Source organism: Lutjanus erythropterus, chromosome 19 (genome assembly GCF_056507025.1).
Source record: "Lutjanus erythropterus isolate fLutEry1 chromosome 19, fLutEry1.hap2, whole genome shotgun sequence".
NCBI lineage: Eukaryota > Metazoa > Chordata > Actinopteri > Lutjaniformes > Lutjanidae > Lutjanus > Lutjanus erythropterus.
Window position 1 is genome coordinate 18,781,979 of NC_139335.1, and position 72,089 is coordinate 18,854,067.

General features: G+C 38.3%; 2 protein-coding genes across 4 annotated transcripts in view; both read left to right on the forward strand.

Moving 5' to 3' along the window:
• The first annotated feature begins 2,356 nt into the window (after nt 1–2,356).
• Nucleotides 2,357–50,135, forward strand: cpt1a2b (carnitine palmitoyltransferase 1A2b). The gene is made up of 19 exons (XM_084744748.1): nt 2,357–2,460; nt 10,442–10,584; nt 12,180–12,319; nt 14,934–15,111; nt 15,376–15,477; nt 15,635–15,772; nt 17,730–17,807; nt 18,021–18,128; nt 20,403–20,490; nt 20,668–20,863; nt 26,884–27,072; nt 28,203–28,308; nt 28,999–29,115; nt 42,052–42,216; nt 44,332–44,460; nt 44,688–44,843; nt 46,769–46,882; nt 47,048–47,140; nt 49,945–50,135. Exons 2-19 carry the CDS (start codon nt 10,444–10,446, stop codon nt 50,071–50,073), a joined length of 2,367 nt encoding a protein of 788 aa, XP_084600874.1. The 5' UTR covers nt 2,357–2,460; nt 10,442–10,443; the 3' UTR covers nt 50,074–50,135.
• A 6,910-nt stretch (nt 50,136–57,045) lies between these two features.
• Nucleotides 57,046–72,089, forward strand: part of LOC146309655 (uncharacterized) — an 18,487-nt gene continuing 3,443 nt past the window's right edge. For all 3 annotated transcript variants that reach the window (XM_084744441.1, XM_084744443.1, XM_084744444.1), the window contains exons 1-11: nt 57,046–57,194; nt 62,523–62,585; nt 63,397–63,462; nt 65,589–65,639; nt 65,728–65,811; nt 65,937–66,066; nt 66,228–66,239; nt 66,489–66,524; nt 69,458–69,478; nt 69,980–70,003; nt 71,552–71,655. In XM_084744441.1, coding sequence (XP_084600567.1) covers nt 62,547–62,585; nt 63,397–63,462; nt 65,589–65,639; nt 65,728–65,811; nt 65,937–66,066; nt 66,228–66,239; nt 66,489–66,524; nt 69,458–69,478; nt 69,980–70,003; nt 71,552–71,655 — 567 coding nt within the window. In that variant the 5' untranslated portion in view covers nt 57,046–57,194; nt 62,523–62,546. The remainder of the gene's footprint in view (nt 57,195–62,522; nt 62,586–63,396; nt 63,463–65,588; nt 65,640–65,727; nt 65,812–65,936; nt 66,067–66,227; nt 66,240–66,488; nt 66,525–69,457; nt 69,479–69,979; nt 70,004–71,551; nt 71,656–72,089) is intronic.

A 72,089-nucleotide genomic window follows, 5' to 3' on the forward strand; every position in this document is an offset into this window, starting at 1 on the left:
CCTCATTCCTCCTTCAACCCCCCCCTTCACCCATTCACTTGACATTTTCTACACCCTCCATTCCTCCTCTTTGTATCTCATGAATCCACGCCTGTCCTTGTCCCATCTGCACATATGTCACCCCCTCATATAATCGTCCCCGTCTCTCCTGTATACATTTTATACACTGCATACTTCAACGCAGATGCTGTATACATTTGTATACACTGTATGCCTGTCTCTGTCTTCAATGTATGCCATCCATATCTATGTAGCGTTCACTATCTTTTATCGACACTGTAGTCACCGTACATCTCTTCCTCTCATCATTATTGCTCATTCTTCTCCTGCAGTTAGAATTGTATGACTATAATCTCTTGTCTCCCGCCCTTACTCCCCTCCACCCCTGCCCCACAATGTCACACCAACCCCACCCATGACCACCACCACCCCCCCATCTTGTGAACCTCCACTCCACACAGAAGAAAAAGTTGTTTTTTTTCACTCTGGAGGAATTCAGAAAAACTTGAGAGAGGAGGAGGAGGAGGAGGAGGAGGTGTGTGGGGGAGGGTGGGTCGAGAAAACTGCTAAAACGATTAATGATGATGATGACGACAACGACGACGAAGAGAAATGTCTGTAGTATAATTACAAAAAAGGAAAAGTGCACTATTATGACAATGATTATTATTGCCTGTGAGAAATACTGACCAATAAACAACAATGGAAATATTTGTGCTTTTTGTGGTCTCTTTCAGAAATTGGACGTTGTTGTTTTAAAGGCAGATTCTAGCATTACTTGGACTCAGTATCTCCAAATAGTTAAACTTTTTCTACTCTACTCAAAACCCTTTTAGGGGTGAGCAGATTGTGTTGAAAGAATTTGGATCTAAAATCCTGCAGTCACGTTCAAGGTCTCTGCATTCATCAGCTGAGACTTTGGATATTTGGATTGAGACTGATTTTTTGCTGTAATGTATGTATATTGTATAATACAACATAAGAGTTGTAACCAGTTTATCTAAGTGGATAAAGGGTGGAAAGCTTGTGGAAAGGGGGTAGTGTAGCATGACATCATACTGACAATACCAAAGCAAAAAAATAAAATTAAATTAAGATGAGTTTTTAATTCTTTGTGTAAAGTTATATATGTATATATGTATATTCAATGATTTTATTTAGGTTTCTCTATAGTGTGTGAAACATATAGGTCAAGTGGTCAGAATAAATGGGAAACAAGGAGGCTTGCAGTGAAGTTTCGCCAACAGCAGCAACTGTTAAAAAGAGAGTTAAACCGTGTGGAGGCTGTGAAGGCTAAGGAAAGAAAATAAAACAGAAAACTTTGAAATAAGCAGCTATATGCATCATGCAAAGGCTGACCTATTTACCCCACATAACTCCTAAAAAATGTAGCCCATCTTCCATGTGCCGAGAAGTGGGTGTGTCTCTATGGTTGACGTAATTTATAGGTTCCTGCAGAAAGGCGGAAACTGAAGAGCTCTCACTCTGACATTATTACAGTCTCCAGAGTTTCAGCTGAAAGTGCTCAACGAAACTAAGTGTTCTTTATACCTTCGGATTAATTAGAGAACAGATGCATTTACCTCACAGTTAAAAAAAATGTAAAAAAAAAAAAAAAAAAAAAAAAAAGTCTAGAAGTTATTGCCTTCATTTCCAATGCAAACATATTTTCTTCACTCTTAACAAAAAAAAATACATTACATACATATTTGTCAGCAACTTTTCTGCCACCTTGAATTGTTCTTAAATACAGCTGATGAAAATGGCTAGCTGGCTACCATTAAGAGCTTCTGTCAAGCACAGATTTGTGTTTTTATTTCAACTGCATATGAGGGGAGGTTTAAATAGGTAGAAAACTAATAGAAAATAAATAAATGTGCGTCCGATTACATTAAAAGTATCACCATTTATATGTTTTCAATAATACACATCAAGGTAATATAAGGTGATGCAGAAATAACAGTAAAATGGTCAGGAATGTTCATTTTTACACAAATTAACTCTTCCTTAGATTCATGAATCGGGACATGATGGTTTGTCATTTTTAAAAAGTGGGTTCCCAGAGAAAAGGTTTGAGAAACATTGTTGTAGATAATATTATTGCTTAGTATTACAATTGCCTTATCTTATAGTCATTACAGTTTTTTCACATTATGTTTGGTTATAATATCTTATTTTATTTTCTCATTATGGGCTACAGTCCATGGTCATATAAGCAGCAGCTCAGCAATTGGCTATTCGCGTCAAAGTTAACGCCTACATTCACGCAGCTCGACCCCTTATCTTCTCAACCGAGTGGCTCATCTTCTCATACTCATCCTATCTCAGTCGGTTTGGCAGTGATTGCCTTGTTGAGGAAAGTGACTGAGCTGCAGCAGGCTTCAGAAGAAGGGAGGGGTGGAAAACAGACGTTTCCGTGTCAGTTTTATCACCGAGAAAGCTTTTCGACAGACACTCGAGGTACGTTTTTAGACATATTCAACGAGTTCTCATCGAACTGGCTCAGTATTTTTTTATCAGTTCAGTGTGTACAGGTCCCTCCGCTCTCTCTTGGCTTTTGTGCATCGCTTTGGGGTGGGAGATGGTGCTGAGCATGAATGGACCACTGTGTGTTGTGCTGATATCACACTAGGCTACTGTGCATAATGCTAATACACTGTACTTTGGCTCAAGCATTGCAGCTGTGTGGTGCATTTCTGTTTTGTTTTGGTAGCTGTGGGTGTTTGTTTCCACCCACACAGGACCGTAACATGATGATGTAGTGATGCAGCGGCGTGGTTGCATCGCGCAGAAACTATTTCCTTAAATCAAACTGGATTACTCTGGGCCACCGGGAACTACATTGAAACAAGTCCAAGCGAGTGACTCAGTGTTAATTTATTACTTTGTAACGCTACTTATTAAAATGGCTACAGCGCTTTATCCTGTAATTACTGGTAACGTTATGCAGACCACATTATTTACATATCAGCCCATTCATTCAAATAAGTTCTTAGTGGTTTGAGCGAACAATAACCTATAGACTATTTATTATATTATTCATTATTATGTGAACTTGGCGTGTAGTGTTACTGTACGGGTGCTCGCGCGGTCCTTCCCGCCGTATTCGTACCCGCGCACTGAGCCTGTCAGACTGAATGAGGGGAGCTGTTTTAAAACCTGCCTTTTCCACTCCTTCAGGTAAAACCTGCTTGGCAACGATGTTGTAACAAAATCAAACACCAATTTGTAGGTTTACTTAACGCTACTACTCAAAGTTACTTTGTTTTCAAATGTGTTGTAGCAAAGTTACATATATCAGTAGTTCTCACATCATGGACCTCTAAACTGACACAAATTACACCACGAACCTTTAAGATTTTGTCCTGAGCACCCTCATCTGATAAGAATTACAGCCAGCTTTTACTGATGTTTTTTTTTTTGCTGAGGTCCCTCAAGGACCCCTGGGTGTCCCCAGACCCCCATTTGAGAACCACTGACTTAAATGTCCAGTTGCCGTGAACTGAATTGTTGTTGCATTCTGTACATCTCATTCTCAATGACTCTCCACTCAGTATGGAGCAATATCACTTCTTCATATCTGATACTGATCCCAGTACAGCAACCTTGAATATCTGCTGTTACTGACACCAATCTGATACCTTCTCTGTATTAGTATGGATGCACTTTACTTAACTGAGACACCTAAAAACGTCATGCTCGAACTATGAAACTGATATTCTGCTTCTGTGAAGGAGCAAATGCATAGCAACAACATGGCTCAGTTATGCAATACTGCTGCTGCTGAATTTCATGTTACTTTTTCCACACACAGTGCTTATAGCAGCATTTTTGATTGGTCAGCAGTATTTAGACACTCAAAATGCATCACCAGCGTTCAGTGATTTTGGGCGGTGCTGATACTGATACCAGAGACTGGGACATCACTGTTCTTGACACATGCATTGGCCTATGTTTAATTTTTTTTTTTTTTTTTATTCAAAGTAGAGTTAAAGTTGTATGAATCACGTTTAAAGTGGTACCAGTTTCTCTTTGAGTGAGTACTGCTGAGGTCTGTGCATATCCGGTGTTTAGAGGGTCAAGTTTTGTCCTGTTGCTCATCAGACACAGAAATCAACATCCCCTTGGAGACTAAATATTTGCAACAACAAGCACAACAACAATTAGATGTGGGTTAGCTCCAGTTTGTGCCTCTCATGAATTCCTATTTCCAGTTTGAGTAACAGAGCTTAGTGTCCAGTATTGCTAAAATATATAACAACATTTGGGTTGTTTAATAACATTTATTATAGTTATTTCCAATATACTTAAAGGCTCATCTAAAAGATTTTAAACCTTTTTTTTCCAATTTTCCTAATGCAAAGAAAGATGGTAGCAGGGAATGATACAGCTTCTTGTGTGCAGCATGAACCAAAATGGTGCATTTTACAGAACTGTTGCAGGAATTTCCCCTGTGCTTATTTAGGTTGGCTCATAAGCATTCTTTTTTTGTTTCTGCAAATTATTTCATAATGATAAATTAAGACATTTTGTGCAGTAATGCTAAGTGTAACATTATGTGTGGATCTCACCTTGCTGGCAGCTTACTGGTCCGAGCAAGCTAGCAGCGTGGTGCTGGTCACAGTTACACTAGCTTGCAGTTGACCACTTCTTTTTCACACGTTGCTGTATTGTTATCTTTAGGGCATGTATATCAGTACATTTACATACAGCAGCAACACACACACACACACGTGCACACAGGTGATGAGGATTGCAGAGCAGACCTGGCTGGTAATGAAGCTCACACAGCTGCAGTACAAACTTTAACAAAAGCAACATGAAAAAATAGTTACTGGCATCTGACCTACTATTCTTGTTATTTCGTTGGCTTCAAATGAGGCTTAACTTTCACATAGTTTCTCCTGATTCTCTCTTAATATTAGAACATTAGTCCAACATCGCTCCAGCCTGTGGGAGTAGCCACATTAGCCAATTAATTAATTAATTCATTAATCTGGCAAGGTTAAGGTAACCATTTGGCTTTCAGGTTGAAACAGGAATTTAGTTTTGGTTAGGGAGAGGATAATGGTTAGTGGTAGTCTGTACTGTGTACAGCATTGTGTGTGTGTGTGTGTGTGTGTGCGTGTGCGCGTGTGTGTGTGTGTCCATCGCAGCATCAGCAGCAGCACAGCTAGTTAACATGCCCACGCTTTTCTTCCCACCTTCATTCCCTCCCGTATCTTTCCATCTTTTTCAGTTCTTTCTCGCTCTTTCATTTAGTCATGCACACAAACACACAAATAGCTGTGTGAAATAGCTGTGGGAAGTGAGAAGTATGCAGCAATCAGTTGCTTGGTTGGACAGAGAGAAGGGGAAGAGCCTCACACACAGCTAATGCACACACAAACACGACCTCACTGAGATTATATGTTGACCTACTTTCTGTAGGTTGTGTGACTGTAACTGTATAGATGTCATGTCATCATCCAGTGTGTAGCAGGAGGCTCGTTCATCTGCAACAGCTGTGCATTACTCTGCTTTTTAATTGTACTGTCAGGGCTCCCAGACACTCGCACACACTCACACACACACACACACACACACACACACACACACACACACACACACACACACACACACTGCTGACGGTTGACTGACCAAAATCTTTGGACCTTTTTTGGACCTGACAGATAAGTTTCCATCCAATCCGAGTTGTTATTGTCTGTTTAGCCAACAAAATTGAGCTGCACAGCAATGACTAAACGTTTCCGTTATTTGGTTTCCGTGTATTGACATTCTGAACAGGTTACACAGAAAGAAAAGGAGAAAAGCAATTCCAAAATTAAGCCAGCACTGACTCTGTCAAATGTCTGTCCTATCAGTGACTGATTGCTTTGACAGAACAACACCCTGTCTGTCTGCTGCTGATGACTGAATGGAAAATGTTCCAGTTCTGCCCTGTCTAAACATCATGAACACAGATAAGACTTTAAAGACACATGTCCATATCCTGCTGAAAATATCATGGATGCTGTACATATCATCCTCAGGCTTGTTAAGTGATGTCTTGGACAGCTGCCAAAAATGTTGTCATATGAGTACAGTACAGTAAAAGCCATGATCGGGAAAAAAACTGCACAAGTGTAAGATAAAGATAAAGACAGGACGAAAAGTACTGCACACACACTGACAGCAAAACCCAGTAAGGCTCTCATCCTGAGCTGTAATGAAATGAGTGACATGAACTAGGCAAATAACATAAATACAACATTTTGTTTCTTTCAGGAGGTGAGGGGTCCCATATTTATTTCAGTGAATTCAACAAGAATTTGCTGTCAACAATGTGGCATCATCAAGGAAAAAATAAGGCGCATATCAATCGTGGTTTTACTGACTCCTTTCGGATTTTAAATTGTCTGGGACGAATTAATCTTCAGCCTGTGTTTTTATTATCATAGAATGAGCCCTTTATATCTATAAAAGGAGTGGGTCCTCTTCCTCGGAGACCGCCATGTTGTACCACCTTGTTTCTACAGTAGCCCAGAACGGACAAACCAAACACTGACTCTAGATGCGTCCTTTAGCATTCACACTTAGAAGGGGAGGGTGAGGTATTCAGGGATTCTGTTGGTTGAAATCCACACCCCACCCCTAGATGCCACTGAATCCTACATACTGGTCCAGTTTCCTCCAAAAAATGTAGTAACAAGTCTTAAATTAAACGTATGAAATATTAAACATTTTGTTTTCCCTGTCAGTTTTATATGAATTGTTGTGACAGTGGATTGTTGTGCTGGAGGACGCTGTTAAAGTAAGAGCCACAAGAGGAAGCTCATTGTTTTATCACATTTGAGCAAAATCGTAACATAAAAATTGCTAATCCATTCATCCATCCATCATTACCAAGGTTGTGTACGTTCAGTTAATATCAGTTTATTAATATCATTAGAAATTATTGTTATTTATCTCTGGGCACAGAAAAAATGTGATTAAATAATGAATAATTTAAGGAAGTAGCATCCTTACTGGTTTTACATGATACTTTCATACTTGGCCAGTATGAAAAATGTATTAAATCAAAAAATTTATTAAATTGTGCGCTCTGTGGGATGAAAAATGTCTCTCAAAAAGTGTTAGGCCGAAACTTTACTTTGCGAGCCCTGCACAAACCCTGACACAGGTCTGTATAGTGTTCATTTGTAAAGTTTTGCATGCTTCCCATTTAGTTAAAGGATGACATCACATCCTTTAGTTCAAACATCCATCATAAGTTCACTGAGGACATGAACTACATCCTGCTTTTCACACCAACACTAACCTGTCAGCCTTTCTTGCTGAAGGGTGAGCAGTAGCTCAGGAATGTTAATTGTTCACATTCTGCACACAGATTTTGTTTCACTCTTTATCTCACAAGCAAATCAATGTACAAACTCAAATATGCCACAATATTATAATATATACTTTGGGTTCATGGTCATAGCTGCATGCTTATGTACTCTTTTAGTTGGGCTATTCTTTAAACCTCATGTGTTTTTATTTTAAAACAATGTATAGACTCACACAAATCCCTTTTTCATCATCACTTGTGCCCTCTGTCTGTATTTCCCTTTCACCCCTCTTTATTTTGCTGCCCTCAGGACGTTTTACCAACCCAAAACATCAGTTTTGACTTCCTGATATCTTTCTCGTGTTTACAATAGCTCGGAAAGATCCTACTGATTCTAGCTTTGAACTGCATTTGAAATTTATTCGCTTTATAGCAGAGTCACCTTTTCTCTTTATTGTAGTCCTATTATGGTTATAGTTATAGTTATAGTTATATTGTAGTCCTATTATTGTTATTATGGAACCAGTTTACAATACACTTGTATCTGGCTGCGCTGCTAAACGTGAACTGAAGGACAGTAATTCAGCTGGTGAGGTAAATGCTAAATAACAGAATGAACACACTAACGGCACACTGTCGAAAGCTGATATACACCAGCAAACTGTGGTGCATCAAAACAAATCCATTATTGACAACAACCTCCATGAAACACAAGAAAGTTTCCCCTTTCTGTCCATGTAGTCTGTGGATTTAATTCAGGCTTGTTTTACTTCAATGTTCAGCCAAAACTGTGTGTTTGGTAAAAGTTGATGACAAGAATCTCCGCTCTGGGCTCTGTATTCTGTGTTTTGATCTGGAGTCTGGACACAGGAAGATGGTACAGCAGGCATCCATGGGGCTCATTTCTGTTGTTGCTCCTTCCACATGCAGTCTTCTTCAAAACAGCCCTTCGTGTAAACAAACAGAGTAACCTTGAAAATAACAGCGTACACTGACGTCAGACGGAGGAGAAAGTGGCACGCATTGTGACATTGCAACTCCACAGAGTTTTAAAATATCCTCACCGTTTTTAAAAAGCTGTGGCCTAAAAGTCTTTGTGGATAAAAGGCCCAAACGCATAGAAGAAAACTACATTTTTAAAGATACCCGTGTATGTGTGGACAGGACCTTCATGTACCAGAACCTTGAGCCAACATGCACAACAGCTGCACTCTGACTTTGTTCAATAGAATAGAACAGAACATTAGTTAGCATCACTGTTAACACACGTTTACTTTAGTCTTTCATGTCAGATTGGCTGCTGTGAAAACACCTTTGTGTCTTGTTACCAGTTAATTTATTGAATCTGCTTAACCAATTAGTGACTTGCATTCTCCGTGCTGTTTAGCTGCCAGTATGATACCAGAGCTAGTAGCTCATAAGTATTAAATAATTAATGTCCGTGTGAGACTGATTGAGCAGGCAAAGCCACCAGGATAAAGTCACAGTCACTATTTTTCTATCAATCCTGTAACACAGACCAATGATTTTCTATTAGTTTGACTGTTACCTCGGCACAGGAAATTCACTTTCCTAATGTAAGTCACTTGCATAGTAACAGCCAGCAATTAGTCATGGCAGCCAGTGAACAATATCAGGACATACTGGCTGTTTGCTAAACTATGCTTACATTTATTGGCTACATTGCTGCTCCTCACTATTTTATGTTTTATTTTACGATCTTCCTGTTTCCAGGTATGGTGCACCTGATATTTCCAGTTGTGTGGAGCTAGTGAAAGTTGTGTGTCTACTAATTAAAACAGCTTTTTAGTGGCAATAGCAGTTCTAGATATAAATAGTTGCACTGTCTTGTAGTTGAATAATACTGTACATTTATTTTTAAAGCACTGGCAAACAAAAAGACCTACGCGTGTCAACTCTAGGTCTTCATCAGGGTAAATTGCTACTAGTCAGCTCTGATATTATGTTAAAAGTAGTGAGATGCAAACATAAATCGATTATGAATCAAATGTTAAATTAATCCCAACCAATTTGGTAACCGATTACTTTGGTTTTTTAAGAAAAATAATCTCTGACTCCACCTTCTTAAATGTGAATATGTTTTGGTTTCTTTACTATGGTGGTCGAGAAGGGCAAATGTGCTGCATATATAAAAACAAGTTACATATACAGAAACTGTAAATACATATACAAGAGACATATAAGAAAACTAATGCAAAAGGAAAGCACTGCATATACAGAAATGTACCAGGCCTCTAGGGGCAGTGCTGAGCTTCCATGAGGGAGTGAGAAGAAGAAAATTATGGTTAGAGGAGAATTTGAGTCGGGAGAGGCCACTCTTTTTCTTTCTTTCTTACTTTCTGTTTTTTTGATACACCCGTTGTCTGTCTCTTGGGTGGAAGCTCAGCACTGCCCCTAGAGGCCTGGATCACCTCGGTTGTATGACTGGATATGCAGCATTTTCTTTTTGCATTTGTTTTCTTATTTGCAGTGCGCTTCTGTACATGCGGTGTGTTTCTGTATATGCAGAGCTTTTCTTTTGCATTTGTTTTCCTATATGCAAACTGCACGTTTGCCCTTGTTGGCCACCATACTTTACTCCTTTGTGACAGTAAACTGAACATCTTTGGATGGTGGACAAAACAAGACATTTTTCAGCATTTGAAAAATAGCTTTTAACAGGGCTTTTAACATGCCCTTGTTAAAAGCGCATGCTGCAGCCATACTGTATAACACAGGGCTTTATCATTTGACATTTTAACAGAAGAGCAGTTTGTACTCAGTATTCCTGGTGCTGCAGCAGACTCAGTTAGACAACAACATTCCACTGACACATTAAATTACTCAAGTATTGTCACACAGAGCGTTCATACAAGAGAGACAGCAAACACTGAGATGCCTGCTGGCAGAAGGTTATTGAATCATAATGCCGTGGCTGTTTATAAACAGTCACGGCATTATGACAGTTGTAGTGAAGCAATAAATAACTGAAAGCTGTCTGGTCTTAAAAAAACACACAAAAAAGAGGAAGGAATAGATTGTTGAAAAAAATACTCTAATAAATGATTCATAATTCGTTCATTCAAGGAGTGATATTGGTGTTAACATTCTTGTTTGCTTGTTTTTCCGTAGCGATGGCGGAGGCCCACCAGGCGGTGGCATTCCAGTTCACCATAACGCCAGAGGGGATTGACCTGCAGCTGTCCTATCAGGCCCTGAACCAGATCTACCTGTCTGGAGTACGATCATGGAAGAAACGAGTCAGCCGCATAAGGGTGAGGATGATGGGAAATCCCTGTGTGTGTGCTTCTCCTCACATTATACATAGGGGTGAATGATTATTTTGACTGATATTGCAATAGTGATATGATTTGCAATATTAGAGGGAATAATCATTACTCTCATTTCTTCAGTCTGAATAATATTTTCTGTAGGTCAGGACATCTCTGGAGTATGACAATATTTAATTTAAAATTGTGTTTTGATGCACATTTCACCTAAATATTGCACCTTCTGCAATTTCAATAAAAATCTTAATTGTTCAGCCCTAATTTTACATTTATGCACCATATCTTTTCAAAGTGTAGATATTAATTAGATCTGTTGTTTGATAATTAGATTTACAGTCAGTATAGTGAGGATTATACTGAGTCATGTTCCCCAGACATGTTTAAATGACGGGACAAATCCATCACAGCTGTCTGCAACCATGATTCCATCAATGCATTTTTATGCACATTTTAAGTATCACACTAGAAAACTTTGCAAGAAAGGTTTTACGTTCGCTTGACGTAGTTTTTGAATAATGGGAGATGGAAGCACGTTCAGAGAGATGTAAGAACAATTGCAATAACCTAATTGAAAAAAATATTCTTTAAGAACTTTCTCATTGTCTCTTGTGGATGGGTAAGGCGACAGGTTCTGTTTCTTCTTCTTCTTCTTTGAGGTTTGTTTGTGGTTGTCAAATGACTGGTTGTGTTTCCGGTTCGCGACCTCTACTTCCTCTGCTCTTATTAACAAAGCCAAGTTTTGACAAAACTACGTTTTGTGGAACCCAGTTTATTCACTCCAAACCAGTTGTTGGTTGCATGCCTTCACATTTTCTCTTTTTTCTTATTGCAACATTTAAAATTCACTTCAAATTAGTTTGACAGTAGGATGAAACGTGGCTTGTGATGCTTATCAAGTCTGATCTGGTTTTAAAAAAAAACATGTTTCTCTTGCTCAGCCACAGCAGAATTTTTAATCAGCTATCAGACATGTAATAATTATTTTATTACATGTAGTAAGTGTAAGAGGCTTTAGTCAAGTCAATTTTATTTACATAGCTTAAGTTTGTCACAGAGGATTTTGCAGCTTGTGCAGCGTATGACTCCTGCTGTCCTGACAACCCAGGTGTGGACACATGACACAGTTCTTTGGCTACCTGTCAAAACCTTGGTGTGTGTATGTGTGTATAAGTTGGAGGAGGTGTGCAGGGACATAATTTGTGTGCAATGGGGAGCTGAACACAGACGGCCTTATTACAGGGTGTGAATTCCCATCTGTATACGTGAGGAATGCTGTACGTTTTCTAACAAGTACTGACATGCATGTTTGCCACTGCTGTGGTGACAAATACACAAAGACGCATATGCATATGATGTATTGTGACTGTAACTGTGCTGCAGAGGTGGATACAGAATATGTACATGATACACAAAAATGTTTCTAAATTTAAGTAGCATCAGTTTTTTCAGATGTTTGTTCTTAACAGGAGTAAACTCCAGATATTTCTTAAGGAGTGTCTGTGTAAAAAAGTGTGTGTAAAAGTGGGGAAAATGTCACAGACATCACAATGATCCACTGTTTCTTCTTCTGTGGTTAACAGAACAGGGTGATCAAAGGTGTGTACCCTGCCAGCCCTTCCTCCTGGCTCTTTGTTGTCATAGCGATCCTGGCCACCATGTACATGCGCTCGGATCCCAGCATGGGGCTCATCACCAAGATACAGCAACACCTACCACTAAGGTACACACACACACACACACACACACACACACACACACACACACACACACACACACACACACACACACACACACACACACACACACACACAAAGCAGCACTAAAATCCAAGTGCAGTAATACTATGTGGTATTTGGATTTGTCACTGGGTCACATGACATTGAAGCTATTGAATTTTCTATTAAACAAATGTAAAATAACCTTGTGGGGCTCCAAAATTGAACTGCTGAACCGGTGTGGTGTTAACGCTCAGAGAGCTTTTGTTGTTATCTGTCCAAATGTCAACTGTGATGGAAACAAAGACAACCTCTCTGAGTGTGGCCTCCAAATTAGATTCCATCACCTCAGATTCTCTGCGGAGGAGCCATGCAAACTCAATAAATAATGACAATACTTCCACATGTGGAAAGTGTGCTTCTCCCTCATCCTCCATCCTTTGTGTAGCCCTTTGGCAAGCAGCTGATGTGATCTTCCCTGACCCGCTGCACATACAAGTCATAGGATAGCCCACCTAGATGAAAAAGTAACTCAGTAACTGTAATATAATTATTGTTTTGGAAATTATAATCCCTTATACTACTTCTTACTGTAAAAGTAACAATATAACAGTAATATATTACTGAGTAACTTATAACTGCCCAACACTGTTGTAGATAGATCAGTACTGCTGCACATATCGACCAATAAGTAACAGGAAGTTGCAGTTTGTCCACCAGACAAGTGTATTTTCACACTGTGAAATGTCCCACTTTGTGTATATCGTGGTCGTAAAATTAAGAAAAACAACAAATTGAAGACAGAAAGCTGTTGAGATTTGCTTGAGCGCTGAGGAGAAGGGATTTACAATCCAAACAAACAAAACCACATAGTAAATAAAGTTGATGAGTCACTGTGGATCAGTGTGGGTGTGGTGTCTGCGCTTGAACTCTCCCCTACTTTCCTTCTTGTCTATTCACCAACTGTAGCTTTTGATTCTGCACTTGCAACATCGCTGACTCACTGTCTACACCATCTATTTACTCAGCGTCACAGACACACACACACACACCTGCTGCATTCCACTCTGATTAAATGACGGAGGCTGTAAACAGTGGCATGTCCTCTGACCCACATCGCTGCTGCAGAACATAGTCATCTGCTGGTTTAAAGAATAGTCTGAATAACAGCAACCGGTCTGACAACTAGACATGCTTTTCCATATCTGCATCACTATTTCATATTTTTTATCTTAGTGCATTATATAGCACATATACCTATCATACCCTATCATTTATTATTCCAATAATGAAATTGTAGCTGAAAAATATTGTTAAAATAATATCTGATTTGATAGATTGTGTTGAAACATTTCATTTGAATTCTTTGGCAAAATGTTCTATAACAGAAAAGGATTTTTTTTAATGAACTTTACTAAATTAAACATTTTAAGAGTCAAAACTGTTTTTTGTTTTTGTTGTAATAGTGATGTCAGTTAAATTTGGTTTGTCAGAGCTACATACACCTTTGCTCACTACATTTTACCGTTTCGTACTCTCAGGTGTGTATAAGCTACATGTTACATGAACTTCTCTTTGAAATACAAAAATGTGCATTTATTTGTCGTCTAATCAGTATAGGCCATAAGAAGCAGGTAATTATTTTAAAATATTTCTTTCAATTAATTGTTACCTTTGCATGGACAGTCACGCTTTCCTCCTATTCCCATTTTTGTCTTGATTTCATTGCATATGTGTATTTTATTAACTGATTATTAATGCTTTTTATATTATTATTCCCTTTTATTCTATGTATCTCATTTTGTTCTGCTGTTCATATCACATATTGTTATTGTAATACTCAATTTTCTACATTTGTTTCTCTTTTTTCCTGCTCAAATTAATTTCCTCATCTACCCAGCAGAGGTTGCTGTTGTACTTTTGTTGTGCTTTCTTGCGTTTTCCTCACATGAGTGAAGCTGCAGTCATTAACAGATTACTGTTCCTCCATATACACTGAAGAAACATTTAAATGCAACACTTTTTTTGTTTTCTGCTCCCATTTTAATGAGTTGAAAGAAATAAAATATATAATTATATTATATGTTTTTCACCATATGCACACAAAAAGCTTATTTCTCTCAGTTTTTGTCTAAATCTGAGTTAGTGAGCACTTCTCCTTTGCTAAGATAATCTTTCCATCCAGATATTGATTAAATAGCATGATTATTGCACAGGTGTGTCTTGGACTACACATGATTAAAAAAAAAAAACACTGTAAAAAGTGCAATTTTATCGTGAGTATTGTGACTTAATGAAACGTGTGATATGTGACATTTTATGTTTTTGTCCTTCATATGGGGTTTACTTACCCTAATTGGACTTCTTGTGCCTGGACAATTAGTCTTACTGGCTGATTTTATTTTTCTTAAACTGACATCTTCTATTATTAGAATGTTCCACAACTACCCTCAGTAAGAAATAATGTGGTTTTCAAATGTTTTTGTGTTTTGTATGATTATTATAGCTGCAGGTAACAAAATTATTTAAGAAGTGCTGAATTTAGCTTTCTAACAATTGCAGACATACTGCTGTATTTATGCAAGCCAGTAATTGTTCTTCCTGTGTCCCTCTGTCCAGTCTCCACGTGTCGCTCAGTGCTCAGGGTCAGACCATGGTGTCGGCGCTGGTCTTCAGCACTCTGCTTTGGCTCTCCCTCATCCTCGCGCTCAGATTCTGTCTCAAACTGCTGCTCTCCTACCACCGGTGGATGTTTGAGCAGCACGGCCGAGTTTCCAACGTCACCAAAGTCTGGGTGGTAAGCCGTGCCTTTACTTGGGATCACAGCACCCTCCAGTGGCTGCTTGGCAGAGGTTGCTTGGGACAAATATGGACAAATATTTTTGTGTATTGGTAGTTTTAACAGCATGTCTAACACCGTGCAAAGGATGATTTAAGAAGGCAGGGGCAATGATCCCCACAATTTGAGAGTGTTTTATTTTTACTCTGTAACTTAGGCCCAATAAAATGTGTTCAGTTTGAAATATTATCTGAACAAACTTTCCTGTTCCATTTCTCTTAGACTCTTCTGAGGTTATTATCAAGCAGGAAGCCTCTGCTGTACAGTTATCAAACCTCTTTACCTCACCTTCCTGTTCCTGCCATCAAAGACACACTCAGCAGGGTGAGTGGACACACACATTATCTTCACATACAGACAGCATCTATGTATATATATAGTGATCTAAATGAAGGCGTGAAGTAGCGGAACAGAAACTAATAACTGTTTAATAATGACAGCAGCAGATTTGGACTGACGCTCTGTTTTCTCTCTGCCTCAGTACCTGCAGTCAGTGCGCCCTCTGTTGTCCGATCCAGACTTTAAACGAATGACCGAACTGGCCAGTCACTTTGAGTCTAACCTGGGAAACCGCCTGCAACGCTACCTGAAGCTCAAAGCTCTGTGGGCCACCAACTATGTAAGTGGACTCAGTCTCATGCTGCTGAGCTGAAATGATAAGTCAAACAATCTGTTAGTTGAATTAAGTCTATGATTTGTTTTGACTTTCAATTTTGTTTGTTTGGATTTGATTTTTCGATTTAAACATCCTTTTGTTACACTGATGATTATGCCGTTGCGACAGATTACTAGTTTTACACCCTAACAACTGTCATTTACACTTTCAAATTCTTCTTCAAAAGAGAGTCTGTAGCGTATCAAGTGTGATATAATGGCTGGAAACGTTTGCTGTGTCGTCTCTGAAGTATTGCTTTTTTTCTCTGAACACACCAGACGCTGCAAGTTGGTGGGGGTGTAGAGAAAAACAAAATCGGCAATTTTGGCTTTGATTTTGATTGTTTAAATTGAAAGCTCATTTCAATCGATTTCCGATTCAATATTGAACTTGACTTATTTAATATTGCGACAACCCTACTGTTTGGAACTGTCATGTTGTCCATCTTTACAGTATATACAGTCAGTGGTCCAAACCGTCAGCTTGCTCCATTATCAGTCTATAAAATACTGTAGCGAATCCACCCAGTCTCTTGTCCCGCCTGACTCCTCAAAAAGGTTTTAATCTTTTTGAGCTTAACTAACAGTCCCAGAGGTTAAAACTAAAGTTAGAAGTCACAGCTGGATGATCAAACTCTGACTGAAACCAACAGTTACTTTCATTATAGATTCATACTCAAATGTCTTTTTTTAGAGCAGAAAAGAAACCAGAAAATATTCACATTTAAGAGAATTTTGACCTTTTTTCCTTAACAGTTACTCCAAATGATTAATTGATTATCAAAATAGTTGATTAATTTAGTAATCGATTAATCAAATAGTAGATTATTAATCTCTAGATCCAACATGAGTGCATCAGCCAGGTCTTTCATTACTCTTTGCATTAGAACACACATTGCTGGTGTGTTTAAACAGTGTCACGAAGCTGGCATGCTCACTGGGTGGTGCATTAAATCATTGATTGATTAGGTAAAGGTAAACACAACCTTTTATATGCCGTAAGTTTAATAACACAATCTGCAGTCAGAGAGCGCAGACCTCCGCCAAGGCCAAATACTGTGTCTCGCATTGCTAACCAAAGTGGAAAATAATTTATGTATCCGCATTAAAGTTTAACGGGTTCTTCCTTGTTCAGTGCTGCAAGTTTCCAAGTTTCATGAAAACTGGGCCAGTAGTTTTGTATATAATCCTGCTGACAAACAAACAAACAAGCAAACAACAAACTGAAATAACCTCGTTGGTGGAGGTAAAAAAAAAGAGGAGAGCTTTTTATACTGTTAAGTGTTATTGTTATCCACAGATGAAGCTATTTTGAACACAAGGCTTACACTGGCTCTGGACTGCAACATGTTTTGGCTAGTTTTTGCATTTAATGGATTCATTTCTTTTTTCTTTGAACCAGAACCTTTGATGTAGTCTTGTAGTCCTTTGTAATGATCACAGACTTTGAACAGAGTCCCACATACGACGCATTGCCAACATCTCAGAGCTTCAAAGGAGAAGTTTGTAATAACATGACCCTAACACATCATCAGAGATAAACGAAACATTTTGTGTTGAAATACTTGCTTCTTAGACATCAAGCTGCACCAGTGGTGTCCTTTTTTGAAATTGTTGTTCCGGGCGGCAGTGACCTTTTGTTTGATCATTTCACGTTAATTAGAGTTCAAATTAATTTCAAATATTCATCAAATTAGTTTATGCAAAACTTATTTTTGCATGCACAGGTGCTACATATTGCTCCTTTAAAAGAAAGTGACAATTTAAAGCAACAAGCTGTGGCATTATAATAAATTAAATCACTTTTTTTCTGCTCTGTTGGTGACTGAAATACAAAAAAAAAAGTGATAAGGAGGCAAATATATTACTTTTGGGCTGTTTGTTTCATATGAACAGAAGTAGAACTTAGGTTTTGGTTGCAGGTGAGCGACTGGTGGGAGGAATACATCTACCTGAGGAGCCGAAGTCCCATAATGGTCAACAGTAACTACTATGGCATGGTAACTAACAAAAATCAAAATCTTTATCTTTATGCAGCTTTCGCAATAAAGTTAATGGAAGCTTCTGTCCTTATTTTTCTTAACATCAGTTGTATCTTGCATCTTTTCTGCATTTTACTCTCCTTCTGTTTGTTCTTATGTCTTCAAAAGTACAAATCGTAAGAGGCTATTTTCGTTTTCTCGCTGATCCTGTCCTGTGTACTTGCTTTCCAGGATTTCCTGTACGTGACTCCCACTCCGGTGCAGGCGGCCAGGGCCGGCAACACCATCACTGCCCTGCTGCTGTACCGACGCAAGGTCAACCGAGAGGAACTCAAACCGGTAAGACCACATACACTTCTGTTGAGCAGAGATTTATGAATAGGAAGGCATGTTGTCAAGGGGTCAGACATGAGACAGTGAAGAGATAAAATCTCTGCTACCCAAACAATACTACTATCAGTTGATGTCTGTAGTGAAAATGTTTTTGGAGCGTGTGAAGGAGGACAGTAGGTGAAATCAGTCAGTAAGGAGTTACACGCTTCACAGAGCGAGGAGAAAATATTTTTATGCCTGTATAAAATATCTTGGTTGCTGCACATCTTGAAAATAGGATACAACACGCTCAAATTTCTGTTAAAGCTTAGTGACTGGGGACTAAATCTTTACTGTTGATCACCTCAAAAAAAAAAAAAAAAACACTAGGACAGCTGTCCCATTTTAACTGTTTAATGTCACACAGCTGTTTTGGGCCAGACACACTTCTTCAGCGTGTGTAATGACAATTTCAAAATAATGTACACAGTAAAGAGTTAATTATAGATGACCTCAGCCAGCACAATGAATACATCGCAACAGGGGGAGAATCATGCACCGTGTATTTAGCAGTGTACCTGTCCTTAAATTCAACCTACTGATCTGAGATAGACAAACCAAACAAACATATTGCCAATTAACACTTGTCAGCTTCTGCAGTTTGCCATGTGGTAATCAACAAAGTGAAAAATGTTAGAAAACAAAATATAAATTGAGAACACAGTTACATTTTTATGTAATTTCTCGTTTCAACATGCAAGAATGTCAGAAAGTTTACCTTAGCATCCACAAAAAACAAATAATATAGATTCTTTTTATTTTTTTAAAGGACCAGTGTGTAGGATTTAATTCCATCTAGCCGTGACCTTGCACTATGCAACCACCTCGTGTCACTCTCAGCTTGTAGGAAAACTTATGGTGGCTGTGAAACTCTTGCAAAGACACACTCACCGCATTATCTGACCTCTACATTTTTACAGATATTTACAAATCAGTGGCCTCAAACTCTGCCTGCTTCCCATTATGTCCTCCTGAAACTCTGCTAGAAACAATTTTTAAATATAATGTTGACACCAAACAAATTATAAGCAGAATTTATACACTACTTAACACACATAATGCAAATAATCTGGATCTTCTACGAAATAAATGGGAAACAGACCTAGAGGAAAAAATTCCAGAAGTAATTTGGCAAAAAATTATACAGAGAATTTATTCCTCCTCACACTGTGATTCAGTTTAAAATAGTGCACCGTCTTCACTGGACCAAAAACAGGTTATCTAAGATTAGGAGGGATATTGATCCTACATGTGACCGATGCAAACAAGCCCCCGCTACATTAGTACACATGTTTTGGTCATGTCCCAAGCTGTACAATTTTTGTACAATCTATCTTCAAGACATTCTCTAGAATATGTGGACAGACAGTAGACCCTTCCCTACTGATTTCACTGTTCGGCGTGACTCCGGTGGATGCTTCTCTCCCTGGGCGTTATATAAATATGATGGCTTTTTGCTCTCTGTTGGCCAGAAGGCTTATTTTGTTCAGATGGAAAGATGCTCTCCCTCCAACATATCACCAATGGATTAGAGAGGTTATGTGTCATATCCATCTTGAAAAAATTAGATATACTATTAGGGGGTCTACCAGTAAATTTTATGTTACCTGGCGGGTATTTATTTCCTTTGTAGAAGATATGACAGCTGCTAATATCTCCATGTAACCCAAGTGTATGTGTACCTGTTATTTTTATTTATTAATTAATTTAACTTCTTTTCCTTCTTTGACAGTTGGTCTTTATTTATGCGTATTTGAAACTATAAACATGTATGTTCACTTAATTTCCTTGGAAAGGAAGGAACTTGTTTAACTGTTCTGTATTCAAATTGTTTGTTTTTTTCTTATACATTTGAAAATAAAAAAAGACCTTGATCAAAAAACACACTCACCAGTGTTTGGTTTGTCCGTGGGCTACTATAGAAACACACAAACTCCAAGGATGATATCTTGCCCTCTGTGGATATAAAGCACTCTTGATGATTATACACCAATAAAATAAACTCCTATTATATTCAATTTTTGCCATTTTCTGCAAATAAACCCCTGTAAATCTTACACACTGGAGCTGGACAGTATAGGAAACAAAAACAAAATACATGTTAAATAGGTCATGCAGAGTACAACTGTCTGTTTTGTAGTTCATAAAAGAGTACTGGCAGAATTAAATTGAGAGAATACAATATTGTTGTTTACAATAAACAATAAATATTAATAATCAGTGTATGTGTCTCTGTGTCAGAGTCGTGTTCCAGGTACTGTCATCCCTCTGTGTGCCGCTCAGTGTGAGAGGATGTTCAACACAACACGCACACCAGGGGCTGAGACCGGTAACACACACACACGCACACACACACACACTTCATTTGGAGACATTACAGCTGTCCGTCTTGAGTCTGAAATGTGGCCATCCACACAGCAGCTGCACAGAGTTATACAAGGACACATAGATGATAGATAGTTTAAGCTTTGCACGTTGATCTATAATAATCCTTTGTTCTCCACAGATGTGCTCCAGCACTGGCAGGATAGTGAGTTTGTGGCAGTCTATCACAAGGGCCGGTATTTCCGTCTGTGGGTGTACCGGGCAGGCCGGCTGCTGTCTCCCAGGGAGATTGAGTATCAGATCCAGAGGATCCTGGATGACCCTTCACATCCACAACCTGGAGAGGAGAAACTGGGAGCTCTCACTGCTGGAGACAGGTCAGTACAACATGCCGGGGCTATGCTCCGGTGTCATGCTTACAAGGATCTTTTTGTTCATTTTGTTTGTAGTCGCATTGTGTCTCTTTGCATTTTGCACTCTTTATTCAGTAGTAACAGCTGAGTGTATGTCTCGCTCTTGGGTTAGTTTAACATTATTGGTCCTTATCAAATGTTAACAAACAGCTTCCTCAGGAGTCCCAGCATGGAAACTAAGTAATGTACTACCATGGGCCACTGTAGACAGGATCAGCAGCAAAACATATTTTAGCCACTTAAACCAATATTACTTTTTTTTAGATGGTGCTCTTTTGTGTTCATAATATTTTCACAGCTTTACTTTGTGAGCAACTTATCCAACAAGTAGTTAGTAGGAGTGGTTTGTCTGGCTGGTACAAAGAGGAAAGGATAGGAAAGAGAGGAAAAAATGCCAACACATTTCAGCGAAGGCCAATGAGCCTTAAGAAAACCACTTTTCAGTGAGGCTTATTGGAAAAAGGCTTTAATTTTCTTGGTCAGGCAGTGTGATTTTTTTTTTTTTTTTTTTTTTTTTTTTTTTTTGGCAAAACGCAGAAGGAAAACAGATATGCATATGTTTTTTTTTTTTAGCTTTTGCTGAACACACAAACCTTCTGTGCTCCATCATCTTCTGATCTGTAGTTTCTCTCTTTTACTGATCTAACACAAACTTTAATTGCCTTGGCAGAAACCAAATAAAACTCCCCAAAACTGTTCTGAAAAATGACTGAACATATTCAGAAAAAACGCGTGTTTTCTCAAGCCGTTGTTAAGAAACAAGCCAAAGAAGACTGGCTGGCTGGTGTTAGCTTTGAATTGTACAGAACATTTAGCAATAGAAATGGGGTCTGTTTTAATTTAATTCGCACTAGTTTCTGCTCTGTGAAGTGATCCAGTTTCTTTCATTTTTGATTTTTAATTGTGGACACAAACACAGTCCATCAACATCAACTGACACAGACAGACTTCTTACCACTAAACTGAAGTTCAGCTTCAGCTGCATGTGACCTTACACATAATACCAACAATGATAATGATAATAATGATAAAGAAAGTTCTGGTGTCAGCATAGTATCTGTATCACAGATATCCAAATTCAGATTAATAAAAATAAATTAAAATTATTTAATTATCTAAAAAGAAAAGCAGAAAAGCTTCTCATTTGCGAAGTTGGAATCACTAAATGTTTTTGCAAGAAAAATGGAAATTATCAAACTAGTTGACATGTAAAGTGAAATAAGGATGTGACCTGTTTTGATCCGGCCTCTTAAAGAATTGTAATTTGCTAAAATCCAAATGATATCCAACCTTACTCAGTCTGATGTGTGAGCCGGAGTTTGTGCCTGTCTCAGGGGAGCTTGAGGCCAAACACTTGAATATTTTATGAAGTTGGGATGTTGTTTGTGCTCCACTTCTACATTATGACTTTCTCTAATCTCCATCATCACTTTATATAAGATCGCATTACGCAAAAGCTAATTACAAAAATGGAGGCCTATCTCACTGGCTACAGTTACGCTATATATGCATTATGTTCCACTTGCTGGTATAGGTTACCAAATTGTGGTGATATCGGCTGTTGAGATGTGTGCCTTCTCTCAGATGCTAGACTGACTGCACTCGGTTTATGCCTGATTGAATGTAAGGGGGGGGCTTGAGAAGTGACTCACTTTCACCTCACTTTCCCACAAAGAAAGACCCTCCTGGGGCATGTGGGCTGAAACTTTTTCCTCTTCTGAAAGGGGGCCTGCCAGAACAAAATTGTGAACCACTGACATATTTTAACTTTGTGCACCAATTTCCACTGTTAAACATTCCCACACGCCAAGTTGTTAACACCTGGAGGAAAGATTTACAGGAGGACTTGCCCTCCGAGGACTGGGAAGAAGTGTGTGCTGAAGCACAAACACAAACTACCATTACACACCTCAAAGTACTGCAATATAACTGGCTAATGAGGACACATGTGACGCCAGAAAAGCTTAATAAGTATAATGGTGCCATCCCAGACTTGTGTATCAGGTGTGGAGAGGAGAAGGGGACGTTCTTCCATTGTGTCTGGAAATGCAATAAAGTTCAACAATTCTGGTGGGAGATTAAACAAGCTTTAGAGACTATACTAGGTATAAAATTAGTTCTTGACCCTAAACTGTTCATTCTAGGTTTATATCCTGATAGACATCATATGTCTAGAAAAATAAAATGGATTTATGTTTGCTGCTTGCAAAAAGAGTCATAACACTCTCATGGAAGAGTACCAGCAAACCAAAATTCATTAACTGGATCAATGAAATGTCCACAACTTTACCTATGGAGAAGATTACTTACATTATAAAGGGGAAACTAGCACTATTTCAAAATACTTGGGGTCCCTTTATAGAATATATAGAGAGTGTGGATGTGAGGAGTGGGGCGGATGAGGCGTAGTTATCAGTGATCCTCTGCAGTATCCTAAAATAATCTCCTTTCTTTGGATACTTGACTTCCTTATTCTGTGTGAATTGTATATTCGAGTTTGTATTTTTGAACCACGCACAATAGTGAAATAATTTGGGCTAACCCTTGATAAAATAGAGAAACCTTTGTTGTTTTGATTGGTGTTGCTTTTTTGTTTTGTTTGGTTTTTTTTTTGTTTTTTTGTTTGTTTGTTTCTCTTTTCTCTTATACTCTGTACTTTCAACTAAGCGCTGCTCTAAGTTATCTCATAAATACCTGACTTGCAAGGAAAGACAAGTTGAATGCCAGACAATAATTTAGTTGCCCTTGACGTTTCCTTTGATGTGAGAGCACTCTTATTTCTGTATATCATTGGAAACATTTTTGAAAACCCAATAAAGATAATGTTGGGGAAGAAAAGATACATGCGTATGAGCAGTATTTAAGTCTCCTCAAGTTGCTAGTCAAACTTTGTCCTTTGTGCTGTTGAAATGGAATTAAGAGGTCAGAAGAAAAGACACAAACAGGAAGGTGACGTAGTAAGAAAATTAAATTAAGTCAAAGGCCTGAAGGAGAACTGCACTCAGAAAACGAATGAGTGAAAAGTTTCTGTGACTGGAAGCCTAGAACAAGAAAATGACACCCTGTGTGTGTTTGGAGGCTAAGTGTGTTTGTGCAGTTGGACAGGGTAGATAAGAAAGCAGTTTGACTGTTTGCCTGAGCATTCTGAAAGTTCATTTGAAACAAATTGCATAAATGTATTTGATACTTAAATTTATGTCTTTACTTACTGACACACCACATTCTGTTACTTTGAAGTTCTGTGTGTCTTGATAATGAAAAATTTCTCAGCAGGAACCAATGAACTTGAGAAAGTGTGGTGCCATGTGTGAAATACAAGCAGAACATTTCTGTTTTTAAATCTCAGTATTGCATTTTCAAAGTCACGACTTAACTAGTTCATAAAGTAAAAACCGGCTAACATTTGCTGCGTCCAGCATCCCAAATGGGAGAATTTACATTTTCAAACAGTTTGAAGTCTTGGGCAGTGGGAAGTTGTGATGTTGTGTATTCACTATTTTATTTCACATTTTATAGAACAGTGTAAAAAGATTCATGCAGATTTGTTGCTTGCATAATAAGAAATAAGAAAGAAATAGATATTGGTCAGCTTAACCACCAGGCTTTCATGTCTGTTCTGCTCACTTATATATTTTTAAACTTAAATAAACAAGACTGTGGTTCCTTGCGCCAATCGGCGCGGCCATGAGTGTGTCGGTCATAAAATCAGTTGTTGTCTGGCACATTGTTGGCGCATTGCTATCTCAAGTCATCAGAAAGTGATTGTGCCGTTGACTCAAAAACACCTGGTCTGAAGTGGAGTATTTTCCTGCTATTTAAATGATGCATTGTATTTAAGGAAAGCTGAGCCGCCCCAGTATTCACAAGCACGTACACCAAAGGAATATGTGACTCATTACAAAGCTTTATTGTCTAAAATAAACATCAGTGAAACTTTGGTAAAGGTCTTCTTTTTGTTTTTATCTTTTTTATAGCATCAGCTTAATTTTTTTTCCTTTTAATGACCTAGATTTATACACACTCCCCTCAGGGGGGCACCAGATTTCACAGGGGGACTGAAAGCATCCTCTCTAATCATTGAATTATCTTCCAAATAATGATGAGCAATGTGAGGTGATTTCTTTATCGTGTTATATTTATTTTTGAATGTTTTCTGTAACACTGTACCTTAATGAGCATGCAGATCGGCACCAAACATATTCATTAAATGTCATAAGTTTTGCAGATATTTAGTCTGCATTTAAATGGTTTGACTTTCTGGACTTTTCATGACAGTTTGCAGGCGTCACTGCAGTTGATTAAAGCGTCATGTTAGTTTAAATTTGTAACATTTCAAGGGCTCTTAGATTGTCTTGCCAGTTGGTTTGGAACATTGTTAATAAGAGTGTGACAAAGGGAGGATGCAGTGTTGTTACTAGTTATGCCAAATAAATGGACTGATGTTCTCAGAGTTGAATATGTCATCTTGACCATAAAAGACCATCTGCAGTTTCCTTTTACACGAACTCTCTGTGCTTGTGAGACTCTTTTTGCATCCTGTGCTGTTTTGGGAAATGAAGACATTTATTTCTTATGAACACAGGGGCCTGAGCAATGGAACAAGTGATGCAGCTGCCCAAGACATTTACTTAATAAATGTGTGCATCTGCATTCACATTTCTCGGTTGCCGCTTTGTCATTTTTGAAGATTTGAACTAGGCCTGGGCGATATAGCTGAAATTCTTATCATATTGTTTGATATTGATAGTTATTGATCATACAGGTTGTGACTGGCAACATAAATAAAATTTGAGTGAATATCACAATATATTTGAGCAAATAACTTAATATTGCAACAGTATTTTAGGGATGACTATTGGTTCTTTCACAAAATATTAACCCAATGATATTTTTTGTAAATAATCACCAGTAATGTGGATATAATGATTAACTGAGTAAAGGTCAATAATGGAACTGCGAAAACAGTCAACAGAAAATTACATCACTTCTCTGAAATGCATCCTTTAAAACCAGGAAAAGTAACATTATTGCCATATCACAATATATTGTTATTCAAAATCTAGTATCTGGTCTTATATCACGATACAGTATAATGTTGGTATATTTTCCAGCCCTAATTTGAGCTAGACCAAGGCAACATTTTTGCTGCACACACATGATAGATAGTGATTTGTTATGAGTTGTTGTTTAATTTGGTGTGTATCTGACCCACCATCATCATTCCCATCATCTTCTCCCACTAAAATGGTGCAGTTGACCAACAGGGGCTGGTAGTGAGATGAGGCAACAGAATCCAAAATGTTTGTACAGAAATGCATTTTATCTTTATGTATTGTGTTGATGCCGAATTGACAAGAATACTGTCAGCATATGATGCCTTTTATTTTGTGTTTCTAGAATAATGTGCTTTTACAGACTCCAGAGACATTTTTAATATTTCATATTTTTTAAATGGAGTTTGGTGTGATTATTTCTCTTGGAGAGTGCAGGGGGGTTTAGTTCATTTCAAGCTGCTAATATGTTTATTTTTTAACATTTTGTCACAACTACAGAAACACCAGATAACTGCCAAATTGTTATAAGTTTGTCTGAAATTTAGGTATTGGTTTGAGTAATGGTGTAATTATATTTGTATTGATTACTGACAGTGGCTCTCTCAATGGTACTTAGTTTCTAATGACAGTGAATTATTGTCCTTTTTGTGCATTTATCTGCCACTCACTGCTGAAAGTACAGAATACAGTGAAAAACTAAGATTTTTATATATTATAGTATAATATAAACTGAGTGTTAAAGTGAAAGAGCAGCTTTATTGATGATTGAAGGCATACTCCCACTTCTAACTGTAACTAAGCGTCCATGCTTATGAGCATTTGTGATCGATTACACATTCGTGTGTGCAATGTATATGGAACAATGATTATATCATATATTTATCATGAGTCTGAAGTGTTTCTCTGTTTGTGTGTGTCACCCCCTCCCAGGATTCCTTGGTCTCAGGTGAGGAAGCAGTACTTCAGCTCTGGTGTCAACAAGCGGTCACTAGATGCCATCGAGAGGGCGGCCTTCTTCGTAACCTTGGACGATGAAGAGCAAGGCATGAGGGGGGAGGACCCAGTGGGAAACTTGGATCGCTACGCTAAGTCCCTGCTCCATGGGAAATGTTACGATAGGTGAGGAGGACACAGAGGACAGAAATCAGATGAACATTGAGAGATCGTTTTAGGATCCTCACCAGTGATCCGTTATGTCGTTCTGAACTCTATGCTTTTGAATCAAAATAAGCCCTGATGAAGTTATACTTTGTAAACCTTCGAAATTGTGAAACACCCTACAAAGCAGTGTAACACTTATTTCAAAAAGATCCAGATTGCTAAATAACTGATGCATAACTCTTTTATATGCCAAATTTATATAGGCAACATATTATCCTATATTGTACCTAGAGAATGCTCTTAGAACCATCCCAGACAATGAAAAATTTAATGGCACCCACACTGGCAGAATCATTCCTCAAGGAAATATTAGAGCAGAATTTAAATTCCCAGAGGAGGCAATTTGCTTTACAGACAGTTGTACGACACAATTAGATACAATCAGTCACGCAGAAACACAGCACAAGATCCATATCTCCTCCACTGTCGCCGTGAATCAAGGAAAAGATAATGATATCCAGGGTTATGGCTTGTTTAAAACATCAATATCAGATGATATAAAGGACAATCTGTATCTCTTTTGACCCTAAAACGATAGACGGTGTCTTGAGATGACCCTCACTTCATACAGGTGCTGAAGGCAATTCAAGGTTTAGCCATACTTCCTATCGGAGTATGAATGAACCACGTGCACACAACATAGACACGGCTCAAACTGATGACAACTCACACAATACCTAAAGAATATGGCACCTCCGTATCCACTGGCTCTCTGAAACAACTCCTGCTTCCTCAAGTTTGGTGCCATCCTGAAATAAATAAACTCACCAAGTTCTCCTCTCTTTCTCTATATTGTGTGTATGTTGTTTTTTTCTATTATGATTCCAAAGATAGAAAAAAAAACTCTTTGTCATCCCTGCTGCTGCTGCTGCTGCTTGAGAGGACCATAGTTTTGTGATTTACGTTTTTTCATTTAATTCCCAGTGTGAAAAAGCCTTCTGACTGACATAGAAAAAGACAGACTCAATAAAAGAGGACGATATTGTAAAATATTTTTTCTCAGCTCCTATATAAGTGCACATTTCATAATTTCATAATTTTTAAAATTCTCATCTGTTTTTCTTTACCGTTCTTTTCTCGCCCCTCAGGTGGTTTGATAAATCCTTCTCCATTGTGATCTACAAGAATGGGAAGAGTGGACTGAATGCAGAGCACTCCTGGGCTGACGCACCGACAGTGGCTCACCTTTGGGAGGTGTGTGTGTTTGTTTGCCTAACAAATGTGAATTTTTGCTTACCAATAGCATTTATCCACCACAGTCTGTTTCTTGAAAGTCAACGAACCCTTAGAGAAAGAGAATATGGAGTGAGGCTGCTGCATGTTTTTGTGAAGAGAAAGAATCTCACAGCTGTACTGAGAAGACTGGCATAAGGTAGAAATCTCAAAACAAGGTTCTTCTTGTGCCTGGGACGCTAATGGTTCCAGTGTAAACAAGCCAATGTGCTTGTCTAGCTGCATCCTGTACTTAGGTCCACCCAAGACATTTGTGAGTACTTTAAAGGAGTCTTTCTCCAAGGCTGACCACTGTGGAAAGAGGTCTGACTATGTGAGACTATCAGAGCCTAAATGCATTACCAACATTTAAATGAATGAGTGATTTGGTATGAAAACCGGCTAACAGTGGCCTTGCATTATGACAGTCAATGACATCATTATATTATCGTTATATTTTAGTTCTACCATTGATGTCCAATCCATGCTTTGTGGTACCTTCAGATCTTTGTAGCTGAAAGGGAACAGAAACGTGGTTCATATAAAATGCCCACCATGACCTTTTGGCATGTCAGAATAAATAAGAGACCTAAAAATGAATCTGTATCAGTCTGTATTTGTGTTGTGCACTAGTTTCTGTGTAAATATGAGCCCATCTGTTCCCTCTTCCAGTACACCCTGGCTACAGATGCCTTCCAGCTGGGCTACACTGAAGATGGACACTGCAAAGGAGAGGTGGACCGCTCACTGCCCCCACCACAGAAGCTTGTCTGGGACATTCCCTCTGAGGTACTTACAACCTCCAAGATGTGTCTGTTATAACACTGTGCCCTCATTTGCTAGTTTTCCCTGGAGACAGAGGTGGCAAAGGCCAGAGCGTACACAGTTTTGGTGTGCACCTTTAGATTGGCCTGCACATAAGTGAAAGAACTCATGATTACACTTTTTGCTTAACATCTTCAGGGCAGACAAATCAACTGGAGAGAAAAGGTCTGTGAGAGCCTGATACTGAAATAAAATCATGAATTTTTCATAAGTGGGTTAGGGTTAGGGTTAGGGTTAGGGGAGTCACTGGGCCACATGCCAAGGAAACTACTGAAAAAACTATTTTCTAATCACATAATTATGTAAAAAATAATTATACATTGGCCAACAGAATAGGTGAACCACATGAAAAAACACAATACATAATTTTTTAATCTTAATTTTCACAAAGTCATTATGAAGATTTTCAAAATAAAATGCGATAACTTACTGATGGTCCCTAAGTGAACTGACAGAAGTTAATGCAGCACTTGTTGCTTCTGATCAGGGAGAGACAGGATGGTATAAATACACCAAAGCAAGTTCCTGATGAAAGGAACAATAGTTTGGCCAAAAGAGGGCTTCAGAATTTTCAACAAAGGCGGCAGTCCCTTGAGCCGCCTGGGAAGCTCAGTTAGTAGAGCGTGCGCCCCATGTATGGAGGCTGTCACACCTTCACAAAAAACAAAAACAAAAACAGCTCCTCTTTGAGTTACTTATGCAGGCCCAGACAGACCCCTTATGATCATATCGTACAGTGTTATGCACACGCCTGAATGCTTTCATTCACTACCTGCTTGTTCAAGCAGGCACAATAATTCAATAGTCAGATTCTTTCCGCTGTTATTTTCATTAGTTCAGGAGCATGTCTTCTTTGGACCATGCTGGCAGATTTCTGGCCTTCTCATGAACCGTTTAAATTTGTCTGAACTTGCATCATGTCAGAGTGGCAGTAGTGATTAAAACTGTACATTTTTTAGCTTTGTGGTGAGAAGATAAAAGACTTTCTGCTCAGAGCAATGGCTAATTTCCTCTTGTCATTCTCTTTCTAAGAATACTGCACGTACAGTCCCCTACTGTCAAACTTTCCTGATAATCCTTGAATACAAATTCTTAAAAAATCATCTGGGTTTAAAAATACACCTCAAAAAATATATATATGAACAGTATGTGGTGCTAAACTATACAAAACATAATGTGTGATGGTCATATACAAGGTATCTATGTAAATTACCAGTACAACTTTCATAAATTAATAATTCTAACTTTTTAGATGAGTATACTAGAGCAGAACCGATACAGGATTTGTCGACTGATACTATGACTATGAGTAAAAAAAACGTCAGTATTGATTGTTGACATGACATTCCGCTGGTAGTTTTAGTAATTATTAATCAATCCAATTCCAATCTACACCACGTCTGCCATGTGTTTTGCAGGCCACAATGATTGAAGGACACACTGCACAAGTTACATTGCACAAACTACACAAGCTTTTCAGCATTTCAGCAGCAGAGCATTTTGCCTGCCTGATTATGTTTACTTACTCGCTGTGACACCTCTGGTGGAATCACAAGCATTATCTAGAATACCCGCAGATCACTCCGACTGCCACAGCGTGGCTTTAACATGGCGCAGACGTATATAAACTTGAAGAAAAAGAAACTGAAATATCCGGCTGTTGTAAATGGATATATATGTAAAGTATACCCTGTTTATTCTTTGAAGTTTGACCTGATATAGAAATGCATGACTAACAAATATTATTTATCATGGCTCCTTTTCATTTATTTATGCTGTGCTGACTGGCATTGGCTACTGGCACCAGGGTCCTCCAACTTGCACACCTTAATGGAAAACTGATGATATCATTCATAAAACAGATCGTATCTTAAGTAGCCCTGATGATCTTTGTTTGTGGGAGCAGTGCACTCACATAACCTCACATAAATGTTCGTAGTCTCTCCGAAATCTGGATGCTGCAGTATCAAACCAAACAGTACTGTGGCAACCGTACAGAAAGCCCTATGGGATAGTGAGTAAGAGTTGTAGCAGTTTTTAATACTTTCAATTTTTAATTTCCTGCATTCTGTCTTACCCAAGAAAAAATCAGAGCAACGTTTTAAAGGCCAGAACATGGTGCCAACCTAATTTTGTTCGTCAGTACATCTCTGTCTATTAGTCGAAACCAGTTTCCTCACTTCAGTTTTCGCAGCGCGTTAAACAAGACATGACATTCCACTTGTGAAATCAGTTATGAAGCTGAATTCTCTGTGACAAAGTTGAAATGATGCTTGTTATACTGATGACTGTCTAGAGAAGGAAGGGAGGAACACAGTCCAGCTGTGATGGATCCGGGACAACAATAGCACAGCAGTTAGTCAACAGCGGTCTTTAGAGGTCAGTAGATTACGTGGGCTTTCACAATACAACAACATAGTGGTTAACAACACTGTTAACTGAACACTAAATGCTCCTGTGCATTTGTCCTTGGAGATAAAGTGGAGCAGTTGAGGAGTAAAGCACTGTGACTGAGCCTTTCACATGACGTGAGGACTATGGACTAGATCAGGGGTGCTGGATTTGATATTTTGAAAATACTTGAGGGCCTACTGTCAGACACACTGTGTTGTACCAGTGTCATTTAGACTGCAGTAACCAGCCACTCACTGTGTAAGTTGCACAGGCGTGAACAGGTCTCAGGGCAACTTTTTTGCACATAGAACTGGTGCTACAGAGGTTGAAATATTGTCTTTATTTGGTCATAATGATAAAGAGAAGGGTTCAAGTTCTGTTCAGTATATTTAAAACAAACAGAGGAGTGAGTGGGCGGCAACTACTACTTAAAATGGCTGTCTATGTCCAGAAGCAGAAGAAACAATTAAAGGATCTGCGACATTCAGCTTCCTCTTTTGTTGCCAAGCTAGACCATACTGTGCCAACAAATTCCAATGGGCAGTGCCGGCATGACTAAGTAGGTCAGCTCTGGTCAAAACAAGACCGCCAACTAAGCAGATATTGTATTCAAACCTTTGAAATGTTCTTAATCCATCCCACTTAAGGTGAATCAGAGTGATGATTTGCATGTTTTGGTATCCACAAGTTACTGTCTAACACTATATTTGTGGGTTAAATTTACTATAGTGCAGCATTTTGACTATGTTGTTGGGTGATATTGTAGGTGCTGTAGGTTTATGCAACTCTGTTACACAACACGGTTGTAAATTTGAGTGCAGTACTGTTTTCAGCATCTGGTTAACAACACATCAAGTAGTTTCATTTTGAATCAGCGCATTTGGGCCAGCTTGAAGTTCTTTGTCTTTGCTCCCCAGCATTACACGCTTCCCTCTCATATCCTGATTCAGTTAATTCAGTAATGAACTGCGTTAACTGTGTTAGCAAATACAGGAAACTGCCTCGAATTGCTGTGAGGATGAAGTTGCTGGCGGTGGCTGACTGCCGTTTGTTGAGAGGTATCAATGTATTCAATGTAAAACATATTTACAATACTGTCACCTTCGTCTGCAGTATGTAAATGAAGAATGAAGTGATAGCTGTGGCCAGAGGCATTATGTTTTTGGTCTTTTATTTCTCCAAACTTGACTCAAATGACCACTTGAATATAGAATTTGAAGGGCAGAGGTCAAGGCCACTGTGACTTCACAAAACATGTTTTTGCCCAGAACTCAAGAATTCATATGCTAATTGTGACAAAATTAACACAAATATCTAATAGGACAAAATGATGATGTGATGTTTGTGACATTTTTATATCCAAAAGGTCAAAGGTCAGCTTCACTGCGACATCACAATGTTCAGTCCTCTGTGCTCCTCTACAAAAATAATCTCTAAGTGAAGATAGCGTGTTTTTCTCTGGAATTTAGTTGTCATATATTAGTCTTCATATATTATACAAGTCTGGACACACATGGAAGTTAACGGCAACTTGACTGGTTGGTGGAGGCAAATGACCACAAGGTGGCAGTTCTAGTTTTCCATATGGTGTCATGTATGAAAAGACCCAAAAGGAAGACTGTAAGTGGACTTAAAGGGGGAATGGGAATTGAGAACTGGTTGCAAAGTTGCACAATCCATCAGAATTGTATTTCTCAGAGCCTATCAGTTCCTTTTTTTGATGCCAGCATGTTTTTCTGATACTTGTGCATTACAAAGCAGTGACAATCAAACTCACATTCCTGCTACAGATGAAATGATATCAGTTTCATGCTGATAACTGTGATCATTTTGGTCACTATAATTGTTATATGCAAGTTTTATACCATTACATCTGTAACGTCTACGTTGTTAGAAAAATGCAACAAGAAGAAGTTGTGGTTCAGAGGAAAAAACAGTCCAAAGTGTGGGTTTGTTTCACAAAGAAGGATGACAACAGTGCTACTTGTGGTCTGCAAAATGGAAGAAGAAATATGCTGAACTATACATACAAAAGGAAACATAGCTTCCCTATACTTGGCAGTGTTTGTGTTGTTTTTTCTACCCACTGAATGCAGCATGTGACCCTGAAACTTTTGAATCTTTTGCTCCATCCACGAACAGTTTTGGACCGACAGCATGTTACACAACAACTGGGGCATCGTCTGCTGTTTACTGTTTGCAGGGGTTTATATGAGTGGCTGAGTTAGAGGAGTTGCAAGGGTTTGCTGGCCATCCTTGATATCTGATTGGCCGACCTGAGTGCCACTCAAAATTAATCTAACTGGCTGATTGGATGAGTTGTCCCGCCCCTAATCTGAGAGGGAAAGTCATGAACATGAATAGTATCAGTGAAGAGGCAAAACAGGAATCAAACAGAACAAACAGTCCTGGGTCCAGGGACATACAAAAACAAAGTAAATTAGTTATAATTAAAATTAAAGCAGCATTTTGTGCACTGCTATCCAAAACCTGTTTTACCTTTTACTCTTTTCCTTCCTTCACTTCCTTTTATTGTTGATGTTGGATGGATTGAATGTTTGGTTGTTGCAGGCAGTACATGAGTTTCTTAAACCACTCAACTCCTTGTCTTCCTTTCGTGAAAAAAATCTTTCTTTCTTTTCTTTTATTCTCATACTTTTTCCCTCTCATAATTATGTCAGCATTATGAGATACTAGTTCAGTACAGTGAGAGAAGTCACAATTGGAAAATGCCTTTGCTGAAACACAAAAAAACTATAATCATAATTTTTCTTGCTACACCTGACAAAACAACTTTGGAAGGTAGAACTCTTGGTGGTCAGCCAAGGGTTGGGAGAACTTGTCCGTGTGCTGACAGGCTGAGGAAGCAAGAGTCGCCTATTGTCACGTAACCGAGACAGAAAAGTGAAAGCATGTAAAAAGAAGGAGGAAATTGCTAATGAGATGGGATAAGATGAGATTAAATCCAAACATACTGTAAAGTTTTAGTGCAGCTATGAAACAGATAATTAAAAGGTGTCTGAGCAACTTTAACTCTCAAGAGAACCATTTGGAACAATGGAATAGCATCATCCATGTTACTGAAAGTCTTTTGACCAGGATGTTGTTGTTGGAGGAGAATGCAAGGTATTTTTCGCAGTACACGACCAGTTTATGCAGAACCCTCTTCTCCTCCAACCAGCTCTAATGACTCCAGCGTAGTTCCCAGAGGAGAGCTGGACTGTACAGTCAGTTTGTTCAGTTTGATTTGGTTGCTGTCTCTGATGCCGCTGCGCCAGCACGTTGCAGTAAGTATGGGTTCACAGATTGCTAGTTAAAAGGCAGTTTCGTAGAATCACTGTAACAGGGAGTGGCTGAAGACATTTGTTACGTTTATGACTCCACGCAAGCAAACGTGGCCAGAGGCATTGTATTTTTGGGCTGTCTATTTGTCGATCCCATTCTTGAGAAGGTGATAACTCAAAATCTCCTTGAAGAAATCTCTTCAAACTTGGCACAAATGTCCACTCAGACTCAAGAATGAATTGATTAGTTTCTGGTGATATTGATATTTGGTATCTGTTGATATTTTGGGGACACTTTCCCCAAAAAAGGGGGGACTTTCTTCAACTTCAACTTAACACCTTGTATTAAACTCCTATAGTGTTTTCATGGCATCTAATGCATGAGTCTTGACAGACATGAATGTAAACCGCAACTTGACTGGCTGGCTGAGGTATGCAACCGTGAGGTGGTAATTCCAGTTTCACTTATAAGAATACACCCTAGCTTGGCACTAATAAACTAGTCTATCTCACCCTCCCTGCCCTGGTATGATTTGTCTGGTTAAATCCTTTGAACACCTACACAGCTCTTATCAGTTAATCTAGCTACAGTCTCCTCTCAGCTTTGTGTGGGTGTGTATAGATTGTAAATCAATGATATCCTCCTGAGTCTTGTGTGGGTGTGTATAAATTGTAAATAAATGATATCCTCCTGAGTCTTGTGTTTGCTTTTCAAGACCTGTTAGAAGTGGACAAACTCTATCTATCATTCTTGATAGGATTTGTGACTTAAAAACTTCCTGTCAAGGCTCCAGCTCACCTTCAACCTGAGCAGAGGTTTTGACTTGTCTATTGTGTGTGTGTGTGTGTGTGTGTGTGTGTGTGTGTGTGTGTGTGTGTGTGTGTGAGAGAGAGAGAGTGTGAGAGAGTGACAGTGAGAGAGAGTGAGAGAGAGTAACCTTGTGTTTTTTAAGGGCTTGGCTGATACTGATACTATTTTTGGGGCCAATACCATTATTAGTGAGTAAAAAATTCTAATATCTATATATATTTTTGCAATGATCCCTCAAAGGTGCTTATCAAACAGAAGTTAACAATAAAAATTATTGTCCAAAATGATATCAGAACACTGAAACACTGAAACTTTTACTAGTATTTTATTAATGATGGAAAACTATAAATAAAAAACACAAATACAACAAAAAAAATGTTGTAAAGCCTGAATTAAGAAGGATTACATACTCATAAAGTACTGCCTATAAAGCTAAAAAAAACACAAACAATGTGCAATTCTTGCATCATTATTGCGAGAAGAAAATTGAAAATGCCCCACAGAGTGATGTAAGCTTAAAGCTCTTTCCTGTGTGAAGCGTCAAGGGTTTCATTTTTCAATTGAAAAAAGAAAGTAGTCTGACAGTGAGGAGAGTGATTTCACCACCTGTTGTTCAGTGAGATATCAGCCAGAGTGAGAGCCAATCAGTGATCTAACTGAGTCGTCTGACTGGGACTTTTGCCACTGGAAACCACCTCACAGTTTAGATTGCAGAGTTGTCATTGCTTCAGTAGTAAGCTATTCGATCTTCAGCTGCTGAAGGGAGAGTCTCGGATTTTCCCCCTGCGTGCTTTCACTGATCTGACTGCACCCCCTCCCCCAACAGTTAAGTTTATGTCTCAAAACACGTACTAAAAAAAGAAACGGAAAAAGGAAGCAGGTGGGAGCAACCCTGGAAACCTGTATTTCAAGACTAGTTTCATGTTGATTCATAGTCCATTCATGTACTGCACATGAATGGACTATGAATCAACATTTGTAACCATATACTCATCTTTTTCCTTTTTATTCTTTGTCATAAACCTGAGAAAGTATAGATGTGTCAAAGGATTGTGTGGCTCCATGTCTTTAAGTATTTTTGTTTTTTTATTATATAGATACAGACGAACATAGGCAGGAAAGGGGATAGAATGAGGGGGTGACATGAAGCGAAGGGCTGCAAGCTTCAATGTAAACCGCTGCAGATGACTGACAGCCTCCGCAAATGTGTCGAATGCTCTACCAAATGGCCTGACCCGTGTTATTTCCATTTGGGGACTCTCTGGAAATTGCGTGGTCCAGTTAGGCTAAAGGTTGTATATTCATTTTGTGGCGACTGTCATCATTTCATCACTGCCCACTTATCAGAGGGTTCATTAATGTTTTCCACAGTCAACACCCACAATCACCTAACATGTTAGTCAACCACAGAAGTAGTTTTGACATGTCTATATTCTCTGTGCAAGCAAAGCACCATTTTCCTATGGTGCATTGAGGTCCTTTCCTCACCCGCAGTGGTTTAGTATACTTTAGGCAGGGTGTCGTAGTTTTCGAGATACATCACTAGAAATGCACTCCCAGCAAAATCGTTATATGTTCTTAATGTACGGTGCACTTTGTTTCTCTTTTGTGTCATGTTTCTCTGTTGTTTTTTGCGTAAAACAGTAAAATATTCAACTTTTTAGCACAAGGCGTGGAGTCGCACCACAGGTCAATGTCACACGTGCCCCAGCCAGCCAATCAAATCAGGCAAGAGGCGGGGTATACTACTTTACTACTTCCTTTTTCATTTATGATGCCAGTAGAAGATGTGATCTAGCTACCTAGTTAGCTGCTGAACGAAGGATTATGTCAGATGTAAAGGGGGAATTATTAGCTCACCTGATCGTTTCACATGTAGACTCTAAAACTAGTATTATTCTCTCTGTGTCCGACATCCTACAGATGGCAATAAAAAAGCATGTGTGGAGCGCTTCCTCCAGTCAGACTCCAGAAAGAGGCATAAACAGATCTAACAGGTGCCTGCCTTGTCCATGTATGCACCTATTTGATTTTATAATAGAGGCCTTATCTTGTCAATTGCATGAGTCATTCAGTGAAGAGAAAGTCAAAACAGGAAGGGGAGTGATGAACAGAGAGGAATGAAAATTAAATTGATGCCTTTCTGTTTTGTTTCTTTTCTCCGCTCACGTTTAATGGGCGTTTTTAAATGCTTCAAACTGCTAAATGTAATGTCTGTTAAGGACCCTGCCATCATGACTGCAGGTTGGTATCCACCTGCCTGGGGAGTGATCTTAAGACTGCATTGTATGTGACAGATAGATTGTGTCTTAGACCTCCTCCTCTGTTGATGGATGGCTACTCCAGGTTAACAAAAATAGCCTCTGTCACTCCTCGTTCAAACCATCTGTCTTCCCTGGACAACACGCAAACTGACGCCTAGTTCGTGTTCCAGTGGGTGGTGTGAGTCACAGAGGAGATATTGGTCTGTGTGAGGGGGTTTCCTGTAAACATCGATGTTGGGGCTTCTGTCCTGACTTATGTGCACAGCACAGTCCATAAAAGGCCAGGACCCCGTTTACAATACAACACAAATAAGTTTTATTTTCCCAGACACAACCCGTAAAAACAACCCGTGAACAATTTACGATACCCGTAGCGCCATGAAGGCTCTGGGAAACGGGGCCCAGACTGTTCCCTTTTTTTTTGGAAAAACTCAGGATTTTTAACAGACGTCACATTTCTGTGCTTTTCAAGCCCAGCAACACCCTGAGGCAAAAGCTTGTCCACCCCAAGGACGGAACACGCAGACACAAGCTGGCCTGCGTGCTTCCCCGGCAGTTGGACACCATCTTACAGTCATGTGACTCTAATGACTCACATGATGCCGGGGTCCTTAACTACTCTCATTCACACTTCCCCCCAGGTGACCCTAACGTAACCCAGTAAAGGTAAAATCTGAAGTCCAGTCTGCTTCTAATATGGACCAAACTTAATAGACCAACCTGAAGAAGAAAATACTTTACTAATACTAGTCAAATTAAACCGCACCAAGCTGATAATAGAAGCACATCCTGTCTTTAGCAGGATGTTGCGCCAGCTTTAATATGTCAGGTTTGTTTCATTATATTAACAACGAGTCATTTTCTGTATCCTTGAGCCGCTTCATTCCCAAAAATAGTCTGTACAGGATATGTAGATGATGAGATATCAAAACCGTTTGCCCAAGTGTATCAAAGAAGGTTCACAGATGAGCTTTGAAGGGGCAGACTTGGTTCAGACTTTACTGTGGATGTGTTTGACATAATGTCTCATCATGTATCCTTAAATTCTGTGTATGCTGTGTTACACACACACGTGCTTGTGGACTTGACATAGTAATTTCAGAGAGACTGCACTCATGAACAATGGGCTCCCTTCCTCTGCACTGTTTACATTGGCCACCCACTCCTTACTTATCTAAAATCCAGCTCCGGAAACATAATTGTGTTCAGATCCAGCATTTTTCATGCATTCAAAATGCAACATTTAACTAATTAGATCTCATTCCCGAGTGTGTGCAGTATACGTGACCAATCACAAAGAGCTGAGGGCACTTTTTTAAACATAATTTTCTGTTTCTTTTACTATTTCTTGGCTACATTTTTGATAACAGCTTAATTTTTGCCAATCTTTCAATCTGAAAAGGAAAAAGGAGAAAGTTCTCTTTCTTCTTTATACTACAGATTAAATGTAGGGTACGTAAATGTTAAGTTTCATTTCAGTTTATTGGGTTAGGGTTAAGTGTTGATAATTTTTAATGACCTAATTCTGATAAAGACCTGGAGTGAGTTGCACCAGCTTGTCTATACTAAACCTGATCCTAGCTGCTAAATTGGTCTTAGTTAAGACTGGTCTTTATAATGGACATTACATTGGTTACAATATTTCCCTGTCTTGCTGATTTGTAGTTAATTATCCCTGATTTACAGCAAGATTGTGGCAGATAAAAGATAAAGAAAGCAATTTCATTTCATACTGAGGTAAGAAAATTACTAGAGCTGTACAGCCAGCACAGGAAAACGCAGTGTAACAGACAAGAAGCAGCTGACTTGAAAAGGAATAACAGAGAACATAAATTGTTGTTCAGATGAAATACATGGTTGATGTTAGTGAGCACACTGTTTCACACTGATTTCACCAGTTTACTGGTAACTGCAGTATCCTCAGTCTCCCTTAAAAAAGATCAGCTGTTGGTGCAACCGGCCCTTGGAGACAAAAGTTTGAATTTACCCACTTTTTAAAAAATTTTATCCGCCTTGCCTTTACTTTAACTACTCTTTATTTATCATGGCACAATTTAGACAGGAAAAAACAAAACACACAGTCATTCCATGCTGTTTCTCTTGTTGTGTCACATTTCAATGGTGCAACCCGCCAATATACATCACTAGCTGTTTGCGTGTCACTTGTGGCACACTCCATTATCATGGGATATGAGTCGGGGGCATATTGCTTATGTGCTTTCAATGTGGCTTGTATGTGAATGAGACTATTTAATATTACATTGAACAATTTTCTTATTGCTATTGATGAAGTTTGCAGTCAGATTAGACGTACAGCAGAGAAAGCACAGTATTATCTTCTGTGTATTTCATGGTTTTGCTGGTAAATTTGACCACAATTTGGATTGCAGCACAAAACACGTGTCAGCTTGCCTTGTTTGTGTAATTAGCTGGCATCTCATAAAGATCGTGCTGATGCAGCCGCTGAGACATCCTCAATGGAAAATTACACATTTCTTACGTTTCTCAGTTCTGCCTGAAATCATGAGAGGTATTCAACATGCACAACGACCTGGATGTAACAGTTGCCTGCCATTAGTCACACTTTGTACATCAGCAGTGACTTGTGTTGTCTTACTGCATATGCATTTAGGAAAGAAACATCACACAAATATTGTATTCCTGTTCAGCACTTAAGTCAACTTTGGTTGTTTCATCAGTTATCAAAAATGAAAAATAAGGAATAAAGGATAAATTCACTTATTATAGAGAAATCCCAGTGATAATAGACAAGGTGTAGACATCTCTCTGGATTAGTTCATTCTTAAAAAAGACTAAGAGGCACCACCATGCTTATAGTTTAATGCTAACATCAGCATACTAACACGCTCATCAAGGTTTCACTTCTTTGCAGTTTATATCATCCCCCCATCACAACACTGCTCTGGCATTTATGGGGAATCCCACCATTACTATTTTTGGGGATGTTTCATCCAGTGTGGGTCTTTTGCTAAAATGTTGCATTATATATTTTTTTCATTTGTTGTTTTCTGACTTGTTTTATGGGCTTAATCATCTGTCTGTTGCATCAGGCTTGTAAAAGAGTTATAGATAGATTTCTGGGAAATTTGGATCATTACAAGAGAAGCACAACTCGGTATTTCACCGTGTTTAACAAATTTTGGAGGCTGATGTAATCAGTTGAAATGTCAGCTTCTTGAAAAGTCAGGGGATCACCAAAATAATTTGGATTCAACATCTGGAGACGATGTATGTATGTACAAAATAATGAGGCAATATTAGTGGAGATATTTCCATTTGCACCACAGTGGCTAAAAATACATTACCAAAAACTGATTCTTGCAAAGAAGAAGAGAGCAGTAATAATAAGTGAGCACAATGTCAACAATAGAGTTTTGCGGTTATGTATATTAAACTTAAAGTTAACATTTTAATGATTCTTACATTGTGCTTACATTTACCTCAGTGTTCCGGTCAGACATCTGCTGCATCGACAGCATCTTTTTTCACTTGTGTTGTATCTTCTTTTGTGAATCATGTCATTTTATTTTTTTTCCTTTTCATTTAGATGTTTCTCTGCTCCAACACACTTGATTCAAATGATCAGGTTGTTATCAGGCTTCTGCAGAGCCTTGATGACGAGCTGATCATGTGAATCAGGTGTGACAGTGGGTCAGACAGTGGGCCCTGAGGACCAGGATTGGGAAACACTGATTTAGAGTTCTTGAGTTGGCTCTTGTATTTAAAGCATTCCTGTGTTGATCACCTCTGAACTTCAGAGCATGTGAGGAAACAGTCCCAGATGTTGACTCTAAAGACGCTAAATTCACAGATTCCAAAGGCGTGATCACTGAAAGGAATAATTTGCCCTGTGCCTTTCGAGGATACAAACATGTGTCTCAGATGGGATAAATGTTACAGTAGCTCTGACACACACACAAATGAGTGTGGTCATGGTTAGGTTACATTAAAATCGTCCACAATTTTGAAAATTGTCATCATGCTTCTTGTGAAACTCAAGAACTTTTGTGCGGTTGAGGATGCTTGCAAGCAGAGTTGGATCTTGCCGACAGTTCTCAGCCTTGAAAAGTCTAATTAACCCCTGTGTTCCAGTTTTTAAGTCTCTTTTTCTCTGTCTGTCCATCAGGTTCAGGCCCAGGTGTGCCGCTCCCTGGCTGTTGCCCAGGCGGTGGCAGATGACGTGGACTGCCACGTATTTCCCTTCAGAGAGTTTGGAAAAGGACGGATTAAGAAGCTACGCATCAGCCCCGACGCATTCATACAGATCAGCTTACAGCTGGCATACTACAGGGTAACACTTTGACAGGCACACACACAAAATACACACATTGTTTTTGGAGAGATGGAGGTGGTATATGGCAGAAATGTACATTTAATGTGCAGCATTGCAATCAATCAGATGCCCAGTCAGTCGTGAAACACCAGTCATAGTGAAAATTAAACAACTTGGTTCTTGTCCTGCACCAAACAACAGTTTGGTCAGTTTCATTCATTTGTATTTAACTGGGCATTTGTATTTATATAAAAGTAAATATACACTCATTCTGATTTTGATGCCTCCAACATGTTCCAAAAAAGTTAGAACCTGAAATTATTTGGAATCAGTGCATCATTCCTAGATGACTGCGTTGCGTTACTGTTGCATCATGTAGCCTGGACATGGACATTCAGATATGTCCTGGGTCTCTTTTTGACAGATGCTTCTTCAATCTGCGCAGAACAGTTTGAGCAGGCAGGAAGACAGAAACAGAAAAAGCAGAGAGAATCCGGTCAGTTTTTAAAATTGACCATGAATACAGACAGAAAAGAAATTATTCACCTGTGAAGCCTACATATCCCTGGTAGAAGCACAAAAAGCAAGGAGGTTAATAAAAGTATTTGAGCAGCTCAGCATAATCAGGTAGGCACTTTGTGCAGTGCCCAGTGGAATCAACCAGTCAGTTGGACATTTGTGTCCTCTGCATTGTTCTTTCTTTCTATCTGCATTGGTTTTAGAAGCTCATGGTCATATGCTAACTTGTGTCCACAAGCTGGAGAAATATTTTTATATTTGTGTGCACTACCAGCCCGATTTGACCTTTAACTTGACATTAAACAAGCCAAGCAAACGCAGACATGACACTGACAGTTTTAGCATCCTCTTAACAATGATGAATGAATGCATTCAACCTCCTTTCTCTCTTTAAAAGGATGACTCATTAATGGTACCATTATAACGACAAATTTCGTTTGAAGCTTCGAATTGAAAATGTTCTTATGACTAGACATCCTTATTTATCATTTTGTGGATTTAATACAATCATACCCATCTTATGTATGTCGCTGCAAGACAATGCCTCATCGTGCGTGTGTATTCACTAACTGCAGTAAATTTTTACTCTCCAAATACAGCTCGATGATACAACCAAAGATATATATTTTTTTAAATGTTTGTCTTGGTTAAAAACCATACCAAGCAGCTGCAACCATGACTCAGTGTCCAAGTTCTTCTGTTGGCTGCTCAGAGAGCTCGGACTGTGTTAAGGTCAACTGAAAAATCTCTCGCCAGGAAATAGATGTTTTTGCACAAGATGCTGTGTCTAAATTGTTTATTTTAAATATTTTTAGTAGTAGTTTAGTTTAGATACTTGGCCACTGTACTGACTATTTTGATGTCAGACTGTGTTGTCAGGACAAATGAATGCTAACTACAGTAGAGTAGTAGAGAGTTAGATATGTTTTAAGATGCACAAAAGTAAATTTTAGTCATAATCACCCCCTGGCTCCATGATTCTGAATTATTTTTAGTTGGTTAGATTATGTGCCTGGAAGTATGTCTTTAAACCTCCTATCTGTGCCATTCTTGCCTTTCCTGTTTATTTTATCTCGGCTGGTGTTTGTAGATGTATTGTAGCTTTGTAATCTCTTCCTATGGGATTCTCCCTCTCTCTCTCATCTCTTTTTCTGTTGCCTGAGTTTGTTGGCCCTCACTGCAGCATACCATTATGTGGGACTAAGTGCCTAATGTTTTGGTTTTATTCTTTATTTGGAGTGCCATTAGCTCATTAGCTTCCATAACATTCCTACTGCCAAATACAATATATTTATTTTTGTTGACGTTAGTGCTAATTTGAACATTTTCACCCAATTAATAATGGTTTGTAACTCTAATTGTAGATTCTCTCCCAACTCCAGTAAGTAAACATCAGAATTTCTAATAGCATATAGCAAATTATTTTTGTTGTCAGGAAAACTGCCATTGAAAAACACTTGCTGTGTTCTACCAAAGAGGTAACTTTTCATCTACGGTTTTAGCATTGTTTCTATAACTTTTGTGTGTGTATTTCACAATGACCACATGTTTGCATTACTTTCATTTTCCCCTGGCTTCCTCTCAAACCACTTCCTCCTTCTTTTCTTCCTCCAGGATCGTGGTGGTTTCTGCCTGACTTACGAGGCGTCGATGACCCGTCTGTTCAGGGAAGGCCGGACAGAGACCGTGCGATCCTGCTCCAGCGAGAGCTCTGCATTCGTCAAAGCTCTAGAGAATGGAGAGGTACTGATACACTCCTTGATTATGCTGTCTTTTAAGAATTTATTGCAAAAACTGACATGAATTTTTAAAATCCTGCTGATCCCAATGTCCATCAAGTCTAAAATCACCATATTGTCACAGTAAAATGGCTGTTTTGTGCTGTATTTCTCATGAATTTGAAGGTTATATATGTTTTATAGGTGTTTTTTTTAAATAGATGCCAGTCTAAGTGTGATTTGGTTTGACAGGCAGAGGAGCAATGCAGGCGCCTCTTCCGACTGGCTTCAGAGAGGCACCAGAACCTTTATCGGATGGCTATGACTGGCGCTGGAATTGACAGACACCTCTTTTGCCTATATGTGGTCTCCAAATACCTGGGGGTGGAGTCACCTTTCCTCAAAGAGGTAAACTTTTAGTCTGGTTCAGTGTTACTTTGCTGTTTTAGTCTTTTTTCAGTAATATACACAGAATATGAAAAGTGATAACGGTTTCAAAGCAACACTTAAATATTGACTTAAATTATTCAGATATATGTGTGTGTGTTTACTTTTGTCTTGCCTGTCATCTGTCCTTTGTTGGTGACATTCAGTTTCTCCCCTGGGGGACTGATAAAGTATCTTGTATTGTATCGTACACCATTAAAAATGCCCAAAGTCACAGCATGGATTCCACTCAAAGGAGGTGAATGCCCCACAGCACTTCAAAATAAAGCACAGCAAACATCTGTCTTGTATTTTCACTGCCACTCTGCATCGAAATTTAGAGAATTATAACTTTGAAAGTAACAGTGGCAGTAAAACTGGTGGTGCTATATGAATGTCCCCAAAATCAGTATGATTCGTTCTCCTGGCCACCATGAATGCATCGAATTTGATGGCAATCCATCCAGTAATTGTTGATATATTTCTGCAACAACTGACCAATGTTGCCTTAGGAACAGAAGAACCTCACTTACTTGTTGGCAGTTGTAGTATTTATATTTCCATTTCTGTAAAGCACCTCGTAAACTTGTCAAGAGAAGTTCATCATTACTACTTTCTGCTTTGTCCTTGTTTCTGGCAAAACCAGGAGATCCAGTCATCAGTCAGCACGGGAGTCACAAAACAAAAGGATGGTGATATAATCAGTCCTTGAGTGAACTGTAATTGAGTGCAAATGCAGTTGTAACCTGAACACCAAATAGATAGTGACAGCATGTTGATTTAGTCTAATCTAGGGATTAATGTTTCTCCCGAACATAAGGCATTTTCTATCCAGGGAACAGAAGCACATTATCCCAAGAATCCTGGGAAATGCTCTTGTTTTTCAAGGTATAATTTCAGCTAATGCCAAACTATATGGGTCACATTCCAGGCAATGCTGTATGTAACAAGGAGAAATGTGAGCGCTTCAGTCTATTATCTGATGGTGTTTATAATTATTGGGGCAGACGAACAGCTTTTCAACACTCATCATCATAATTAACATAATATAAAATGTGTAACAGTAGCCTCAGTCGTTCACAGAGTGCAGCACTTTGCATCTTCATTGTTTAATCTTTTGAAGTAGTTCTGCTGGCAGAAATTGTTGTGTTAAGCTGATTAAGATGCTAGAGCCACAAATCACTGTACTAACTGAAGGTAAAGTCAGAAGGATTTGTCTGAGCTGTTCATACATGCAGCAGATAGATAACTGATTGTTGAGTGTCATTCCCCGCACATCAAATACTGATGTTTTTAGGTTGGTAAAGAGTCCTGAGCACAGAAAAATAATGAGAAAATGAGGAGAAACAGGCAAGGATCTGATCTGATGCAAGACAGGATCTCAGACACAACCACACACTTCTGTTGGGTCATAGATGATAATGGAAATGGATTATGTTCATTCATTTTTTAGGTCAATATTGCACATTATGCCTTTAAAAATGTTTGAATTCATGGTGCTTTGTGGCTGTTAAGTAATTAATTAAAGCGCAGCTGTTCTACCAGCACGCACATACACACATACACAGCTGCTGAATATGTTTTAAGAAAGTAAACAAGGTGTTTCCCATTTTATATTTCCTGGGAAATGGAAAATAGTTTGGATAAGCTTTCCTATGAGTCCTGTCTCCTGGGAGTAATACACTGTCTGGTCTTTCCAAAAACATATCAGCTGCAAACTGTTTTACACGTACGCCTCAGAGAGCCTCTGTTGTAAATCCATCATCAGTAAAGATGAAAAGACAAAATCCACAAGCACACTGTTTGTGATTTATTATTTGCTTTCATTGTAATTTCTCCCTGCAGGGCAGATAGACCTACACACGTTCTGCTTCACCACCCTTCCTTTCTTCCCACTCCCACTCCAGGTTTTGTCAGAGCCATGGCGTCTCTCCACCAGTCAGACCCCAGTGCAGCAGATGGAGCTGTTTGACCTGAAGAACCACCCCGACTTCATATCGCTGGGCGGAGGGTTCGGACCTGTGAGTGACCCACACTTTCCTCTTGTTTTTATTTGCAAATATGGATGACGAGGACATACAAGGTGCATGTTTTTGTAGTCAGAAGCTGGTGTATGGATGCAAACGTGCACAGGTATACTTGTGCAATGGATGGTCTGTGAGGTATTAACTTTGTGCTCGTGTCAGGTTGCTGACGATGGATACGGGGTTTCATACATCATCGTGGGTGAGGATATGATCAACTTCCACGTGTCGTCCAAACACTCCTGCAGTGAGACAGTAAGTGAAGCCTTTGCCACTTTCATCAGTGTTCATGTTGCGCTGATGTTTAAAAGTTTGAATTACAGAGGATGTTTGAAGGTTTTTGTGTCAAACTGCAATGAAAAAGAGTTAATATTTTGCACAAAATTTATTGGCATTTTGTACAATATCAGTATCAAACAGGAAAGAAACCTTTGCAGAAAAAGCAGAGGGATCATATTCTGTGTATTTAAGTTTAGCGGTACATTTGTGCATGATGCATCATCCTGCTTGTAGGGACATGCAGGCCAATTGTGACAGTAGAGAAACCAATCATTACAAATGAAATTACTGTTTAAGCATTTAGGAATATAAAATATATCATTTTAATTGTTGGGGCCGAACTGCACGCCACATTGCAGGAATGCTCATTTACTACGTTTTACTGAGAATGGAAAAAAAAAGAAAACACTTCAATGTGGGACAGTGGTTGTTAAGACCGGGACAGTTCACAGTAAAATTTGGGACAGTTGCAGAACAATGAGGGGACAAAAATTTACTTGGAGCCCTGCCAATATATTCAGCTGAATAATTATTCATGCAGACATCTCAATGAATAATTATTCAGTAACAGTTGATGCTGCAATCAACTTCCTGCTAACTGGTTGATCACAAGGCCGTTAAAGACTGATTCATGGCTTTCCACGCCGAAGGCTGGGTTGCATCATCATCAGGCCATTCTTAGAACAAAGCACATGACAGGACCGACAAATTGTTGATTGCTTCGCTGGCCATTTTCAGTTCCCTTTTCACAATGTCACTTTTACATAGAATCTTGTGTTCATGAATTGACATGAATAGAACCAGACCCATAAAATAGTGAGGTTGATATAACTGCTTGCATATATAGCTGTCTTAGTGTAGATGCCAGCTGATAAGTAACAAAAAAAAAAAAAAAATTAAAATTAAAATAGTTATGCATTATAAAACCAAATGTTCAGATGAATGAATTATACTAGCAGTGAAAACTTTAAATTTCTTCAGAGGTTCTACAAACTTAAAAATGTTGAGTGTCAGTAGATTTTTTTTCTTTTGTGTTTCTTTACAAACCCTTCTACTAATCCTGAGATACATTTATTGAAAATAGTTATATTTAATAGTGCTGTCAGGCGATTAAAGAAATTAATCTAATTAATTACAGGATTTGTAATTAATTAATCTAATTAATCGCATTTTAATCTCATGTCTGCTAAAGGTCCCCAAATAAAGAATTTGAATTCTAGGACATTACAAAATTGTAGTGCATGACTAATCAATTGAATACACAAGTTACAAATCACTGCGTTCTTGTTAATAGTCCCGTCTTTGTTCTTTTTATAAATAAACTTGCCGTTCAAAGGTCCAAGTAAGCTTGCCTCGCTCTTAGGGGTGCAACGGATCAAAAAACTCACGGTTCGGATCGTATCACGGGTTTGAGTCATAGATCGGATCATTTTTCGGCTCAGCAAAAAAGAAAAAAGTGGTGGGATTAGGGTTAAATTATTTTAAAAATGCACTTGTCTTTGATCTTTGTCTGTCTGTAATTATCACCATAGTTATGTAATGTAATAATAATGATAATAGTAATGATAATGGTAATAATATTAAAAACTTCAGACTTATACAGTGCTGTACTCTGTATATACTATACATATATTAGATCATTATACACTGTACAGTATAATACACAACTATGCTCTGTAGTCTGGCTCAATGTCCCGCCTACAGCAGCACATCTGATTGGTTAGAAGTCACGATCAATCAGCAGACACACTGTGTCACAGACGGGGTGAGACAGAGCTGCAGCGGTGAGCAGAGAGGAGCTGTGTAGAAGTTAAGACAAGTTTCAGTGAACATCACAGTTTTATGATCTGTTTCTTTGGTGATAGCAGAGTTACATCAGTGAAAAAAGTTACGGTCTGGATTTCACTCAAGGCGATGTGACGACTTTTAAATCAGTCGCTCTTCACAGAGATGCGCTGCATACAGCCGCATTTGTCCTCTTTTCACTGCAACTCTGCATTGAGATTTCGGGTATTATAACTTATACAAAAGTAACAGTGACAGTAAAACTATGATGCTCACATGTGGTCCGCGGATCACACGCGTGCCGAACTCAAATAGCCAAATTTAAAATGCTTGCGCATTGACTTGCCACTCATGATTAATTGCGTTAATTTTTATAGCGCGTTAATTTGCAGCGTAATTAATTAATCTAATTAACGCGTTAAACTGACAGCCCTAATATTTAATTAACTGTAATCAAATCAAAGAGTACATGTAACACAATCTCCAAATAATAGAGTTCAACAAACCCCCCAAAATTGTGGGAACTGATTGCCTCAATTTTTTGACTACTGCTAACTTGTTTGGGTTTATAGTGTGAGCAGATTTATTTCTACACAGTAAAAACTAAAATGTGGATATTTTTTGAGTTTTGAAATACAGTTTTTGTGGGGTTTCTGACACTCAAAGATTCAAGTTTATCTGGAGAAGAAAAGTTGTCTGAACAAAAGATTTTTTTTTTTTTTAACTTTATTTCAAAACGAGTTTGAGTTTGATTCAAAATTCTAGTCAAGGCAATTGCCTTTAAATTATGAGTTTCTACACTTTAATTTTTACAAACATCTATTTCAGTATCAGTCTTAAAAATATCAGCAATACTTAATTTATATAAGTTGCTTCTCCTCCCTCCTGCCATCTCATCCTCCCTCCCTCTCTCTCTCTATCTCTGCTCTCCCTGCAATTGTTTGTCTCTTTTCTTTTCCTTCCCTCTTTTTAATCCTCATTGTTCTCCGTTTTAGGACTCCCACAGGTTCGGAGCTCAGATAAGTAAGGCTCTTCAAGACATCATGACTCTCCTCTCTGCTGACACCAAAACCTCCTCGTCCTCCAAAGGCACAGGCCAGCCTCAGCCCAAAAAGCTCCTCTGAAATTGTCAAGAAGTGTCTCACCATGACCAATATTTCCCTCAAGATGTCTAAACAAAGTGTAGAAACTACACTACCGTAAATATTAAAAGCACATCCTATCCCAGCTCCCAGCCTTATACAGTTGGCTTTTAGACCCTGATCAGACAGAAATCTGTTCAGACAGAAAAATCGAAGGCAAACTGAAGACACCAGGGGCCCTTTGATGTTAGACAGATGATCTGCGGCACCATTTTCATCCTTCATGTTTTGCATTCTTCCATTTAAGAAAGTTCAAAAGCGTTTGTGTGAATGGGCATTAACATATTTGACAGCTATTCAGAGTTAACGTGTGTGTGTATGCTTTTGTTTATTTTCGTAATTTCATGACAGATTTTACAGAAGAGTATTGGGGCCAGCCATAAGGAAAGAATACAGTTGAGGAAGAATGTTTTTTGTTGTTATTGTTTTTTGTTTTCATTTTTAGAACAAAATCAAAATGATGAGAAGAAAGTCAGAATGTTGAGATTAAAGTTAAAATAAATACTCAAAATGGTATTTCAACTCTAAATACAATTTTTATTCTCAAAATACAAAGAAAAATTCTTCCACTTACTATACCTGTTTTTTCCCCTTATATGTGGCGCTAGTCTGACTCACTGGATGCACTTTGCAGGAATAAGTCCTGCTATATTGTGGCATCCTCAGGAAACAGCAAAAATCCTCCCAGATGCAACCTACACTGAAATCGGCAAATAGTACGATCATAAACAGGCTAACAGCTGTTACCAGTGATACATCCATGTTAATCCCAGACCCCGCCTGCCTCGCCAATGTTCCACTGAAACAATTTCTCCCTCGGCAATATTGCTCAGCAACACCATCACTGCATCCTGGAATTAGTGCCGTCCAAGACATTTGTGACTTGTTTTCTGTGAGGATTCTGTGGGCGATTTTCAAGAAGGAGGGAGCAAAGGTCATCACTTAAGAAAGAAGCGTTTAGTCACTAAGTAACAAACAGAAAGAGTGACAAATATCCACAGCCTTAAGAGACACAGAAAGCATTATTAGGCCCTTAATCTCAATAAAAGTGAAAGGAAAATGTTTTTTAGTTCGTCCTTAGTCTGAAATGATGCTTTGCAGTTCAGCCAAGTGACACGGTTCATAACACGTCGAGGTTGTCGAGTGCATGTTGTAGGTCATTGCTTAAAATCAGGATGTCTTGAGGATAAAAGGATGTGTCACGAGTCAGATGAGACTGGAGCAGATAGATCTCAATGAAGGAAAACAGCTTTCAGATTTGGAGACTTTTTTTTTTTGTTGTTGTAATTTAATTTAATGCATAAAATGGGACGTGAAGTTTATAAAATAGACAATGAAAGTTCCAGTCTAATCTTTAGGAATGGCTACTATAAAAGTGTTTCAGTTGATTTCCATGGCTGCTTTTAGCCATCACCTGATCTCTGGACAAGCCAGGTACCACAGCCTGAATCAACGTTTAACTCTCTGATGTCTTAAATAAATCATCTGTAACAGGAAGCAAGTGCTGTCTTCAAACATCGCCTGTAATCACAGTAAAATGCACCCTACTGTGCAATTACCTATAAAAATAAATGTGTTGCATGTTTTCCTCAAATTATCACACCCTCTAAGTGGTTGGTAGTTTTCACAGTGACAATTAAAGGTGCTCTGTGGAGTTTTTTGTAAACTAACAAAACTTCTGTTTACATTCAGTGTCTCACCAAAATGCCTTGAGACTGTGTTTGAGGTCTAACGTTGTTGATGTGAAAGCAGAGAACAACCATGCCATAATCTCAAGAAAACAAGCTTTGTTGTCTCAATACAACAACATGATGAACCCATTATAAGAAAATTATGTAAGTTTTTGAGCTTAACCTCGTTAGTGATCAGACAAGGGGAACCAGGTTATCATTGTTATTACTGAAGGATGAAATAGAGGTGTGGATTAGCAGGACTGTTTGTTGCTGTGGAGTTTGTTTTCTTAGGTTCAGTCATTTTCTTGTAATAAATGATCTCAGTCTCTCTTGAAACATGATGCCTGTGGCCACAGCTGTTGCCAGTACGAAGCCATAAGAAAGCCTTTTAAGGCTTTGGACCCACTTACAAAAACATTGCAGCGAGTTGCTGTTATTAAACACTACAAAGGGCACATTTAAAGGAAACTGCTTGCCTGATTAGAGTATTTGACCAGCATAGATTGCTCTGATGAAAACAGTTGAAGAGATTACGCAGGTGAAACCAGTAGTACCACAGTGTAAAAATAGTTCAAAATACTCCAAATAGATGTCCTGCATTCAAAATATTGAAATACAAAAATATTATTAGCAAATGCTAATAGCGAAATATCTACTTATATTGTCATATATTATGTTTTATCAGTAATGTTTAACATGTAAGCAGGATTTCATGTTGAAAAGTGCTTATCTTCACAGTAACAAATAGCTTCGTTAATTCAAGTTGCATAAAAAGTACAATAAAAAATATATATATAGAAATAAGGTAGCAGAAAACACTCAGCTATCTCAAACTGGTACCTTGGATTAATACTTGTCATGTTTTGCCACTGGCTGAATTGAGAAACCAATGTTTCTCTTGTCAGGTTCTTTCTGAACTTGAATGCAGTGGTTTGAAACAGGAAGTGGTACTATTACTCATGTGTAGGTTATAGACTGTGATTCAGGGCTGTCATGTTCCAGCTGGAAGGCTGCCAATGCATTGTAGTTTTCCATTGTTGTGCTGTGCTCATAATAGAGCCGCTGGATCCTCAATCGCAAAAAAGCCATCACATTACGTTCAAATTCAGTGGTTCCAATTCAAATTTACACGATTCAGGTAAATTCTCTGATTACAGTTATTGTTTTCAATATTAAACAACACCATAAAAGTGACAGCATCAGGCTGTATTTTGTCCGAGATCAGGTGTAACTGGAGGATTAATTTATAGCCATGTGTATAGAGGAAGGGAGAACTGGAGAAGAGAGGCGCAAAAGACTTTTTCTTCTTTTTTTGTTGTCAGTTTAGTGGATAGGTTAAATAAGCTATAGATGTTTTAAGTTGAACAATTTAGATAACTACATAATACGCCTCAGCTCACCGGTCACAGTTGTGTTTTACTGCTGTTAAATGAAATGCACCTCACCTGTTATAGATGTCAGAAGTGAAGTGCTGCTGTGTTTCACACAGTTGCTTTGCCTTGTCATCAAGCATCCAAGAAAGGGGAAAGTGAAAGTGGTAAGAGGTTCCAGCCAGCTCAGACTTCCCTTTTAAAGTAAGCATATTTATCGGGAAAGACAAAGAACAGTGAGTACTTTATTTGAAGGGGAAAGCCGTGATCAGCATTTAAATTTACAAATGGTGCAAGATAATACACTTCAGGACCAGTGGTTCTTTTGCCCCCCCCTTCACCCATCCCTGGTTTTAAAGCTATGGCATTTAAGAAACACATTTGTGCCTGAACTCAAGTATTCATTCAGTAAAACGGTTTCAATGCAATTTTTTAATCAATGCAATTCCTAAGGGAAATCTTGTAACATTTCTTGTTTAACTGTCTTCTGTGTGTGTGTGTGTGTGTGTTAATAAGAATGTACTACAGTTGCTCAGTTAGTTGCTGTTAGCGTTGTCATGTTCTCATGTGCAGTGATGTGGTGGTGAAACAAAAAGCCTAAGAGAACTATTGACTAGCCGTGTTTCCATTAACATATTTTACGTGCAATTTGACGCGTCACGTTAGAAAAAGTGGAAAATTCTTAAAAATTAAAAATGTCCTCAGGTTCACAAAAAGGGTCAAGATTTGCGAAAGTCACAAGATTTGTACGCATTGTTATTTTTTATTATTTTTAATTTAATTGTGGGTCTGGGGTTTCCTTTTACACAACTGTAAAAAAGTTGTGCAATGTGTAACGCAATGGAAGATGGAAACCCCTTTTGTGAATAATAATAAAGGAAAAACTTTACCAGGGTTGCTCAACTGTTATTGGAGCCTAGAGTGAACCCACTGTTTATTTCAGTTAACCAACTCCTGATAATCATATAACAGTAGTGAATGGCAACAAGCATTCATTCGCATTTTCTTTTGCTGATTTACTCTTGATATGGTTAAAGTTTGCAATATAGTTGGACGTAAATGCAGCTACTGTTAACGGATATATTTAAGAGTCATTCCTGTTTTCACTAAAATTACCAAAATACCCACAGGCTAATATAAATGGAAACACTGACTAAGAAGTGTCTGCTTTTGTTAAGGTAGTGTTAACCTCCCACTACATCTCTGTTCATCTTTTCTAACTTTATCTCTTTTTAGAGGGATTGATTGCTCAATATTTTGGTAACATCAGACCACAGTGGCTTCAGACTCACTCTCTCAGGTTCGACAGTTTTAGTGGCTCAGTTTCCAAACTGTTGACTGCCAGAGTGGCCATTTGTTTTATATTATCTCTCTGTTACACAGCTTCAAGACACGTATCTCAGTTTTGTAAAATGTTTCTAAAGGCAATTTCTACAGCTGCAGCAATGTACACTAACAGCTTTTCTACTTCTCTTAACTCATGACTTTCCTAACAGTTTGTATAAGAAAAAAGCTGCTTGGCAATACTACTGTTTTCCCTTTCCTTTCACTACAGTAGTTTGCTTACACAATATACTTTCTGAAATAACACAGCTTTGTTTTCCCAGTAATCACGAAAAAAAGATTCATTCATGATGAAGTGTTCAAACAATTGCTGAGTTGACAAACCAGTATAGCCAGTATGTCACAATCAGAGGATCGAGGTCATGAGGAACAGCCAAATATTGTACTGTGATCACAAAAATCAAGCGTATCATGTTTGCATCAGAAACTTTTACCATGATGAAGCAAGGTTAAATTAATTTTAATTACCTCTGTAATGTCCTTTCCTGCCTACTGTACTTATGTGATATATATTTTTGTAAATCTTTTAGAGAATACTACAGAGTCCGTTCGCCTCTTGATCAAGGGCTTGTTATAATGTTGCAGTTCAGACAGGAGCTTCAGATAACTGCATCAAATGTGATTCAGATTTATTTAATTCTCTTTACTGTCTTCTTCTTCTTCACTTCATGCCTCAGCCTGCCTACATAAGCCTGTCAAACCGATGATGTGCCTCAGTCTACTCCAGCGTGCCACGAATGATTATTGAGTAATGTGTGTTCAAATCGTAAATCGTCCTCAGGCTGTCAACAGTTTGGACAGTGAGCCTCTCACAAAAAAGCAGCAAAACTAGCATTTAGCAGCAGGTTTACTATTCGCCTTGTGTTAGAACTACAGAGATTAAACTTAGCACTGTCTTCTTTTTTGATTTTGGGATACATTTTTACTGTTTATTTCCGTGTAACCTGTACAACTACTGTTTTTTCTCTTGGTTAATAGTGATGCTTGAACATTTTTAATGAATTTGTGGGTATTGTAGTTTTGAATTACATGATATCCCATGTTTACTGATTTTACACTCCAAAAGATGCTTCTTATTGCTGTGTTTTTGTCAGTGGTTTTCATTCTAAAACTTATTTAAATGTCAGTTGTGGACTTTGTGAAGAAGGTCTTTTACAGATGGTGATGGTGTGTCCTGTGAAATAAAATACTGACCGGGCATCTGTATTTGGTCTCTTCTTTATTAGTGAATTGATTTACTGGTTATATCAAGGTCAACCAGCCTGACAGTCTGTTTGTAATTATGTCTCAATAGAGAAAAATATCAGTTAAAACAAAATCCTAAGTTCTGGTAAAGCATAGTACATCAGCATGTTTTCTTCTTAGTATGCAGATTATATATGAATCATGCTCTCTTTGACCCCTCCACACCACAACAGTGAGAGTCGTAATTAAAAACAACACTGGAAAAAACTTACACTGTTTAAAAAACTACAACCTACAACTCACAACGGCAGCCTATTCCTGCCTCGCCACAAAAATGATCAGTATCTTGGTACAATATGCAAAGTTTATAGTTATTACAAGTTGTTTTCGTGTCATAACAATTAATTTCACATTATTATGATATACAAACTTATCTTATTGTAACAAATATTTCATGTTATAACATGATAACTTGGTGTTATAACAGCAGTTTTCACAGTGTAATAGGATAACTTATATTGTTATGTGATGAGACATTTTATGTCACATTATAACATAAGTCATCATTTTATAGCGCAAAACATTTTGTTATAACAAGATATTTGGTTTATTGTAATGGCAAAAAGTTTCTTGTTATGTTATAACCATTATCACAATTAACAATGAAGTTATCACAACAAAATAGACAGTATGTTGTAATAACAAGTGAAATTAACTCTTACAACGTGAAACACATAGTTCAAAGACATTCAAAAACATTTATCAATAAACTTTTCATAATGTAATGCAATACTGATCTGTTCCTCTTTTTCTGGCATGGCAGCACACTTCTGAAAAAATAAGAAAAACATCAGAACACAAAAAAAAAACACTTCAGGAGAAAGTAATGGTTAAAAAAAAAAAAGATATGTCTTAAGATTTTGTTTGAAACTTTCAGCAGATTTGGACCCTCTCTAGCAGAGCCACAATTTTGGTGAAAATGTGACTTAGACTTGACTTGACTACAGGCGATAATAAATATGTCCTGAATGACGAATGGAGAAGTGATGCTGCAGGAGGCGTTATCGATGAAACTTCAGGCCAGTTGGCCCAGTTCAAGCCGACAATACATGTTCCTGATTAAAGACGGATGGTGGCCATTTTTTCTGAAAAATCTAAAATCTTCGAACCAGCACAGTAGGACTTGAAGTGGTCTATCACTTAGTGACAAGTTTCTACACGTCAGTGTCTGAGGTGAGAGATAGTTTAGGCTTTCAGCCAAATGACGCGTGCGCACGAGCACATCCCCATGCACATGTTGGTGGGTTCAAGTCCCCAAACTTTCCAGCCGGACCCTATATAAAGGGTCTACGGTTATTATTGTTTGATTATCAGCCCCGAGCTCGCTTGGAAACTCCAGTGAGGTCACTTGTTAAGCGCTGGGAAGGAGGGACGGTGTGCTCGTGAAAAGAAGAAAGTGAAAGTAAAGCTGTCAAAAGAGTATGACTGCCGCTGTGGTGCGGAGCTGACAAGACACCGACAACATCTCACGGTAGGCGCAATGCAGACTCACTGTTCAGGGTTTTTATTCAGCGTGTTACTGGGCTGTTTCTTGTTCCTTTGAGACACGTGCAACAATGTCCGGACAATTGAGGAGATGAGGACGAGGCCACACCTAGCTGAAGTCGAGCGCTTCACAGTGGCACCGGCTGCGTGTATGTGCAGAGCTGTGAGGGTGATCTGTGCAGGAGGCACGCGGGCTGGACATGACCGGGTTACAGAAATAAATAGGTGACATGTTGGAGGAGGAATGTCTCAAACAGAAATGCTGTCTCAGTTGCCTGAAAAACATTGCTTGGATGAAAATCTTACATGCTGGACCTTTAGATGGGCTTTATTACTTTTTTTCCCATTAATTGGTTGATAAACACACTGGTAGGAACTTCCTAGCCAAGCAACATTGCAGGTACATGCAACCCATAATTCAACACTCTTTCAGTAACAAGCTCAGAGTGCCTGGGAATGTTTAATTCCAGCCAGGCACTACTGTTGCATGTCGTACCTCTGTCTTTGTGTCTCCTTTCTGTCTGTTTGTATCAGAGAAAAAATCCTGGCAGAGAGCCTGTGTTGCTGTGTTACACAACCGCTGGCTACTTGCCCCTTTAACTTACCTCAACATCTGTCAATTTTTAATATGTCCAGGCATTCAAATTGTGAATTTGCTGCTTTTCTGTCAGACAGTATAGTGAATTACATTATAAAAATATAAATTGGGGTTTAAGACTGGCCCGTGGACTGAATAAGACATGTGATGATGTCAGATTTTTTCTGCTGTTTTCTGATGTTTTGGAGACCAAAAGATGAATCGATTAACTGAGAAAGTAATTGGTACTTTCATCAGTGATAAAAAATAAATAATTAGCCCTAGTTTAGTTGTCTACTAGAATATATTTCAATATTTTTCAAGTATAATTTTCCATTTTGCTCGCACTTAAACCTTTCTGGCATGAAAACAAAAACTCTTAACAGATTCTTAGTATGTTAGATGAGAGGTCTCCGAGTTTGTGTGACGCACTAGGCTCTGTGGTATCCCAGCATGGGTGGAGTGAGGTGAATTGTGTCTTGTCCTGTCTTGTGCACTTATGTGGGAATATGACAGCGGCTAAGCACAGATACAGTAGCTTGCGTGTCCAAGCAGTGCATCAGATCAGGGTGAGGTGATGGTATAAAGTAGTTGTGTGTGTTAGGGACTTCATATAAACAGCGGTGGAATGTTAAACTCTCGTTCTCCTCCCTTCTTTGTCCTCAGTGTTACGTTTGGCATTGAATAAATTAAAGGGGAAGTAAATGAAGAATGCTGCTGATTTGGCACCGTGTGAGGCTGTTGTTTGTATGCCTTGTCAGGCTTTGAGCACATATGAGTGAAATATACAAAGACTTTTTTCAACTGCATGTCAGTGATTGTGATAGAATTTTTAGAGCCGTTTGCGTCCTCACTGTCTCTAGAATTCAATCTGTAAAATGTTCGCTTTAATTTTTAAGTTTGCCCCAAGCTGTACTTTGGGGATTTTTTTCCAACTACATTTCACAATTTAATTTAAGCATTTAAAGGAGCAAAATGTAACAATAGCACATCCAAAAGCGACTACGACAGTCTATGGTTGAAGTGAGTTGTTTTCCCCCTGGTCCCCTCCTCCCCGAGGAGTCTGGGGAGGAAAGTACATAAATGTGATCCCAACATCATAAAAAAATGTAGCAGTTTTCTCTGCTCTGAAATGCTGCGGAGGCGTCCACCCCGCTGCCTCAGTATCGAACACCACCATGTGAAAACAACCTGAAACATGGGCGCTCTCTCTAGCAGCTTTATTGGACATGTTTGAGCCACCAGAGTCAGAGGACGGTGACAGGACGGTGTTTTCTTTTCTTCTGTATCAGGTTGTTGGAGCTGAAGTGAACTGCTGGGCTGTTTTGGAGAGTCACTGAAGGTATGTTTGTTATTGACTGTTAGGTAGGGTGAGGGGAGGGTGAGATGATGTCATCCGTGTGTCTGTCTAAATAAACATGTAGTTAAGTGATTTCCTTTTGCAAAGACCAATTGTGTTGTTATTTCTAAGAGGTGGCCTAACAGTAGTAACTTAAAAAACATGCTTAATGTAGAACATTTGCCGAATTTACAAGTAAATATTTAAGAATTTGTTGAATTGTTGAATGATCAGAAGATTGTGCTGGAAAAACGAGCACTTGACCAAACATTAGCATGATTAGAACAACTTAAAATGGCATAAAACATGGTAGACACGCAAATTGCATTACATTCAACTGAATGGTACACCCACAGGACGTCAGTCGGTCCGTCAGTGTGGCCCAAGACACACTGCTAAGAGAATGTGGCCGTAAGCAGCCCAGACCACCTCTGAATGTGGTCTGAGTCCTCAGTGCATTTTGGGTGCATTCACACATGTACTGAATAGGGTTCGCTACTGAGCTCCGCACTTTTAAGGGTACCAACCAAATATCATTGGTACTAACAAGTACCGATTCACATTAAACCAATCTGTGCCAAATTGCGGTATGGGAGCGCAGCTGAGGTACTGAAAACGTCATTGACATCTTCAGTTTATTAGCTAGTTGACTGAATTGTTGTTGGAAATAACTGGGCTTTTTTTCACTTTGTCACAGACTTGAGGTTTTGTCTAGTCACTCCCTGTTATATTGTGGTATAACCTTCCCTCATGCGTCTTTATTATCTTTACTGCTACTTTACTGCTTTGTCTGTTTTCACCTTCCCCTCAGCAGCCTCCCAGTCTGTAGTTTTATGTCTGCTGCCTTAGATGCCAGTTCATCTCATCTGTATCTGTCAGACCTCCTGGTATTTCCTCATGGATTTTTGCATGAAGATTTTCCCCTCCATGTCTCTTAATGATTGACTGTATTCGACTTTGCCTCCTCTTTTGGTTTTATTGTGTGCTTTTTGTTCTTTTCTCTGGCTTTGGACTCTTCGTGCCTGATCTATGAGAGAGCCTTTTTTGTTTTAGTCTTGAGTTTATGAAACATTTTGCACAAACATTCGCTGCTCTGCATTTTTGGGTCCATTTTAGGGCTGAATGATTAATCGAACTTTTATCAAAATCTATTTTCAAATTGCAAATTGAAATATTTGTTAAAGGTGGAATTTGTGTCAAAATACAATTTTAGATAAAATGTTGTGGTGCTGCAGTGGTGTCCTGGCCAACACATCATTCTCTAGACTTCAGAAAACATCTTTGTTTAGTATAGATCCCTGAAAAATAATCCCTGTTTAATGTGTTTTTCAATGAAAATAAGAATAATCATGTAAAAATGATCCTTTCCTCTAATATTGCAAATCATATAGCAATTGCAATATCAGTCAAAATAATTGCAACTAGATATTTCTTCACAATTGTTCAGCTCTAATCCATTTTCTTGTTTTTGCTCCTCTTGACATCCTGACACTGTCTTATCTAACACTCAGCAACTGGTCGTATCTAAAATTCCTTACCGACATTACAGCATTTAGATTTATCAGTCATTTATCTATCAATTTTGTGCATTTTCCTTAAATGATAGTTGAAAATGCTAACAACCAATTAATCAATTTGTCATAAATAATATGCAAAACACATTTTTTTTTTCTAAATTTCCTTTTTTTTAATTTTACGTGTCCTTAACCCTCAAATGCCTCTCCTGGAAAAAGACATTGTCAAAAGAGACGAAATTACTGCCATTTCTAGACTATCAATTAATTATCAATTAATACATGTTTAATTGGTTAAATTCTTAATGGCAATTAATTAGTTGATGATGAAACATTATCATCCCCAATGAATTCAGTATTCGTGAATTGCATTCTATTTTCAGGGAAATATTATATTATTACTATGGTAGCAACAACAACAACATGACACAAAGAATATCACGTGTTTCTTTTGAGACTCACAGTAGGGGTGCAGCGATTAACCGATGTTACTATTAACCGCGCTTTAAATCATCACGGTTAATTAATCCCAAAGGCTCCGCTACACCGAGTTTTTCTGTTCTCACTCCCAGAAATGCTGGCTGACACTATGCTGGTACAATATTTTCGGCGCAACCTGCACGGAATTTAAACAAAGTTACACCAGAGGCGCAGCTGCGGTGTGTATCAAGGGGCGTGGAGGCTACGCTACATTAGATAAACAACAAAAAGTTAAATGACGTTAGTGGCAAGTTACTTAATGAAACATTGAGTTGGTAGGGAGTTAAATATAAACGTGTCACTTACAGTCAGTGACGTAGCGGTGAGAGTTGAGCTTTAAGTTCAGCAAAGCAGCTCGTTTTTCTATGGAAGATAAAACTGCTCCTCTCAAGGACTTCAGTCAGTGACCATTTAACATTACAGGTTGCTTCTTCCTGTCTGTGTTGAGTAAACTCGAGGCATTGTGGGTTAATATACCAGGTGTAAAACACTAACATAATATCAACTTCCAGCACTCTACTATGGTATCTAATTAATTGCATTTCAGTTATGATTAACACAGCATAAGAGATGTTTTCAAGGTATTTTTTATTATTTTTACTAAAACTTGTGAAGCACTTTGAGTGTCTGTGATAAAGCGCTATATAAATGTAATCCATTATTATTATTACTATTATAAAACTTCAAACAAACAAACAAAACAATAAACAGAATTTAATCAGGCCACATGTAAAATTTGCTTAATTATTGAAAATAGATGATTAAAAATGAATTAAAAAAACAGACATGGATGACAGTTGATGACAATAACACTTAGGTTTATTACCCACATGAGTAACATTTTCCCATATAGCTAGCTTGTATTTAATTCCAGAGATGTGGACCTTGTTTCTTTTTATTTATTTTCAATTTCGATTTCAATTTCAAAAAGCAGCTATACTGTTTAAGTCAAAAGCCAAATAGATATTTTTGTTCCACCATGTTTGCAAGTTCTCTACTCAGGTCACTTTTATTTAATTCCAAAGGGAGAGATAAGGGAGAGACTGACAGCAATAAATAATAATAACGAATTAATTAAAATCTCTAAAGAATGCTCATGTGATTTTATGCATTAGTTCATTAGTAGTGTTGGGAGTGTCTGTTTCTCCCCCTTTCACTTTAATAAATGTGTATGTACAAACACATGATAAACTGAAGGGAGATAACATGATTAGTGATTAAACAAAATGGATTGCCTGGCGTGGTTTGGGCGCTTTCTCCATTTAGATCCATCAATTAATAATTTCTACGCTCATAATGGTGGAATCTTCCTGGAAGAGAGTGTTCCAGACCAGCGACACACCCAAGTGTCTTTACCATAACATAACTTTCTCCTGTTCTCTGCTTCTTCTTCTTCTTCCATAGTGTGAGTCTGGTGAGTCTGGCAGCATGATGTCATGGAATCATGCGATCCTCTTGTTTCTCATCGTAAGTGTCACTTGTGCAGCATTCACCACATAATGGCACAGCAGCCATTTTCCTCTGATGGTCCATTCTCCTTCCAGGTTTTCGCTATCCGTTGTCTTTTCAGTTGCTGATCAATTAGGAGGTGGCGAAACAATAACAACTTGTCAGATTCTCTATGTTTATACAACTTGCAACCTGGAACTCAGCAGTACAACACTGAGTGTGATGTCAGAGGAAAATGGCAGCTGTGTAAATATTATGAATTCCTAGTAAACAGAGTGTTGTATCTCAGCTGATAGTAAGAAAATATGTCTCTGGTGAAAAATGACAGAGGATGACTTGCCACAACAATACGGCTTCTTTATTAGGAGCAGGTAAATTAGCGTCTGCTCTTGAGCAGCTCATGGTGTACAGCACTGAAAAAGCCCTCTAGTGCCTCCTATTGGCAGCAACAAATAACAACCGTAGCGCCCCAACTCAGTGCAAGCTTCTTATCTTAAGCATTTTTACACATTTTTATTTCAGTCTCTGCACACAGCATCTAGTAACGCTGACATGGTAGCTCGGAGTTATGAGTTCTAACTTAAAATGATAAGATCCGGAGGACAGAGGACATGTATAATGTACAGTTTAATACAAACAAGAGTTAGGAAATACTGTGCATTCAATTCATTCGACCAGGGTTAAGGAAGTATGAGCTGACTGCACAGCTTGGTTATATGTGTTTGCACTATTTGATACTTTATGATATAAGATTTTATGGCATTCTATCTCCCAAACTATTGAAAAGCAGACCTTTAATGCTGCTGTTAATTTTTTTTTTGTCTGCAAGGTGTTCCTGAGCATGATCAACATGTCAAAAGGAAACTGTAACGACTATTTCACCATGGACGAATTGGTAAGTTTATCATTTCTAGGTGTGACCAGCATAGCAGTGGAGTGGGCTGTAAGAAAAAGGTGCATAGCTTTATAATGGATTGATGTAACGTGACCAAACTAATGAACCATTTGTCAGACTCATCATTGCGCTCAGCAGATTTCCTTTTTTCATTAGTGACTTATGACCCGCCCCCTACGTTTAGCCAGACCGCCACCATTTGACTCTTCTGTGAGTGTGAGTTAGAGTTCTGCTTTATATATATCTGAATAACTTTTATCTGCTGTGTCTGGAACATTAAATGCTGCGTGCTGCCATCGTGTTGTAACCATTCAATATTGGACCCAAAATACGAGCACAACCTGGAGACAGCGAGAGGTTCAAAACAGTTTATTGTTGGTTCTTTTGAAGGTTGAGGCTGGTTTGAATGGCTGAGCAGGGCAGGCAATGGAGCTGGTGGCTGAAGACAGAGGCGAGGCTGGTTTGAGCAGAGCTGGCGTGGAGGATCTGAGGCACAGGGAAAAAGGGTGTTACAGAGATCCAGAAAAACATCCAAAAACAGACTACAAAACTTTTAGCTGACAAGAGCCTAGATATCTTTACCACTAGGTGACTGAACGATCTGGCAGAGTCTGGAGGTCTGAGCCGGGGTATATACTGCAGTGGCTTGATGGTGGATTGGGTGCAGATGAGCAGGAGAGCAGCTGCAGAGGATTAGGTGGATGAGCAGGAGGAGGGAACCAAGAGTCACGCCCAGCAACAGAGGCAGGAGGAGGGAGCCGAGAGTCCACACCCAGCGACACAGACAGAGACAAACATGACACACTGAGAGACAAGGCCAAAACTCTAACACATCGAGGGTGCCAAAGCAAAAACCTGTCCAATTCTGTACATACTGGCTTTTAAAAAAATGTCCATGTGCCACACTCCTAACTCTATGTCAGAAACAGAAGAGTCTCTTCAAGTTACAAAGATAAAGGTTTAAAAATTACAAGTACAAAGTACAAACATCTGCCAAGTGTGACAAATTAGAGGAAACACCATCCCAGAAAAAAAACAACAGAACACAGATGGCTCTTCAGGTTACGGAGATAAACACAAAAAGTGCAAGTACAAACAGCTTTTGAGTGTAGCAAATAAGAGGAAACATTAACAGTTTGTTTATACCAAAGGGCAAACGCCATGTCAGAAACAAAAAAACTTAAAGAACACAGACGTCGCTTCAAGTTACAAAGATAAAAGTACAAAAAGTCAAGTTTGACAAATTAGAGGACACATGAAAAATTCAATTCTTTATTTAGGCTGGACATTTCAGCATAAAGACAACACATGTGCTGCTACTCTATAAAGGATTTAATGTAGTATTTTTTTTTGTTTACCAGTATGTGGATGTGTGACGTGTCTGACAGTGACTACAGCAGAAAAATCCTGTAGGTTGTCTGGCTAGAGAGAGATTTATGTTCATTAAGTGTTGAGAACCACTGGATTAGACAGCCAGGGAACAGCGTTAGGTGGTTTTCTACATCTGGTACCCAAAAATGCATTGTTAGCTGTTAATAAGTGCATAATAAAGGATTTAATAAGCCTTCTTCACACTTTATATTCAGTACTCCCAAAAAGTCTAGTTAAATGTTAATAAACCCATAGTTAACTACAAATACATTCATTATAAAATATGTAGAAATCTTAATAAAGCATTAACAAAAGCTGAGTAAAAGTTTACCAATGACATAATATGTAAGTCAGGTAAACTCAATAAATGTATTTGTAATGCAATTATTAATAACTATAAGAAACTCAAGGCTTGTGTTACATTCTTCATCAGTCTATACACTGTTCAAAAGTCTCTTCAATGCTTAGAAATGTCTTTTAATCTTCCAATAAACATGTTTGGTATGCTATTATTAGCACTTATAGCTTCTAATTAGTAACACATATTAATGTTATAAACATCTTTTCTAATCAGTAACTTTTATGACAAGCACGTTAATATAAAGTGTAAGAAAGAACTATTCATGGCACAGTTAACAACCCTCTACGCACCTCTGGCAAACTATATCAGGAACACAAGAATGAAAACAGTGATAATCATGAAGTGATAATTAATAGTTGAAATCTTCTCTCTGCTTCTCTGTTCCACTTTCTAGAAAAAAAATCTCACAGACACCATCTCCATTGTGGAAACAAACGATCTCAAGGTAATTTACTGAGATTCTATGTGAATGCATTTTGTTCAAAAGGGACTGTGCTCAGCTGTATCTGACTCAGTGTGCTCTCCCAATGCAGGACGCTATAGAGTGTACTCTAGAGAGGGAGATCTTGCATAATCAAGAAGAAAGAAAACACCTTTTGATGTGCTTTCTGGGTCCAGTGAGTGAACAATACAGACTTTTTACTGTCCTTCTCTTCAACTTGGTGGTATGTTTGTTTGTTTGTTTGTTTTTTGTTAAACTTAAGTTAATGAATCTTTGTGTCTGATTTTTTTTCCATCATAGGGACAAAACAAGCCAAACAAAGTCAGTGTCAAGTGTAAAGGAGAGCCTTCTCTGACAGTTACGTTATACCACTTCAAGTGTTTGATGGCCAAAGCTTTACAGTTGGATTCTGAAGCCATCGGTCATACAGGTACTACAGATACTCATGTAAAGCAATCAGCTACAACAGTCTGTCTATAAATTCTCATTGTAATTGTCCACAACTGCGGTAAAATCATCACCAAATATGAATATTAACGTGTTAAAGTTGCAAAATTCCTAATTTGCTTTTCTCTCTTTCTTGCATCACAGGCTGTGAATACGGTGAGTATACATGCTGCATTGTGAATGTGGTTTGTGGTACTGTATGTGATGCACATGGAGAAAAGTGTCTGCATGTGTGTGTGTGTGCGTGCGTGTGTTTGTGTGTCTGTATTGTATCTACCCATGCAAGTGTTGGCACCAAAAACACACAGTCAGTGTTATCAGCTGTATCAACTGTTCACTCTTATTGAATCATGTGTCCATATACATTTGAGTTAATTTACAATATATCTTTTTTTTCCTTTTCAGACACTGTATTAAAGATCTATTCTAGCATATATAAAGGTAAGTCACGTCATGTATTTAGTGCATGTTAATGCTGTGCTCTTGAATTCCCAGGAATCATGCTTGCTGCTGCTTAAACTTGCAGTTCTCCATCTCAGTTCTCCACATCATTTACAAATTGCACATGTACAGAGATGTAGTCTTATCACTCAGGGAACCATGGATACATATGTAACCTTAATTATTACCTTAACTCAATCTGCATATCTATTTATGTGCAAACCATTGGAAGTTACAGTGAATCTAAAATACTAAAAGTCTACAGCCATGCTAGTGGCTCTGCTAACATGCTCACAATAATAATTATAACATGCTGACTTTGAACATGTACAATTATATACAGTTATATTTCTCTGGCAATCCATCTAACAGTTGTTTCACTGAGAACTACAAATATCAACCCTATGTCAACACTAGAGGAAAAATCAGAGAATCACCAAAATCATGAATGTCTGTACAACACGTGTTTTTGAGCTGTTTTAGTCTGAAATGAAGTGGTGGACTGATCATGTGACAGAGACATCTGTAAAGCCACACTACTAGTATTCCTACATCAGGATCAGAAATACTTTATTGATCCCCAGGGGAAAATTGGCTTATGCTACAGGTGCTCCCATTGAAGGAAATATACAACATAGAGAAATTAAGAAAATAGAAAATCAGTGTATGAAAAAGATATGTCAATTCTACCACAATATCTAACAAAAACAGCATAACAATAACATAACAGAAACATATACACAAGTATGTAAAAAAGACTAGTGCCTTGTTTTCTAATCTGTTATTTTAAGTAAAAGAAATATGAAATTTCCGAGAACTGATGGATAGAGCACGCATAGTAACAAATTAGACATTTTTGGATTCCCTAACTTTTAATTTTACCACATCTGCTACTATTACTGATTACATTAGTGTTTCTTCTACAGTTCATATGGTAAGATTTTATTACTGACTGCCTGCCTGCAGGTTTTGGTCAGACAACAACATTGTTACCACCACCAACAACAACAGCAGCAACAACAGCACCACCAACCACAGCACCAACAACAACAACAACAGCACCACCAACCACAGCACCAACAACAACAACAACAGCACCACCAACAACAGCACCAACAACAGCACCAACAACAACAACAACAGCACCAACAACAACAACAACAACAACAACACTGCCAGAAAGAACAACAGCAGCAACAACAACAACAGTATTGTCACCAACACTGACAGCAGTTAGTGGAGTCACTGGTAAGCTATGTAAATGGTACTCTATATGGTCATTGAAAATACTGATTTATACACACACATATATATACACATAAATTTATATGTACATATACACACACACACACATATATATATATATATGTGTGTGTGTGTATACATATATATGTGTGTGTGTGTGTTTATAATGCTTTAAAAAATTTTATTACTTGTTACAACATGTTAAATTAGTGCTGAAAGTACATTAAATAGCAGGTGACTATTATCAATAATTTTACCACCATTTTGGCACATTTGGCTCTTCATATAAATTAGAAGCTTAAGGAAGCAGCTCTTCGTTACAAGTGAGAACACTAATCAGACAAGTGGACCAACCTCTAGAAACATACAGTTAGAAAGCACTTCAGATAAAGTATAAAGCGTATCTTTGTGCCTCTTCCCCAAGTAACCTTAAGTAACCCTTGACAGACCATGGTATTGAAGTGATGGTACACTCTGTGGCTTGATTTGAAAGGAGTTTAAAAAGTTTTTTAAGAAACAGATTTGACCCTGTAAAGTTTCCCTTCTGTTGCCTTGTGGTAACAAACAAAATAAAGACAAAACCATAAACATTAATTTACTCACTATTCTATGTGCATGTCCTGCATGTAAAGCTGCAAGTATATATTCATATAAGTGTATATGAATCCATGGCTTTCCAGTGCTCAAAGCAAGATTTTTCACCTGCAACTGCATGGGCCCTGCTCTTTTCAGTACTGTGGGTTCTGCATGCAGCAAATGAAATACAACTTTTGGTTAGATTGATCCATGGATGTACTGAGGAGAACTGGATACAGCATTGCTGCTCAGTCTTGCTTCTACATTTTCCTTGTGGCCACTTGCAAAATTGCACTTGAAAAATTCTTCTGTTGGCTAAAAACATTTTCTCCATAGACCACCGTTGTGAAAGAGATGTCTGCATAACTGTTGATAGACATCATTGTCAGTCATGACTCTGGTGTGAGTTTTTTGAACCATGGCCATATTTGCAAAAAAGTTTCCTCTAGCTGAAAAAGTGGGGAAAAAAATCTGGGACATCATCGCAGTGTAAGGTCTGTGAACTGAGCAGGAACTCGCAGGCAGGGCCGCATTCGTTGGCTGGCTGCAACCCAGAAGCTACAATCTACTGTGGTCTCACGGAGCCACTTTACTGCAACTATATATGACACACTCCTCAGATCTTTTCCAGTGGATTTGGTGCCTAACCTAATTGTTTCTAGAGGTGTATCATGTAGTAGACCTGTCCTGTAGATACTGTGAATCCTCACATAGACCAGCTAGAATTTTTTGGCATATGTGCCAGTAAGCAATTGTCATTGAACTGAATAGGTGCTATCTTGTTCTTAATTCATCCATGGAATGCCCTATCATTTCACTAAACAAGATTGCTTGCCTCTTGTGAATTTTTAATTCATAATAAGATTTCAAGAGTGAAAAATATTGTTGTCTTGCATCACTTCTTTTCAAGAGGAACACCCAAGACGTCCCTCACTTTGATATTTTGTTTTTAAATAATACCGAGGAGATCTCAGACAGACATCCTTAGGTATAAGTTAGCATAAAGTAACATGTTAGCATTGTCTTTATCTTCTGTCGTTACACAGTAGTTTGTTTTACACTGTACATTTACAAATGTAATAATAAGTTGTTTTTGTTTCATGATTGCAAAGGTCAGTCTTCACACCTTATAGGTAAGTTTTTTTTCTCTTATTTGAAATGTGTATTTTTGTCTGTGTAATGTCAGTAAAGAGTGAAGAAAATGACATCTTTAAACTGCATGTTTTATCTGACCAAAAACCCTCACATTTCAGGTTTGCGGGATTTGGTTTAGAGATTCTTGTTATCACTGTCGGGAATTTTTTTCTGTTGTTGTTCTTTTTGCGGAATTATTTTGGAGATGATAGAACGTTAAGACTGTTGTTTTAATTGTTCTTAGTCCACTGCTTTGCTAGAACACCCACACTCATATTTAGATAAAAGTTATTTTTACTGCCTTTCTAAATGTTTATTTGCTGAAATAAATAAATAAATAAAAAAAGCAGCCATCCCTTGATGGAAATGGTTCATACTGGTTATGATGAAAATATTTAACATAACATCTGTCTCTGCTGTGTAAAAACAGGCAGGATGTTGAAAGAAATACACTGTAAGTTTACAATTGTGCTGATGTTTTTTTTTGTATCTTTCCACAGAGAAACATGAAACCTCCAACACATGTAAGTTTTTTTCACTTAAATTTTGCACATTTGGGTTGATATGAATATTTCAGAACAGCTCTGGAAGCAAGTTAATCAGTAATCACAATAACAACAATAAATCTGATTTAGCATGTTCTTTGTACTGCCAAAATATTTATTTGCTCTTTAGTGAATAAAAATCCACCAGCATTTGTGTATTTTGGATCATGAGATGGCATCAATTTGAAATGAATGGAGATTCATATGCACATGCAAGTTACACTTGACCCTCACAGTGGCTCATTCAGTTAACAGCCAGTTTTAACAGTGAGTGTTATTTGCAAAATTCAACTTTTGTTTTGGCCTGTGGCAGAGTTTTGTTAGCTTCGCAGTGTAAAAACAATGATCAGGGAGAGGAAGTTGCGTTATTGCTGGACTCAGAGGAAGGCTGGGTGTGCAGAAAGTAGTGTTTACTGCAGCACTGTACAAGAGCCAGATGTGGAAAGCACAGAACAAAGATACATTTTTGACATTGGATCCCATTACAGTTCCTCCCATTCTAGCATAGTTTTATATATGAGCATAGAGAAAGTAAAAGAAAATTAAACTATAACAAAAAAAATAACAATAATAATATAATTATACTACAATATATAACACAAACGTGTGTGCATTATAGCGCAATGTTAAACAACAATGTAAATAATAATTATGAGGGAGTGGATCTATAAATGTGTTAAGATGCAAGAATAGTATAGATAAGAATATAAACTGAAATGTATGAATACCAGAGAATACCAGAGTATACTGCACAGCTGAATTATTGCACAAGCATAGTGTAATGTTAAGTCAGTAGTGCTCAATTGAAAATATAAATAATAAATAGATTATGGACTATAACAGTTGACAGGGATTAAATAAGTCTGGAAAGATTGATGACCACCAACAGGAAAAGCCTCGTGTGGTGCTTTGTGGTGCATCTCAGTGGAAAGAGTCTTTGACTCCTGTGCTGTATTATTTCTTAACTCACTCAAGCACAGCGGCTCAAAAGAAATTTACCAGTTCCGTCTCCCACTGTGCTCACTGTGTTGGATTCAGCATCTGCTGCAGCTTCATCTTATCTGAAGAGGTAATGTACAGCGAACAGGTCATTATTGTGAAATGAACCCCAACAGGACAATGCATCGCGTCGAGGTCCTGCATCGTCTTGCTGGAGTTTATTTCACAATAATGACCTGCTCACTGTACATTATCCCGCTTATTCCAGAGTCTGTGATCAGAACTGCACGCATAGCAATGGTCTGTTCTTCATAGCAGAGGTCTGCTACACAGATGGTGTGTTCAAATAGGGTCGTGTTTACTGTGTTTATGACATTGTTAACTGAAAGTTTTCTGATAGCTCTGTGCTCACAACATGACTTCTGCATCGTAATGAGGAGTTCATGAGTTCTATTTGCCTTAGAATGCTGAAACTGACCAATCAGAATCGAGTATTTAACAAAGCTGTGTAATAAATCCTGATTGATGCCTGTCCTGTAATTTTGTTGTAACATTAACGGAAGCCATCTCTGATCTTTCCTCAACCAGACATATCAACGGTATTAATAGTATCAATGATCCTCAATGTGCTTCTGCCGCTGGGTGTTTACCTGTACATGCGCAGCAAGAGGAGTCAAGACTACAGACCGCCGGTGAGTGTGAGCAAAATCCTGTTTGTCGTTTGATTGTAAAGCTCCATTTAGGCAACCAACCAGTTTAACAGTCTTGCTTAAGGAGTGGAGGCCCAAGAATATGTAGACAGATATACAGTGAGTATATCAGGAGCAATATAACAGTAACATTCATTGTGGTTTGTTTGAGGGATCATAGTGTGCATTTGTCACATTTTCCCACTGAAAATTAAACTCTAAATCTGACCTGAAAATCTTATCTTTGCTTACCTCCAGTGGTTTAACTTCTCACGGTGATGCATTGAGGGACATGCAGTGTTGGGGAGTAGAGAAGTACATGTAATCAAACTGGCAGTTTGAATGATTTTAAGTTTACAATTTTTTCTCTACTGTAAAAGAACTAACTTTGAGCTTCCTGACCCCTCGCCCCTTTCCTTTTTCATCCTGACTGTGGG

Coding starts and splice junctions, on each gene's coding strand:
- cpt1a2b (XM_084744748.1), top strand. CDS start 10,444: ATGGCGGAGGCCCACCAGGCGGTGGCATTCCAGTTCACCATAACGCCA. Junction 10,585..12,179: donor AACGAGTCAGCCGCATAAGG/GTGAGGATGATG, acceptor TGTGGTTAACAG/AACAGGGTGATCAAAGGTGT. Junction 29,116..42,051: donor TCTGGGACATTCCCTCTGAG/GTACTTACAACC, acceptor TCTGTCCATCAG/GTTCAGGCCCAGGTGTGCCG.